Source organism: Hermetia illucens, chromosome 4, assembly GCF_905115235.1.
Source record: "Hermetia illucens chromosome 4, iHerIll2.2.curated.20191125, whole genome shotgun sequence".
In the NCBI taxonomy this organism is placed as follows: Eukaryota; Metazoa; Arthropoda; class Insecta; order Diptera; family Stratiomyidae; genus Hermetia; species Hermetia illucens.
The window spans coordinates 56317553-56389641 of record NC_051852.1 but is presented as its reverse complement, the minus strand read 5'-3'; the positions used below and the strand labels follow the sequence as shown (position 1 = coordinate 56389641).

General features: G+C 44.1%; 1 protein-coding gene across 1 annotated transcript; it reads right to left on the bottom strand.

Moving 5' to 3' along the window:
* Positions 1-50667: 50667 nt before the first annotated feature.
* Positions 50668-51249, bottom strand: LOC119653940. Its single transcript, XM_038059100.1, has one exon. It carries the CDS (start codon positions 51247-51249, stop codon positions 50668-50670), a length of 582 nt encoding a protein of 193 aa, XP_037915028.1.
* Between the last annotated feature and the right edge of the window lie 20840 nt (positions 51250-72089).

Sequence of the window (72089 nt, the reverse complement as noted above, 5' to 3'; positions counted from 1 at the left end):
ACCTTATGAAACTCCTAATTGCTCAGAATGAAGATCTCCATACTCGACTATGGAGAGTCTTCAGATGCAAGGTGGAGGGCAAGGGTTAACTCCTCAAGATCGGGGTAGATAACCGATCCCTGGAGGCAATTAAACGTCGGAGTTGTCATATCAACTACCGATTTGGCAACATACCCGTGCATGTGCACAGGGAAAAGCCGAGGAAAGAGACCTGGAAAACTTACCGAGGTGCCTGAAAAAATCTCGGAAGCCATAGAGGCGGAAAGAACTAAATCAACCAGGACAGCGACTCGCAAGAAAGCGCCATGTCGGAGGAGGAGGGTGACACTCCGACAGTGGAGAAGAGCTCCAAACAATAACGGAGCCAATGGCCAGCACTAAGACAGCCCAGATAAACCTCCATCATACGAAAGCTGCATCTGCAGTGATTGCAAATTCCAAGGAGAACATTGGAGTAGTGCTGGGTCAGGAGCCCTGGGTGTACCGGGGGAATTTGAGACTCCTCTTGTGAAAAAGAGCTTGCATAATTCTCAAACGTAATTTAAAATACTTATGTCTTTCACAGTTTTTAACCGGGGACCTTGTGGCTATCCAAGTCTCATTGGAAGCCCGGAGAAGCACTCGAGAGGCAGTTGCAGCATCGGGATACTTCCCAGGAGACGAGAACCGGGCTCCACCGGAACAAGTCGCAAAGTTGACGAAGTATTGCGAGGAGAGGGCGTTACCACTTCTTCTCGACTGCGATGCCAACGCCCACCACGAAGTCTGGGGAAGCAGCGACACCAACCGTAGAGGTGAGTACCTTCTCGAGTTTATTCTTAGCAATAAGTTAGAAATATACAACGCAGGGAACACTTCAATATTTGTGACCAGCACCAGACAGGAGATACTAGATATAACTCTAGGAAATACCCTAAAGAACGGAATGGTCAGGAATTGGGGGGTGTCGGATGAACTCTCAATGTCTGATCACAGGATAATCAGATTCGATATTGAGGGTAACTCCGAAATAAAGAGAATAATAAAGAATCCCAAGAGAACGGATTGGGAATCCTACACAACGCACTTGAGCAACAACATTGCCCACCTTCAAGGGGGCGGTGACATCAGGGGCGAACTGGAATTAGAAACGGTGGTGGAAAACCTCAACACAATCGTCATTGACGCATATGAGACCAGCTGTCCGACCAAGACAGTCAAGTCATCAAGGGTTGTACCTAGCCAGAATGAGAACAGAGGTACGAAAACTCTTTAACCGGGCAAAACAAACCGGAGACTGGCGGAGGTATAAAAATGCACTGACTGCGTATAGCAACGCGATCAGGGAAGCGAAACGGAACAGCTTTAGGGAATTCTGTGAAGGGATTGAACAGATCATAGAAGCAACCAGGCTGTACAAGGCTGTAGCCAAAGACGGGGGAATATTCTCTGTCTGCTTGGAAAAGGAAGATGGGGCATTTACCGAGAATGAGAAGGACAGGGTACACCTGCTTCTCAGAACTCATTTCAAGGGGTCCTACTCCTCGGCGACAGACGACAGCAATCTGCCTGACACTCCAACAACGAATAAAAGGGGAAGGAAGGTGAGCTGGAAACTAGCAAAAGAGGTATGCTTAGAAGCTAGGCTAAGATGGGCAGTGGGAACTTTTAAACCAATGAAATCTCCCGCAGTAGACGGCATTTTCCCAGCACTTATCCAGAGAGGCCTAGGAATTATCTTAGAGTCTCTTCTGAGGATGGTAAGGGGGAGCATAGCACTGGGTTACATACCAAGGGAATGGAGTGGTCTTTATTTCGAAAGCGGGTAAAAAGGATCCTTTTCACAATAAATCTTTCAGACGAATCTGCCTAACATCGTTCGTACTCAAAACGGTGGAGAAGGTCATAGACAACTATATTAGAATTAACGTTCTAAAGCGTAATCACCTACATCACTGTCAACACGCTTACCGGGCAGGACGGTCAACTGAAACTGCTCTGTATCAGCTGACAGAGGTACTACGGGACGCCATAGAAACAAAAGAAATTTCACTGTGCGCGTCTTTGGATATCGAAGGAGCATTCGACAACACATCGCACACACAGGATGCCCTGAGCCGCAAAGAAGTGGAAAACACCCTGGAACTCTGGATGGGCAAAATGCTAGAAAGCAGACAAATAGAGGTACAAACAGGTACAAATTCTATTATCATGAACACCACTCAAGGCTGTCCACAGGGTGGAGTACTATTGCCGCTGATGTGGAGTGTGGTAGTGGATGAACTCCTGGACGTGTTAACAAATACTGGAATACAAGTCCAGGGCTACGCGGACAACATTGTTCTAATCTGTAGGGGCAAATACGAAGATACCCTATGTGATAGAATCCAAACTGAATTAAGGGTTACTAGCTCCTGGGGCAGGAAGGTGGGACTGCGGATCAACCCAACCAAAACCACCATAGTGCCATTCACTAGGAGGCGTAAGCTGGATCACCTGAGAGGTGAAACGAGAAACAGAGGCCAAATATTTGGGAATTACGCTGGACCAAAAATTACTCTGGAAGACGCATGTCGGAATCACTTGTCGGAAAGCCACGAGAGCTCTGATGACTGGCAGATCCATAGCAGGAAAAAAATGGGGTTGCAGCCCGAAGATACTACTTTGGATATATACTGCAATAGTAAGGCCAATGATTACCTATAGAGCGGTAATCTGGGCAGAAAGAACCCAACTCAGCACACAAGCCAGGGAATTACAGAAGCTCCAAAGGCTGGCTTGCGTGTGTATCAGTAGAGCAATGAGGATATGCCCAACGGCATCCCTGGAGGTCCTTCTGGGATTAACCCCTCTCCATCTGCACATACAGATGCAGGTAAGGAGGTCAATATTCAGGATGGCCGGTAGTATAAGTGGGGCGGGGAGCTGCCTAAATCGAAGGAAGATTGATATCCTTTCTAGGCGGTATCCCGAATTACTGATACCGAGGGACAACATGACAACGAGGTTTCACTTCGATAAGAAGTTTGAAACACGTTGGAGTAACAAGGCAAACTGGGAGAGCGTGGCTGCGACATACGGCTTTAACAGCAACTGATTACTTGGTACACTGACGGATCCCTCACAGCAGAGGGAGCGGGTGCCGGTGTCATTGGTCCAAGGAAAATGTACTTTGAGCCAATGGGCAGGTACACTAGCATATTCCAGGGGGAAATATATGCCATAGATAGATGTGCCTCCTTTGATCTCCAAAGGAACTACAGGAGGCAGAACATAGCTATTCTCACCGATAGCCAAGCCGCGACCAAGGCACTTTGGTCCAACCAGGTGAACTCTAAACTGGTATGGGAATGCCTTGAGAGACTGAATACACTCGGCTCGTCCAACAAGGTCTGGATACTTTGGGTTCCAGGCCATGCTGGGTTGAAAGGCAACGAGGCAGCGGACGAACTAGCCAAGAAGGGAGCAGGGACGCTTTTACATGGGCCAGAACCCTTCTGTGAAATCGGAAATGGTTTCATGGCTATGAATCTAAGAAATGAAGAGAAACGGTTGAGGGAACTATATTGGGCGGGTCTACCAGGGATGGAGCAGTCCAGGGTGCTTATTGGGGGATATGAACCCATGCGCACAAAGGATTGCTTAAGCCTCACCAAAAAGAACCTCCGAATCATAGTGGGAATTCTCACTGGTCATTGTCGGCTGAACTATCACCTAGGGAAGCTAGGGATATCTACGGACACTGCCTGCAGGTTCTGTGAGGAGGAGGACGAAACCTCTATACACGTCCTGGGACAGTGTGCGGCACTTATGCAAAGTAGGTCGAGACATCTGGGAGAACACTTAATACCAGATGCAAAGCTGAAACATCTGGAAGTGGGGAACATACTAAAGTTCCTAACGGTTACAGGCCTGCTTGAGATACTATCATCAATAGGTACACTATAACCAGTAAAAGGGGGGCAATAGTTCTTCAAGGACGCGGTGCGACGTTCCCTTAACAGAATAATAATAATAATAATACATATACTAGCGCAGTAAATGATATTACACGAGCAATTCTCCCTAAAGCGTATCCAGAACAAATCATTCTTCGTGAGTCGTAATAACAACCAGAGAGCTTCAACGTCGAACATGTAGAACTCGAAACTTATGTTCGATGGGATACACTTTGGACCAGGCTTAACAATGGCAAATTGTAGAATGCGTTTTCTTCACGTCCTCCCTGAGACGGTACGATGGTCTGCATTCAGCCCGAAGGGGACTGAACCCTTAACAGCCGCTGCTAACTATATATCCCAGGGCATGGGGCAATTTATTTATCTTAAGCCGCAGATGTAAAGACGAAGAGGCTCCTAAACTTCATTATTGCCAAATAGGGGGTCTATGAATATACACAACCATAGAGAGTGTTTACATGACAGGGTATAGCCGGATAGCTGAGTGGTTTGAGCACAAGGCTATCATACGAAGCTCGCAGTTCAAATCTCACTGCTGGCAGTAGCATTTGTCTCGTGCTTTGACGTCGGATACCAGTCGACTCAGCTGTGAATGAGTGCTTCACTCAAATTAGGGGGGGGGGGGGACGAGCGCTACGCTGACCACATTGCCTCCTAAAGGGTGCTATAATCCTGTATTGAATGAAGAACACATCAAAGCCCTGATCCAATTGGATTGTTGCGCCAATGGTTATTATTAAAGGCGCATATAACGTATTATGGTTTTTTTATAGAATCGAAAATTACTTGAAACGAAATTGCAGTCTGCTTTTTATTAACTCGAAATTATATCGAGAAATAAAAGTTCGATCGACAGTGTACATTCCAAGAGCTTGCGAAAGAGCTGATTTCGGTTTTCAATGGCAAAGTAGTTTGCACAAAAAAACTTAAAACTTGAGATTAACATTTCTGCACCATCTCTACTCGACATACAAACTCCATTCCAAATACGAGATAAATTCAGCTTGAATCAAATTTTGCAGAAAAAGGAGGCAGAACTCACATAACAGATATAATCTGAAAAAGATCTTAACGAAAAACTATTATCTGGCGTCAAAACGTTCCCCGTTGAAACGTGTTCGCATCGAAAAGAGCAGCGTCCAAACGTGTGACGTCGAAACGTTGGTGCCGAAACGAGCGACGTCGAAACGGTATGTATACCCTGGGTTCAAGTATCCAATGAAAAAAATTACTCATTTAACACTTCCAGGAGGACTAGCGAAATTCATCCTGTCGACGCTCCGAGGTCGCGACGAGGAAGACGAGGCAGCAGCCCTGCCGGCCAAGGAGGAACTCCACGTGGTGGCGCTTGCTGGCTTAAGGGGGTCACCTCGTGTGTCGGATCCGCGGAATCGAATTTTTTTTCTGGCATCGATTGTATCCAGATATAGTGTAGAATATATGGGCAAAGTGACTTTTAAAGTTTTGTTTGCAATGCAAAACCTCATTGAAATCGGTTCAATGTCTGTCTGTCTGTCTGTCTATCTTTTTTTTTTTTTGGGGAGGTGGAAATCTTCAAAAGGCACTGATCTGGGCACACCAGCGCGTGGTATTTTTACCCACTAAAACCACCCCCAACTCCCTCCCTGCCCCGCGGAATCACCATAAGGTATTACATCACGGGGCGAAGTCAGCTCACTCTAGTTTAATCCCATTTCTTCTATATGCGGCGTACGTAACCGCGCTTTGCTCCTTTCCTCTGCCTTTCGCAATTTATCTTGAATAGATGCGATCATGGAGTTGACCGCATCCCAATTCTCTTGATGTGCTAGCATTTCCGGCACCAGATTTTCTGGTACCAGCACCTCTCCTAGAGGCTCCTCCAGATTCCTCCTTTCTTCCACAAATCTCGGACAGTGGAAGAATACATGCTCTGGGTCCTCTAAGACTCCATCACAATTTAGACAGTCGGGTGATGTCTCCAATTTAAACCTGTGAAGGTATTGGAGATATCCTCCATGTCCCGTGAGAAACTGGGTGAGATTATAATTAATCTCACCATGTCGTCTCTCCAACCACTCCTTGATGGCAGGAATGAGCCTGTGAGTCCACCGACCCTTTCCCGAGCGTTCCCACCGCTCTTGCCATCTATTTATGGATCTCTCCCTCTCAGCGTTCTTCGTCTGCAATCAGGGAGAGATTGGCTTCGCATGGTATATATTCGTCATTTCATCTGCCAAGATGTCAATCGGCATTTTCCCAGAGATGACGAATGCTGCATCATGTGAGACAGTCCTAAGGGCAGAGCATACCCTCAGAGCTGTCCTCCTGTAGACTACATTCAATTTGCTAGTGTTAACTGACATCCGCAACGCCTCGCTCCAAACTGGGGTCGCATAAAGCATGACTGAGGTCTCCAGTAGCTCGTCTCTGGTGACTGGCGGGATTACCCTTACATTCAGAGGTGGTTGGAATGTGCCGGTGATCTCCTATTGCTGGGGGAATAACCCCTGGATGGTTTGCAGCAAGAGGGTGGGACACGTGATCTGCGGAGATGAACGGCTTCTGAATCGTCCCATCACGATTCCATAAGCTCTCCTCCACGGGTTTATGTCCGCTTCTGAACAGAGCTCCTTAAAGCATTTCCTCTTGCTACGCTGGATGGTGAGCTTGAGGGTTTTGCGGGCTGCCTTATAAGCGCAGCCTTTCTGCCTCTGATCGACTCTACCTACCGCCCTCTGAGTCGCTCTTCTGGCTCGGTGGCAGGCTGATCGAAGACCCCTCAGTTCATCATTCCACCAGTAGTTTGGTCTTCTACTGGGGAATGAGCACCTCCTCGGCATGGACGCGTTATATGCTTTGACGAGGCATTGAACCAAATGGACGGCTCTTTATCAGATTGATCTAACCACACCTCTATGAAGATTTTACAGACCAGCCTGAAATCTTTTTCGGTTTCGGGCGTGAGCTATCAGCCTGAAGCTCGGCACATGTCTCAAAGAAGATTGCCTGGTGATCGCTGTGGGTGTAGCGTTCGCTGACTCACCAGGACATACCACGCACCAGCGAAGGGCTGATAAAGGTCAGGTCTACAACTGAGCCTAACCCCCCTTTCTGGAAGGTGTTTACAGCACCTTCGTTAGCCAAAACTATGTCCATCTGCGCGAAAGCTTCTATTAAACTGCGCCCCCTAGCATTTGATTCTCTGCTACCTTACTCTAGGGCCCAAGCATTGAAATCACCAGCAATCACCTTTGGACTTCTTCCTCTTGCGTCGAGAACAAGATTATCAAGCATTTGCTCGAATTCAGAGAGTGTCAAACTTGGTGGGGCGTAGCAGCTGTATACATATACACCACTTATTTTCGCCCACACGAAGCCACTGGCTGCCTAACTTGCAGTACATTGTATGGCCTGTTGACCGCAAGCCCATATCGCCGCTCCACCAATCGAATCTGTGACCCATATACCACCGTGACGGTTTCTATATGGTTCACTTATGATGGCGTTTTCCATCTCAGATTCGAACGTGGTCTGCTCAAGTAAATCCTGACCGACCCTGCAATGATTCAAATTTATTTGAATAAACCTCATTTTCTCATTGCAGTGAGCGCCTTCCTAAATTCCGCACATTTGGCACTTCCGGCAATGTGCCGGTTATCCTGTCCCTGTTTTACTTCGCACAGCAGGCATTTGGGGTCACAATTGCACTCTCTGGCAATATGGTCTTTCTCCCCACACCTTCTGCATCGATCTGATCGATCAATGCCGCTGGTGCATGCCTTCGCGAAGGGCCCAAACCTGAGGCATTTAAAGCACCTCTTCAGTGAAATTTGTTCTCTTAAACGGCAGAAAACCCATCCAATCCGAACCCTTCCGGCAGCCAACAAGATCTGCGCTGCCTCTGCTGGTAATCGTATTGTGGGCGTTTGAGTACCACCATAGGCTTCTCGTAAGCCCACAAATGACTCCTCTGTAAGTTCTTTCAACTTGAATTGCTCTTCCAGAGCAGTACAAATTTCTCCTTTCGATGTCACTTCATCGAGATCCTTGGGTCGCTTGTGATACTGTTAGCACAGCGGGGTTCGGCATATCCTTATTATTCTTTTCCTCCATCTGTGATCTATTATAGAGGAGGGGAGGAGGGCTATTAGCCTCACCATATTCTTTATGGCTTGGTGCACGTTGTGCTTGTCCTCTGTCTGTCTATCTGTCTGCCCGTCTGTCTGTTTTTTTTTTAAGGAGATGTAAATCTTCAAAAGACTCTGACCTGGGCACGGCAGAGTGTGGGATTTTTACCCACTAAAACCACCCCGACTCCCCCCTACCCCGTAGAACCACCTTTAGGTATTACATCACGAGGCGGAGTTAGCTTACTTTAGCTAGGTCTCCTTCCGTCTTCCCGCGGGGTTCGTAACCGCGCTTTGCTCATTTCTTCTGCTTTTCGCAGTTTCCCCTGGATTACTGCGAACATGGAATTGATCGCATGAGAGTCTTTCTGGCGAGCCACCATTCTCCGGACAAAATTTTCCGGTGATAGCACTTTACCTAGCGTTTCCTTTAGGTTCCTTCTTTCTTCCACGAACCTAGGACATTGAAAGAATACGTGCGCTGGGTCCTCTGGGACCCCGTCGCAGTTTGGACAATTAGGTGATGTGTCCAATTTAAACCTGTACATGTACTGTCGGTATCCTCCATGGACGGTGAGAAACTGGGCGAGATTATAATTGATCTCCCATGCTTTCTCTCGCGCCACTCCCTGATGGAAAGGATCGACATGTAAGTCCAACGACCCTTTTCAGACTGGTCCCATCGCTGTTGACATCTGCTTATGGATATTTCCCTTTCGACTTTTTTCACCTGCGATAAGGGAGAGATGGACTTGGTGTTATAAATATTCATCATTTCGGTCGCCAGGATGTCAATCGGCATCATTCCCGAGATGACGAACGCTGCATCGTCTTAGACGGCCCTGAAGGCAGAACACACCCGTAAAGCTGTTCTTCTGTAAACCGTACTCAGTTTATATGCATTGACAAAACTTGCAGCGCGTTTCCCCAAACTGTGACTGCATACAGCATGATAGAACTCACCACCCTGGCTATGAGCAGCCTGCAAGTATGCCGCGGTCTTCCTAGGTTCGGCATCATCCTTGCGAGAGCCATACTCATAGTGGATGCTTTTTTGCAAGTATGCTCTATATGCTGCTTAAAATTAAATTTTCCGTCGGGGAGTGGGAGGGGTGTAAAGTGATGATTTCTTTAACGGACTCATTCTCAGAAACTACCCAACCGAAAAATCTAAAAAAAATAATGAAGTTACCTCTATATGGTGCCCAGGCCTCAAAATACTCTCTATAACGAAATCCTTTCAAATTAAGTTAATAATAGTATATTACCATATTTTTGGGGGAAATTGAGTAAAACCCCGCTTAAGTGTATCCCAGTGTTATAAAGGTTGGTAGTTGTATAATATATAATATGAAGCATATTATCCCCAAGTAACAAAATTACAGTAGCTCAAAGTTGACTTTACCGTGTAAATTTACTGCAACTGAATGCATATACATAACAAGCTACGTACAAATGGGATAGTTCTACACTTAAATATACTAACAGAAGAAGCAAACAAAACCTTTCACACCTGAAGCGCCCAGATTCCGGTTTCCCGACTTGTTTGATATTCGGAGCCGTTCGAAAATTATAGTGTTAAACACGTGTCACATGCCAAATTTATGTCGATCGTCGTAATAAAGCTCGTATTTATCGGTCCGATTGACGTTCGAATGACTTCGCTAAAAGGACAAGAATTAAAGCCAAGGCTGTACGTATATTTCTTCAAGAAACTTAAAGTTTATCGTCTAGGTATAGCAGGTTAATGCTCAGTTAAGGTTTTATAGCTAAAAATCCCATTCTACTTTTTAAATGCATTTTTCTCGAAACTTCATATTGAAAATCGGCTGCCACCATAGCGCAAAATCTATCCAACGAAATTCTTTTAAATTTTCACAACTTATTCAGAACATATTTCTACGGTCCGCAAACTAGGATAATTGCGATTCATTTAGCAGTTTTTTTTTATTCATTGAAGAAGCCATTTACTTTTTTCTTTAAGATGATCGCAGCGTCCTCTAGCGTGGCAAAAGGAAAACACCTTTTTTGAAGATGGGTTTATAAATTGCTCTGCATTTCAATAACAAACTATGCGGTCGGGCTGGAAAAATGCTATTCGTATTTGTATCTTCATCCAGTTCTTCACAAAAAAATTCTAAAAAAAGCCAAAAAAAAACGGCCTTCACACGGGATGACCCCCTTAATGCTAATCCTCTGAGGTGGCATCGGTCACGAAACCTTAGCAGCGGTACACTGGTACCATGGTAACCGGGAGGATTCCCGGTTCATGTACTTTCAGTTCGGTTGTAGCGTTTGACCCCTTACCGAGGCTTCATGGCTGTTTTGGTTACTTCCAAGTGAAAAAAAGAACCTTCAGGTCTCAAACGTGGGGTTGCGTTTCAACTCGAGTGCGAAACCCCGTAGTTGGGTAGAGACTGGGTGTTGTATCCACCACCATACACTCAGTATAGACTGGTACCGTTGCTATTTGTCATATCGGGGCTCTGATTGTGGTCACAAAATGAATCCTCGTCTTGAGAAGACCGTGGGGTAAAGTCTGCGCAACAGATAATCCACGTAAAATGACCAAGGACGTAACTATCAGCGAAACGAATAAAGCAGTGCAAAGGAACAGGATTCGGCGATATTGTAGCTGAGCAATGGAAAACCCAACAATTCATATTGTTATTATTCATATTCCAAGCCGGGTTCGATAATAATTACGAAACACTGTGCGTTGTATATCAAAACAGCTGCCTGTCTCTGTGATTTTCATTCAAAAAAGTACCTTCTTTTAGTCGCGAATACCGTCATGCACTCCAGCATCCAATGATCTCTGCCTATAACGATCTTAATGGTGTCTCACAACAAAGCTGATTTCAGGCAACTTGTTCAAAAGCGAAATTATCGTTCCAGTTCCTAGTGAATTTTTGTGTTGTTAATGTGCCATAGCACTGTCATAAGCTCAACACATACACAACATTAAGTTTAATGGTAATGAAATTGAAGTTCGGTGTCGTTGGAAAACCAAAATAGACACAAATAAAAATATGAAAGGGAGGCTCTGGATACCAACAATTGATCGATACGCTAGATGGTAATTTCAGAGCCTTGCGACTATATTCAGATCAAGCATTTGATCGAGTCAATCCGCTTATTGATGAGACAAAGGCAAAAAATGAATGAAAAAACTGTGGATTTTGAGTTCACGGAGCAGGAGTCGACACACTCTCGACAAATGATAGATTTTACTTAAGACTAGCACAAACTGCCAAGCAGTTAGGCTTCTGAGCCTAACTGCTGTCTGATCCTGCCTACATAAAAGATATAGACAAACCTCGACGGTGGCGGTAGATGGTATAATAATAATCGTTGGCGCAACAATCCATATTGGATCGAGGCCTGAAGTGTGTTAGAGCACTTTATTCAACACCGTAACGGTACACTACATGATTACAGTACCCTGTAGGAGGCAATGTGGTCAGCATAGCGCTCGCCCGAGATTATTACCCTGATTTGATTCAGGTACTCATTCACAGCTGAGTCGACTGGTATCCGACATCCAGCAGTAAAATTTGAACTTCAACCTTCTACCACTCGGGCCATCTGGACACTGGTAGATGGCATCCTCCTAGGAAAATACGTCAAGGACCTCACGCAGCATCGAACAGATGGGGTACGTTTACAAGGTTTCAACCAGATTTTGCGAGAATCCCAGAACATCCTGGGAAGCCGGGAAGGATATAGGTATAATATCAGTAACTGAGAATATTATGGAAACAGCAACCATCCTATCGCGACGCCAAATTCCCCGAGCCAATAACTCATCGTTTTTCTTCTTCTCCACGTATTTTCGCTCGACATTGTTACTATAGGAAGGTTAGATCATTCTCTATTGCAACATTAATAATGTGCACGTAGCGATTCGTCTTGTTAACTTGTAAGTTACATCAGGTTTTTGAGCGGAATACAGGAATCAGTTAAAACTTGCCCATCTCGATACATACCGCAAGCAGTCTGCGACTCATATCGGTAAAGGAGACATAATTTCGTAATCATTCCATACTTGTATGCTACGTTCTGATGAATCACCTTACATGCAGTATTATGCCTGTTCGTATATTGCACTTGCATTATCATAGTGCAACGAGATATAAGGTGATATAAAGTTTCTAACTAACAACTATATATTCTGCACATATCTTTCGTCACCCGTTCTTTCATTATTAGCTATCTATAGGCGAGGATGGTCACTATCTATTCAACAAATTAAGACTAACGACCGCTATAGATAATTTACATTTTTGCTGTGCGATGCCTTCTGCTTCTATTCCTCGATCTGCCCCTGGCCTGATTTCACCCCACTCTAGGGATTCTTTCAATTTATGTGGAATCAGCTCCCAATCTGCCCTACAAATAACCACATGTAAAAAACTTGCCTGCACCTTGGTGTGAAAATAAGAGTACAGGGAGTAGACTATCTGCGATACTGTGCCACGAGAATGGTTCACCGCAAAATTTAAGTGATGCATTCGGAATTTGGACATTTTCCAGACCCGAATTCCACCCCGTTATCACAGCAGAAAACATCAACTATTCGCAACAGACTTCTAAGATGGTGATCACTTTTTGAGTGACCTTCCCCATATCGTCACAACTGCTTGAATGTGTTCACACTTATAACTACGGATGTTTCCGTACTTTGCACTTTGTTTTGACTCTGTCTGCTGGCGTTGCTCGTATTGATTTAAATAGATGTAGTCTTGTCCGCACTAATGTTCTGAACGAACATTTTATGGAGGATCTCATCGGTCACTCAACCCAATAACGCCTGGAACCACAATACAGCGCCATCGCCTTTTCCCAATCAACTCTTGGTCACCAGGTTGCATGGAACACGCTTCCTGATGGTGATGGTGGTAATAAAGCAGTAGTGATCTGAAACCTTCACAGTCACGTATTGCGGGAAACGCTCGAGAAGACTGTACTGTAACAAGGACGGTATGCTATTGTGCCGGCCCCCAACTACTGCACATTTGTAATAGGAAGGGCTCAGTTTACGAACAGCTACTGAAATGGCTGCCATTGTATGTGCTGAAACAGCTGTGGTAGGCGCACCCATGCTCCAGATTATAGAAGCACCTAGAAAATTAGCGATCTCGATCCCATTTTATGTATTATCATAGCCCAACCCCCTTAGCAAATCGGAGTCTAAATTCTTCCTTAATCTGACTGTTTTACATTTCATCCCTACTTGCCAGGTGATCGCTTTCTTAATACGTTAATTTGCAGACCACAAAGTTTATGCTCTTTTTTTACCTCCTCGCTGAGACGGTGCAATAGACTGCATTCAACCCGAAGCTATCTTTCCTTCCTCCTTCCACAATCGCATGAAGGCATTGCGGCAACATCGAGAAGAATAGTTTCCTGTTGCCTTCTACGTACTACGGGAATACATATTCAGCAATAAAAAATAGAAGCACACCAAACATTTTTGTTACTTGCAACATGTCGAGTTATGTTGTGTAATGCGACTCAAACCGAAAAATATTTTGTTTTCTATTCACTCTACCAGGTGGACTGAAAAGTTCGTAGGCTAACATAGAAAACATGGTATCTCCCTACTATTGTGTAAACACAAAATCTTATTAAAATCGGTTTACTGTCTGTCTGTCTTTCTTTTTTTTTGCCGATGGAAGGTGAAATACTTCAAAAGCTACCGCAAGCTCCTGCCACACGGTTATGTGGGACTCTTAAGCACTAAAACCATCTCCTTCCCCTTCCACTCTCTCCGCGGGACTCCCATTTGGTATTACGTCGCGGGGCTGGATCAGAATTTATTTTGATCGCTTTCATTCTTTCGGGTGACTTCTTCTTGCCTAAGCTCCTTTCCGATAGCTTCAATCACATTTTCGACTTCGGTCCATATCCCCTTTGCCTTCAGCATAAGTTCCATTATATTTACGGGTGTAAAGTGCTCCCGGGTTGTAGATTCTAATGTAGCCCTTTGGGTTTCGAATCTGGGGCAATGAAAAACGACGTGTTCTGCGTCCTCTGCAATATTTAGACACTTTGGTCAATATGGCGAATCATCACGCCCAAATCGATACAGATATGCTCGATAGCCCCCGTGTCCGCTCAAGAATTGAGTTAGGTCAAAACCTTTCTCGCCGTGGGGCCGCTCGATTCATTTCCGGATATCCCATATGATTTTGTGAGTCCAGCGGCCTTTTTCTGACTCATTTCACTTCTCTTCTCATTCCGCGACAGTTTCAGTTCGTGCGAACTGTCGCCGATGGGCAAGGGATTCTCCGGTGAGGTACGTTCGATCGTAAACTCGTTGTAATTCTTTCACTAGGATTTCAACCGGACCCATTCCTGCTACCACGCAAGCTACTTCATTATTCTGTAAGCCCAATATATTCGGAGTACAGGTTTGCGATACACAGCTCCAATCTTTCTCTTGTTTGCTATATTTTTCAGTGCATCTACCCATACATTCTCGTAACCAGCGCTTCGATGTTATATGGCTTGGTTTCTCCATCTTCCACATGCAATCTGAAGTTTAACCTCTGGTCAATCATTACGCCTAAAAACTTAAGCGCAGGCTTGGAATGAATTGTTTGCGTTCCGGCTTTGATCTTCATGGAAGTGCATTTTCTCCGCTTAGTAATAAGTACTACTTCCGTCTTATTCTCTGCGAGCTGTAGATCAGCATTCTCTAACCAGGATTTAATCTCCTGGACTGCTTCATTTGCATAAAGCTCGACTTCTTCGAGAAGGCGTGTGATGTTACCAGCCCAATGATAGTTCCCAAGGGTCGTATTTGTGCCACCTCCGATCCTAGCTTCTTTATCTTGCCTTCTCACGTCCTGTTCAGCTTTGATAATTCTGACGAACTATATGTTTCTCAATTCATGTTTCCTAATTTATACAAAATTTACATATGCTTAGTAGGCCTGTTCTTTTAGATACATATGAATGTACAGTATACGGGAGAAAATATTACGTAGTAAACAATGATAATGTGGGTAAGTTTTACAGTATTTTACACGTGCAACAACCGTCACACCAATATCGTCCGCGAAACCAATGGAGGCCACACCAGTAGACGTCAATACTCCGTCACACATAATAATCCACAAGAGTGACCCTAGGACAGACTCTTGTGGAACTCCGCATGTCGTTTGGTATAATTTCATTCCTTCATCTGATTCGCAGCACAGAATCCTATCGATTATTAAGTCGGAAATGATACGCAAGTAACGTACAATTCCAACGAGCCCGATACTCACCTACATCGACCAATCAACAATATTGCTGAGCAGGTAAATATACCGGATATACCAGGTAAAAGTCAACAAATTCCGATGACCCCAATAACTGCAAATAATACGAAATCAACAGTTTTCGCTAACCTAGCAGAAATAGCAAATAAATATATGATAGTATGTAATGACATGTAAGCGTTCTGTTCTGTACAAAATATTCAATAAATTGCGACGTTTAGAAAATTAACCGACACCGTGTTCTTTTCTTTTTAATTTCGTATGTTAAATACATTATTCGCACGAGTTACTTCGCCACGCCTAAATTGATTAGGCACTCACGAATCTTGCTCCATCTAGCGGAATTGAAGATGTTCTTCACATCAAGTGTAATCACTGCACAACATTTGTCCTCGTCCAGTGCAGTCTTAGCTGTGTTAGCTACTAAGACAACTGCATCCGTTGTAGAACTCCACTTTCGAAAATCGAACTGATTTTCGGAGAGACCGCCATCCTTTTCGGCAATTGGAAGTAATCTGTTATAGGTTACTCGTTCGAATAGTTTGCCAGTATTATTTAGAAGGCATATCGGCCTGTAGGACAAAGCTTCCCCAAAGGTTTGTTTGTCTTGGAGACTAGTATTAATTTCTGCTTCTTCGATTGTGTAGGAAATGCTCCTTCTTTAAGGCATGTGATGAATGCCTCAGCAAACATATTTGGAGCTATTTCAACTGCTGTCTTGCGAGCTTTATTGGGGATGCTCCGCAGCTTCAAGGACTTCCTTTTCACTTGCCATGGGAACATAGGCTGTGTCTATCTCGACAGTGGGAAGACTAGTGGTACTAACATTCTATGGGGAAAAATCCGTTACTATTTCATTAAACAGAATAGGGCAAGAAATCGGTGGGGAGCGTTTCCCTTTGACTTTCCATATTACTGTTTTATAGGCGCCACCCGTGGGATTCGTGTCAGCTTCCTTACACAGTCGCTGCCTTTTTTTCATGGATGTCTTAGAAAGACACTGCCGCGCCAGATTACAGCAGCGTGTGGGATTCTCACCCACTAAAACCACCCCCAATTTCTCCTTCTTTCTTCCCCGCGGGACCGCCGCAAAGCATTACATCGCGGGGTGGACTACGCTTTTATCGACCAAGCCTTCCGTTCTTCGCGCCATCCTTACGCGCTCCGCTCTTCCAAGTTCCTCCTGTATTCTTTTGATTGCGGAGTTCACCAGCTTCCCTCCGACTTCAACATTTCCCCGACGATGTTCTGCGGGCTCAGGTTGGTTTTCAGGGAGTCTTCCAGACTCCTCCTTTCTGAGCAAAATCGTGGACAGTGGAACATAACATGCTCCGGGTCCCCAGGTGTCCAACCACATTCAAGACAAAAGGGAGAATCATCCTAGCTGAATTGATGCAGGTACTTCCTGTAACCACCATGTCCTGACAGGAATTGCGTCAGATGGTAGTTAATCTCGCGGTGTCGTCGCTGGATTCACTCCTCAATACGGGGAATCAAAGTGTGGGTCCACCGACCCCTCTGCGAGTCATCCCACCGTTTCTGCCACTTCTCCAGCGACTCTCACCTTGCCGTCTTTCGATATTCTGCATCCTTTTCAGAAGAATTCATTTTTCTTTTCTCGTACAGGCAGCGTGTCTCACTTACCAGAATGTTTATCGAGATCATTCCAGCAATAACACACGCTGCTTAGCCTGATATTGTTCTGAAGGCACTGCACAGCCTTAGCGCTACTAAGCGGTAAGTCATATTTACTCTCACACGCTAGTGCTTCCTCCTAAACTGGTGCCGTCTATAATTGTGTGGAGCGAACCACTCCGGCCACAAGTAATCTGCGACTGTATCTTGGACCTCCAATGTTGGGCATCATTCGCGATAATGATACGCTGGTATTTGCCGCTTTCTCACAGGCATAGTCCAGATGTCTCTTGAAATTGATTTTAGCGTCAATCATCACCCCTAGGTATTTGATAACCGGTTTCGAAGTGATGACGTGACCACCAACACGAATATTAACCGCATTCCTCTTCCTACGATTAGTAATCAAGACCGCCTCCGTCTTTTGTTCCGCAAGATCAAGCTAAACCATCTCCAGCCACGCTTCTATGGCGCTAATGGTTTCGTTAGCGTGCATCTCAATGTCTTCAGGTTGTTTCACGACGACAACCACAGCTAGATCATCTGCGAAACCAATGATCGTGGCCTCCTTTGAGAACAAGGACCTCGTTGTACATGACGTTCCACAGGAGAGGACCTAACACTGAGCCCTGTGATACTCCTGCAGTGACGGTATACTGCTTGGATCCCTCATCCATGTCGTACCAAAGTGTCCTCCCCGGAAGGTAACTGTCGAAGAATTTAGTCAAATAACTAGGGACACCCGTTTTAGCCAGTGAGCCTTTTATCCACTACCTACTTGCGGAATTGAACGCATTTTGTCCAACGTCACCACGGCACAGTATTTTTTCGACGACATTGTGTTTCGAGCCAACTTCAAAACAACATCTACGACGTCGAAATCCACATTGTCGTATAGCCTGCTTAAGCCTACCTCGACGGTTCACATAAGCTTGCCAATTCTCGTCGAAGTCCAGCCTTCCTGTACATCGTTGGCAGATCCTTCAAGCTGGAAAACATGCATCTCATAACACCGCGATCTCTTCATTCCACCGACAGTTTGAGAGCCTTTTTGCGAGAACTCGTCGCCTCGGAATAGTAACGTCGCATGCTCTCGTTATGCGTCCCATCATTTGCTTTACCTTTTCTGTAGCCGCACCACCGGGTTTTTGGCCTCCCAATATCATCTCTATGAATGCATCCTCTTTAAACTTTTTCACAGACCAGTCCTGGTTTCCACCTTCACGGGAATGTACACCGACGCATGGCCCATATTTGATCTGGAGAAAAATCGCCTGGTGGTATAATGCTCACTGACAAACCATGTCATACTCCTCACCAATGTGGTACTCAAATATGTCAGATCAACGATTGAGCCCGACCCTATCCCACGAAAAGTGGAAACATTTCCCGTATTAGCAAACACCAAGTCTAGCTCCGCGAAAGCCTCGAGCAGGAAACGGCCCCTGGTGTTCGTAGTGCGGCTGCCCCAATCCACGGCCCACGCGTTGAAATCACCCGTTATGATATTGGGTTTTCGACTTCTTGTATCCGAGACTAGCATGCCTAGCATTCCTTCGAATTCTGCTATCGTCGCGCTTGGTGGAGCATAGCAACTATATATAGATACCAGTAATTTTTGCCCTGACGAATCCAACTTGTGGACTCCATCACTTCTTGAATGGCTTGATGTCCACAAGCCCCCCCAGCTTCGATTCCCTTCTCATAGATGGTCTGCGAGAGAAGGTCTTGCGCTGCCTCACAATGGTTGATTTGATTTGTATCAACCTCATTTCTTTACCGCATTCAAGGCTCTCCTAAACACTGGGCAACAGTGCTGCTGTGCTGCTGCCTGCAACGTGACGCCCTTTTTCTCCTTGCAAAGCCTACATTCAGGCTCAGCCTTGCACTCCCTGAACATATGACCTTCTCCCCCACATTTCTTTCGGCTTTTTGACCTGTCACGGTTACCGGTGCATTTCGCCGCTATGTGGCCAAATTCCAAGCATCTAAAGCAGCGCTTGAGGGACACCTGCTCCCTGAGTCGGCAAACGACCCAATCTATTTTTACTTTACCAGCCGCCAGCAGCTTCAACGCTGCTTCAGCTGGTATGCTTATGATTGCCGTTTGCGTATGCCTTCCTCAATCCCCTGATTGCGGAATCTTGCAAGCCAAGTGGTCCGAACTGCTTTTCTAAGGCGTCGCGGATATCCTCCTTGGTCGTGATTTCATCAATGTCCTTGCATTTTATAACAATCTCCTACTTTCTGGCCCGTACTTGTACTTCTTCTCCTAAGAACTTCTCCACAATGCCGAGAAAATTTTCTTCAGCTCCAGCATCAAATCTCCTTTTTGAGAGGGTCTGATTCGGCTGACGTTTTCTCCAAGGTCCATCAGCTCAGGATCCGATTTGACCTTCCTGGAGATATCGGCGTAAGTCATATCACCTTTTTTGGAGATGATAATTAATTCGGGGCGTAATCTTTTTTTCTGTACCACATTTTTCTTTCTGCCAACCTTGGTCCATACTTCCTTGGTTCCTTTTTGGGGCTTTACTCCTTTGGGTCGATTGGAGCCGGCGCCGCATCGTGGAGATTTTAGTAACTTTGTTTGCCTTCCCTTTTGCCGGTGAGAGGCCTTTTTGCCTTTTCGCGTCCTGTGAAGATCCGAAAGAATCGCTCGTGCCCTCTCTACTCCTCTTTTCAAACTTATCGCCCTTTGGATTTTGACGGGGTGTCACTTGTGTTGCCTGGATGACGTTTGATTTCTTCGAGGCATTTTTTTCGTCATTGGCACCATTGTATAGTACACGAATGGTACGGACCATGTTTTTGATGGCCTGGTGCACATTCTGTTTGTGCTTTATAAGTTCAGACAACTCTACTATTTTACCTCCAAGTAGGGCAAACGATAATGCGCCTGGATTCTCACGGCGCTTACGTATTTATTAGCCTTCCGGGAGCTACCCTGATTTCCTTCCTTCTTCAACGTTGATTTCGGAGTAGATGGCAGGATCGTCGAGCTTCTCCTAAATGGATCAAACACTAAGTCCTGCGGCATGTTCCAACCAGGTGTAATCACCCCACTATGGGCTAATGAATGACCAGTTTGTGGGGCATCTTTTCGTGTATTTTGAATAAGCGTTCTGGGGAGTGCTCTTTTAAATGCCTCTTTCTCCTTGCAGTATTCGATGCAACGGTGGCCAAGTAATCCACCACCGAGGCACTGCAGTCGAGGGATATCGAAGGCCGGGAGCCTGCTTGCCCACTCCCAAAAGCCGCCGGTACTGGATTTCGGAAGCTTTGCGCCGTAACTTTATTCTCCTTCTGTTCCTCCATGTTTGTTTTCATTTCTGGGTATCCTTCCCATAGCCAATTTTTGTCCACGGCGTTTACTTCCCACCTACCCGGCTTGCGCATAAGTATGCCCATACACGCACACCTCCAAATGAGTACATGTGCATATTCCTACGCATCTGCCGAGTATTCCCTTATCCGCACCAAGGGACGCGCCTGATGGGAGATCTGGCAACTCCGCACAGGACACAGTCGCTGACAGTCTGTCTGTCTGTCTGTCCACCACACGCATTTTTCTCGGAGATGGCTAGCGATTAACACCAAATTTGGTGCAAAGATGGAAACTGTGAACGCGCAGTAAGTTACATCCTTCTAGGCCGAAATTAAGGGAGGATCCCCATACATGCAAAAGGGGGGTGTACATTTTTTTTCACCAAATATAGTAATGCGAAGCTGATCTTAGTTTTGACATTTGTTGTAAAAGTGGGGAATGCGGGGGGTTGAAAGTGATAATTTCTTTAACGAGCCCATTCTCAGAGACTGCGCAACCGAAAAATCTACAAAAAATCAGAAGGCTGCATCTATATGGTGCCTTGGGCCCGAAATACCTTCCATACCGATACCTGTTCTACTAAAGTCAATAATAGTATATTATCATATTTTAGTAATTGGCCGCGAAACCCGTCTTAAGCTCATCCTAAAATCACGAAATTATGCCAAGTTTGATAGAAATCGCATTATTCCTAACAAAGTTATAACAGGTCAAAATTGCCGTTTCGGTGCAAATTTAAGACTTTCAATGTATATATCACGCGAAAGGGGATATTCTCAGATAATGTATGCATATATTACGTGCCAGGTTCTAATGCTACAAACACACACTTAAATTTCTTTATAAAAGAAATACACAAAACCTTTCATACCTGAAGCCTTCAACTTAAAGTTTCCTGACTTCCCGGTTCCCATCTTGATTTGAGTCCTGATTTATTTGTTATGAATTACCGCACATTTTCTATAGAGTTATGTTATGCATTACCATTTTGGCCAAGACTTTAGGTTCTTTTTTGTTTTGCACCGTTTAGGCTTTTCTGGAAAGTATCCCCGTCTAAGATTATTATGATCCTTTGTATCATAGCAAAGGATAATACCTCGCAAGACTATAAAATCGAGTTAACCATCTGCACAACTATCTCTGAAATATTAATTTACACACGAAACAAAAGAAATTGTTTATAAGTTAACTCAAGACGAAACTTTCCCCTACTCGAAAGCATCTTATTTTCAAAAGTAGCTTAACACAAGAATTTAAAGTATTAATTAAACTTTACGAATCTTTACAAGTTTTAATCCGCCGAGATAATTGCTAGCAAAACATACACAGGCATACGAGTATATGCCTTGAATATCTTCCAACAAGTTTCACTAACTTCAGCAAAGTTCCCGCAGTTCGTATGCAGACATCATCTTTGCATTAGTAGTGCCTTCACGTACTACGGCGTATACCAGGAAGACTGAGCCCACAGGTCCTATATACATAATTTCACTTGAAATCAACAAACTTTAGGCAGTTATCAATTCCCCCCAGGCCGATTTATAGTATTTAAAATTGCACTCCAGCATCGCTTGAATCGCAGCAGGATGCACTAGGTCTCCTCCTAAATAATACTATAATTCTACTAGTTGTATCTACACAAACATGCATACATTGAATCTATTGGAAATTTAGATTGTTGATGTGAATGTCAAACATTTGTAAATTTACATTTAGATCCCATCATGCATCATTTGGGATCATACAATCATTTGATGGTAATGTATTTATTGTTAACAGGATTCTGTGTGTAATGAAATATCGAAAATTCTACATAGAAAGCTAGCATCCCTCACCCTCATCCACTACCTAAGAAACCTATTCACTACTTTGTCTTCGGAGCGATCCCAACCCATCTAGCCCACTAATTGCATTGCCTGAATCCTTGCAATAACATCTCAATGTCCCGTATTCGTACGATCTAGCAATGGAGATTGATAGCACCAGAACCAGATATATTCAGAACTTAGACATTAGAGGTGGTTACAGCATGTACTCGCATTTGAGTCCTTTACAAGTGGACACATGTAAATCTATTGAAGCTCATTTATTTCTGGTAGTTAATGCTGGTCTACTCGGAGCGTAATACTGTTGAAAGGGAATTCATATTTGTCTTCATAGATGTACATGTAATCCTTGGTAGTTGGTAGCAAAAGGTAGAATATGAAACAAATCTAATTGTGGCTAGCATCATTGGGGGGAATGGATGATGTACATACGAATCAATCTTCAACTAATCAATTCTTCCTTCTCAATTTATATGGCAAGGAGGGAAGAGTTTGTGGTAATCTTGTAACTTCGTTAGACATAGACTTAGTCACTTAGTATCGAATCAAACTAGACATTAAAGTTTTATTGTTTCTGATTTTCAAAAGTGATTTTCAAAAGGGACTCACATTCACGGCAAGCGATGGAAAAACTGTTGGAATATGGACATCAGTTGCACCTTCTTTTTATCGTCGTTAAAGTCGCTTGTGATAGCATAGCCAGGATAAAACTGTACACAGCCATGAGAGAATTAGGTATTCCGACGAAATTTATAAAACTGACTAGGCTGACCCTGACCAATGTGCGAGACCAGACACGCCTAAGACAAGGTGATGCCATATCATCCGTTCTCTTTAAACTGTGTGTGAAGTGATCCATGATGCTGAAATAAATTCGAGGGATACGATTCCTCTTTAAGTCCACCCAACTACTGGCCTTCGCTACATTATGGGAAGAACAACCCGAGATGTACAAACTGCCTTCATCCAGATCGAGCAGGCGACAGTTGGCGCGAGACTTTGGGCTGCACATCAATGCAGGCAACGTCAGCACCGAAAACCAACCAACCAATAACATCAAACCGAACTGGTCAAATGGGAGGAATAAAGATAGAAGAATACAACTTTGAGATCGTTGATAATTTTTCCTATCTAGGGTCAAAAATTACAACCGATAACAGCTACGATGATGAAATCCGCGCGGTTGTTGGCAACCAAGAGAACCTATTTCAGCTTACAAAACCTGTTCCGCTCGAAACGTCTCACCATAGGGTCAAAGCTCTTACTGTACAGGACTATGATCTTGCCACTCCTCATGTATTCCTCGGAAACTTGGGTTCTTAGCAAGAAAAATTGCGAACTCTTGGCCGCGTTCGAGAGAAGAACCCTTCGAAGAATTTTTGGCCCCCTACATGAGAATGGACGATTCCGTAGCCTACATAACGATGAAATCTACGAGCGATACCATGACCGTCCGGTTGTGGATAAAATCCGGCTCAATTGGTTACGGTAGGCAGGTAATTTAATCCATATGGATGAAGATAATCCCTCCCCGAAAAGTCTATAAGGACAATATCTATGATAGAATAAAAAGACGAGGCAGACCCTACATGAGATGAAGCGATGGCGTAGATCAGGACGTCAGACAGCTTTTAGGGATATCGAATTGGTGGACCTCGGCGACCCGGATGTCTAGAATTCTTTATTAAGGCAGGCCTAGACTGAATACCGGTTGTTGCACCGTTGATGATGATGACGATTTTTCTCCCTTCTAACTCAAATATAGCGTATCTAACCTAACTGTATAACAACACGTGGTGATTACAAATAGTCTAACCTGTCCGGCTTTCTCTACCTCTACTTTATTGAATGTATGTCCTTGCTAAGCCAGGAGGATTAAAGTGGGAAAGGATAGCAGGTTTAAATCCCGTTCTTATCATTTGGCAAGGTCTTAAGAATGTTGCAAATGGGATACTAGGACAATTAGCTTGTAGGGGGTTTTGGGGAGATTCTTCTTCTTTCTTTTTATCAGATTCAGAGCGAACTCTTGAAGAGGTTTTCTACTTGCTCGCTAGTTCACTTCGACGTTGAGACTTGTCTTGGTTTCTACTTATAAGACAAGCCAGTGCAGCAAGTGATCCATGTAGGAGGTCCGCAACATAGAACGGGTCTCATAAGTTTTTTAAACAGAGTTAGCCTAGTTTTGCTGTTTAGTCATGCTTTTTTACGAAGAATATAGTAGATATGGCTTACTGAACTGCGGGTCTTACTAAGAGCGAGCTCAGTTGGATACCCAATCCCAATAATCGTTCACTAACTACTCTTTACTATGTTCCCAATGTGAAGATTCAACTTTTTGTTTTTATAAGAATATATCTAGATCCCGTCCGGATAGCTCAGTGGTTAGAGCACTAGGCTGTCATGCGGAAGGTCGCGGTTCAAATCTCACTGGTGGCAGTGGAATTTGCATCGTGATTTGACGTCGGATGCCAGTCGACTCAGCTGTGAATGAGTACCTAAGTCAAATCAGGGTAATAATCTCGGGCGAGCGCAGTGCTGACCACATTGCCTCCTAGTGTACCGTTACGGTCTTGAATGAAGTGCTCTAACACACTTCAAGGCCCTGATCCAATATGGATTGTTGCGCCAACGATTATTATTATTATTATATATCTAGATCCCAAGTACCTGGACTTTCTCCGAAGGGTGAATGGTCGCTAGCCATCGGCCTTCTCGTTAATCATTACAAAAGCTTGCCTAAGTTTGACAGGGGAGAGACTGCCCTGAAATTTTGTGCCTCATGTGGGTTAGCTTCTGCCTTTATGACAACTATTGTGATTGTTGGATTCTGGGTGGAAGTGAGTTCAGTTGGACTTGGTCTAGACTACGCAAGTAAATGCACTTGGCTAGCGTCACTGCAGATGATCTCATTGTTCTTAGTGAGAACGAAGTTTTTAAGTTTTTCTTCCCGACAACCTATTTATATGCTCAAGCATATTTGATTTGACTGTATCGAGCTTTGTGTTTCTGGTTGTAGCAGTTGGCACTGGGAGCCAATCCGTAATCAGGCGGCCGTGGTGTCGCCCACCAATTTTGTCGATATATAAGTTACGTAATCATCCATCCTCCTGTATGAAAACAAAATTCTTCAGAGCGTTATTCCCTCGAACACGACCAAGAGTTCGCAATTTGCACCCCTAAGAAGCACGATCTCCAAGGAATACATGAAAGCTAACAAGATCATTGTCTTGTACAATAAGAGTTTTGACCCTATGGTGAAACATTTCGAACGGAACAGTTTTTTTAGCTGAAATAGGTTCTATTATCTCCCAATAACCGTCTTATTTCGTCGTCTGTTACGATTTTCGACCCTTCTTCTTCGATGGTGCTACCGCCAAATCAAGCTTTGACCTCCCGGATGCATCACCTCCAATCCTCTCGATCCAAACACCGCGTGCTCCTGCTGCAATCTGCGCCCACTGCGTACACGTTTCTATGGCTTTCCTTTTAGTCGGCTACCACCGGCTTTGTTTATCAGCATTCGTTTTGGATATCTGCTCTAGGGGATTTGTTCGATTTGGATAGCCCATTGCGATTTCCGGATTTTGACTAGTATCGATGCCTGTGGGTCGCCAAACAATTCATACAATTCATGATTGTATTTGATTCATCAGGTATCTCCTTCCTTCTTTCCAAGATATCGATCTGCTTTTCCGATATTTGCTTCAAGGTCCACTTCTCAAATTTATACAGTCGCACGGAACGAATAACATGTAGATGCGTGCTTTATTGCCTCTGTATGCTTTTCTCATTCTCATTATGAGGAGGACCGGGTAAAATAATAATAATAATGAATGAATGAATAATAGTAATCTACCTTTGGATTTTGTGTTTTTCGTTTTGATAGCAGGGTTCCTAAGTAAACGAATTGGTCCACCTGTTCTTCATACTGGCCTTTCTAGTTTGTGTGCGTTCGGGCGGGCGAAGGGGGGTTGGGGGACGACAACCGCACAGTCCAACACCGAAAAGAATAGTCCATTTACCGAAGTCGTTGCCATTTGACCTGTTCAATCCGAGAGTCTATCCTGGGTTCTTGGAAACGTTGATATTTTCCAAGAAGGCGTTGTCATGTCTTCGCTCAACCCCCTATCGTTCCATTTTAGGGCACGGAAAGCGCGCTCTCACCCTACTCCTTCTGCTGTTTTGATGGTAGAACACCCAGTGGTCGCCGTGGAGGTCGAAGTAGGATTCGATAGGAGAGCTGCCAATGTTAAAATACAGGAGACATTTCACAGGATTTGTACTAGCCGTGTACTAGATCACAGTGTCGCCTTTCTATCATTTGAGGCCGAGCGGTTTCAACGTTATAATCTTCTATCTTGATTGTTTTCAGTTGACCAGTATGATTCGATGCTGATATCGCCACCATATATTTCATCCTGTCTTCGTTAATGTTCAGCTCAAGATATGGCGCCAGTTAATTTCGCTTATAGAGGATAGTACCACTTGCGTTGACATCAGCATCACGGATCACTTTTTTTGTAAAAGTAAATGTCGCCAGTCGTCATACATTTACTCATTGGCTTAGGTCTTGAGCTTAAATCAAGATCTTGCCAATACCATGATGAGCATCGAGATATATATGGCTTCATCCTGCTGACTCTTTAGTAAAACTTTCGCAACTGGTGTATACTTCTCGAATTCACAGACTTTGCTGGCAATTGAGGAGGAGAAATTGGACAACCTAGACCCGGATCCAGGGTTCAAGGTGGTTAGTTTTTTTTGGGGTAGGGTAGGTAAACGCATTTACGCACACAGTGTTGGACTCCCGGTTCGGTACGTCGTCGGACTACCAACTGAACACCTCCGCATCGTCAGCTAGCCTAGAATCGTTTGTCACATCACTTCGGGCTAGTCCCCGAACTCTCCCACCTTGCGGAGCCTTCAAATCAGAGAATTCCTTTTACCAATGAGAGGAGGAAGGGAACTGTCAGTTCAAGGAACCCCCGCCATTCGGCTCCTCCACCGGTCGAGCTCTATCTTCTTAGCAACAAGAAGCACCGGAACGTAATGGGCAACACGGTTCCACCTGTCATCTCTTCGACAATGTTGTCTGGATAGAGATCCCCTGTGTTTAAATAAAGCTACTGACGAACCCCCTCCCATCTTCCACAAGAAAGAAAAGTGTGGTGGGCGTCGTCCACAACTCCATTGCAACACACACATTCCGGAGAACGCGCCTTTTCAATCTTGTGCAGGTAAGACTGAAAACTTCCATACCCACTTAAAAATTTGGTAAGAAAATAGTCATTCTCACCATGCTTCCGATAACGACGCACCTAAGTTGCCGAGGAGCCGCACAGTCCATCTGCCTCTAGTTTTATTTTGCCAAAAGAACTGCCACTCGTCTAGAGTGCGTTGCCGTTGTTCACGAGCAACAACCTCCCTTGGCTCATCTACCTTGCGCTTCTATATGGCTTGACGCTGCTTAGCAAGAAGGCTAACGGTGATCACTCCCGGGATCACCATCACGGCTGGTTCAGAGACAGTGCGGTACGCAGACACCACCCCCAAAGCTCCCCGTCTCTGTACTTGCGCAAGACATTTACGATAAGTTAGTAAGACACAAGAAAGTGTCATGGCGGAGGGGGAAAATATTCCGACAAGAAGAGCTTCAAACTTTAATGTGGCCAATGGCCAGCAATCATATAGTACTGTTACTGCTATTGCAGGGGCAATTTCCAAGAATAATATCGGAATAATGCTTGCATTAGGGTGGCTGCTAATAATTCGCCGTCAGGAAAGCCCCATAGAGCAGTTTTCTAAATTTTAATTTTCCAATCAATCAGCGCTGACAAATTGAATTTCTTTTTAATAATTTCTCAACCACACGTACTGAAATAGGTTTATCGAATATTCCTCGTGCAAAAGTAGATTCCCGCACAAATTTAATACTGATATCTGCTTAAAGTTCTTAAACTCATAAAAGAATAAATATGCCTTAAAAAAAAAGGTAACTTGAGATTCCTCCTGCGGGAAACCAAGAGTTTGCATATTTCTTAAACAAAATTTAAAATATGTATGTCTTCCAGAGTTTTTGACTGGTGACTTCGTGATTGTCCAAGTTTCATCGGAAGTGGAAGGGTTAACTTGAGAGGCTGTTATGGCGAATCCAGATCGCAGCAAATAAGGCGTTATATTGTTGAAGTTCTCCTCGACTGCGATGCCATCACCAGATCTGAGGAAGCAGCGGCAACAATCCAAGAAGAAGAAGTAAAAACAATTTGCTAGAAATACATAATGCAGCGAACAGGCCAACATTCGTGAATAACACCAGGCAAAAGGTACTAGACATAACTCTGGGGAATACTGATCAACGTACTGGTCAAGAATTGAAGGGTGTGGAATGAGCTGTATATGTAAATAAATAAATAAACAGGTTGAGCACAGCACAGGTGTGTGGGAATTCAGGAGTGCACTAAAACTGAAAACAACTCATTTCCCGGCTGAAGACAACAGTAATCTGCCTAACACACCAACAGCAGAGAGAATGGGAAAAAAGGAAAGTTGGAAACTGGCAGAGCTCAGAAGCTAGAGTAAGTTGGATAACGAGAACGCTTGAACAATTAAAATCAACTAGAGGAGCTGGCATCTACCCAACACTACTTCAAAGGGGCCTAGAAATCATCATAGGACCTCTTTTAAGGATGGTAAACAGTGTCATCGGAAGCAAAAAAATTATGGGATCAAAAAATGTGACAATAAGGATACAAAATAGCACTTTTAAATGAGCGTACTTAGGTTCAAGCAAAAATTAAAGATTTTCATATCTAAACACGTAGAGACGATACAATGAAGAGACCAAAAGGTTTGTCCCACTTAATCCAGATAAGTCTAGGAAGGGAAAGAAAATGAACATAACCGAGTGCAACCAAAATATTGGTACAGGAAGAAAAATTAACGGATTCTATTTGTAAACCCACCGAATTAGACCTTCAATTTCATGTTACATACGCAATTGCAACAGTAAAAGAATAATGCGTCGAATTAGAAAGGCTAATCGGTAGAAATTTTCTACTTATTCTAGCCTACAATGCCTCCCAGAAATCATTTTTTTTGAGGAGATGCGCCGTATATAGTTCATGGAAATTCTACAGATATACAACTGCAATAGGATTTACCAATTGGGGAGACATATAGAATCCGCATTATACAATAACCATGTTCATGTCGAAGTGCAAATATACTGGGGGTTGTTATCCTTCTCGCAGACAAAAGGTGTGCAATGCTAAAGTGGCTTTTGGTAACAAATTGGAATACAATACATTAGAGTATACTTCTTTTTCTTTTTCTAGTCAATAAATACTAATATATTCGCTCTGGTCGCCTTATGCTTACCAGTTACGTGTATACCGCGAGTTTTAAGCTCCGTGTTGCCTTACCTACAAAACCCAAACAGATTGTAATCACCACGATTTCCATAGCGAGCTCTTCCACAAAGGCAGACTGTTTTGTGGATAATTTTCGGAGATGAACGGTTTTCTTCTACCCAGCCGACTGTCACACTTCGTTACTCACAAAATTTTGAGTATATTCTAAAAGTGAACCCGTCTCTCCGTGCATGTCGCGACATCTTCCTCTAATTTCGTAACGCTTTTGGGGGCAACTTTCTGTGATTTGCGAAACGGGTTGTTTTACTTTATGTCCAACTTAGTGGCTAATTACTTTTTATGGTGTAGTGGAGCAGTCAAAAATACCCCGACTTTCTGGATTTTTAGAATGTTAGAGAATAGGCAAGTAAAAGTACACATGTACAACCTACATTGCAATGCACACTACTCAAGGTTATCCACTGGGTAGGGTACTACTATTGGTATTAGGTTGTTGCATATGAAATGGCCGTTTTGGCAATCAAGTGAAGTTAGTTGCGATTTTGGTGTATCAAACCAGTTGGCGCTGTTGGTGTTGAATATTGAAGTGGAAATACATCTACATTTAATCAAGGAGTGATTTCATTTTTGGCCATCGTTGGGATAACAGGGAATAGAAAGGAAAAAAAGGATGAAAAAGAGCCAAGAACGTATACTTTTTCTGTATGAGTTCAAACTCGGCCTCTCAATCTGTGTTGAATTCGCCTGCAATGCCTACCTACATCAGGGCTCTACACCCCTGATCCAGCGGCCCCCATGCGACGAGTTACGGACAATATCCGCAGCCACCTCAGCAAGTCTCGAATCGGAACACAGCACTTTTTGACATCGTTCCTGTCGCCAACGAAGCTCCGCTTCCCGCTACTGCCATATATCCTGGCACTTCATCCATCCATACCAGTGGCCCCACCTAAACAGCCCTTCATCTCCAGGCTAGCGTTCACAACTTCTACGGACGATGTTCTAGAGTATATAAGGAGCAAAGTTGGTTTACTTTCTCCTCTGTCCTGCATTAAACTCACAAAAGCCAACAACACCGACCGGGTGATTGCATTTTTCAAAGTTATTTATCCACACGAAGTTGACAGCGGGTAAATTTCAGGGCAACCCGCCTGCCCCGCCGAGCTATATAACTGAATCCATGTTCACTGTCCGTCTGTTTTATCAGAACGTTAGGAGTTTAAGAACCAAGTTGGGGGCCTCCAATTTATCCGCGCTGGCTCAGCAACACCGTGCCATCTGTATCTCCGAAACCTGGCTGGACGATGCCATATTAAACTCCGAGCTCCCCGAAAGGTACTCCACTTCCGCTGTGACAGGGACCGGGATGCTTCTCGTAAGTCCTCCGGCGGTGGGGTCCTAATTGCTATAAAAGATACACTCCACGCCGAACTCGTCTTCTTCTCCCCTGGCTTTCCTTTTGATTATGTTGCTCTTCGTGTCTCCCCGCTCAACTTCCTCCCGTTCATTGTTTCTTGTGTATATGTCCCTTGTGCTAGCCCTTCTCACCTGCATGAAGAATTGTTTGACAGTTTGTCTGAACTCCTTACCGTCAGATTCCCTTCCCTCCCTTTCTTCCTTTGTGGAGATTTCAACCTCCCCATGCTCAACTGGCCTAATCATCATAGCCTTCCAATTCCTTCCAAAAACCTTTCCCATTCTTCCCTCCCAATTTCTCCCTTTAGGTACACTTGCTCTGCCCTGAATTTCAATACCACCAAACACTCCTTGGGGCCGCACCCTCGATCTCTTCCTTTCCAATCTCCCCGAGTGCTACCTCTCTTTACTTCCTTGCACATCCCCGTATGTCAAAATCGATGCCCATCACCCCGCGGTTGAATTTGAAGCGGAGCTCCTTCGTTCAAAACCCAAAACCAAGCGTAAATCCACTACGTTCAACTTCCGTAAAGCCAATTTTGACGGTCTGAACTCAGCTTTAGCGTCTCTCAACTGGGTACATATATTAAGCAATTCATCCTGTGATCAAGCTCTTAACACCTCCTACAATATCCTCCCTGATCTCCTCTCCTGTTATGTCCCTTCTTCCCCTCCCTGCCTACGTTCGTACCCAACTTGGTTCACAACGGAACTTCATATTAACATTCGCTTGGAACATACACTGCGGAACAAGTTTCGGGCTTCTAAGAATGACGCCGACCTTGCTCACTTTAAAACTATACGCTCTACTGTGAAGTCAATGGTCAGAAAAGAGCGTTAAAGGTACCTATTGGGTGTCGAAGCCACCCTTGCCCACGATAACTTAAAACCCTTTTGGTGGCACGCTCGCAATTCTTGTAATCCAATTCAATCTCTCCCTTCTTCTATCAGCTTCGCAGACTCCACTGCCAACTCCCCACAACAATCCTGCGACCTTCTCTGCACCTACTTCTCTTCAGTGTTTTCTCCCTCGAGCCCTCCACCCTCTACACCTTTCATGACCACAGACTTCTCCGAATCTCTAGCCATTCCTCCCCTTACGCCTTCCTTGGTTGAGTTCCTCATTGGTAACCTTGACCCCAATGTCGGACCTGGCCCCGATGGGCTTCCTAATCTCTTCCTCCTTAACTGTAGAAAACAGATTTCCCTCCCCCTGTGTATAATCTACAACAAAAGTCTAGATGAATGCTACTTTCCCCGTCTCTGGAAAGAAGCCCTTATTATTCCTATCCTCAAGAGCGGAGACCCTTCCCTTGCTGTGAACTACCGCCCCATTTCTCTTCTCTCCTCTTGCTCCAAAATCCTGGAAAGGTATGTCAACGACTGATTGACTGCGCAGTTCGGTTACCTCATTGTCAAAGAGCAGCACGGTTTCGTGAAACATACCAACTTTGTTGCTAAATGCTTGAATTCACGACAGGAGGTACATGCTATTTATACCGATTTCTCCAAAGCCTTTGACACCGTTAACCATCACATTCTCCTCTCTTAACTTTCATTGTAAGACTTCCCTCCCTCAGTCCTGGCTTTCCTCCTATCTCTCATACCGTTCCTTCAAAGTTTCTTTTCATGGTCACTCATCTGGTTCCTTCTCTCCTTCCTCTGGTGTTCCCCAAGGCTCTACACTTGGCCCCCTACTCTTCCTGTTTTTTGTTAATGACCTCGCCTCCATCCTCACCTGTCGTTATTTGCTTTACGCGGACGACCTTAAATTGTTTGCCTCTGTTTCGTTTCCGTCGGACTGTGCTCTCTTACAGTCCAACCTTGATAATTTAGCCCGCTGGTGTTCGGTCAACAAGCTAATACTGAATGTAAACAAGTGCCAGTAGATGCGCTATTTCCTTAAACCCCTCCCCAACATCCTTTTCCTATTCTGTCAGTGGACCACGCCTTTCACTATTGACCTCCTTCAAACACCTGGGTGTAATATTCGACGATAAACTTCGTTTCAATTCTCACTTCGTTGACATCATCAATAGAGCTTCCAAAATGTCTGGTTTTATCCTACGTTCCTCCTCCGATTTTACCTCAATCCATCCCTCCTTAACGCTCTTCAATTCCCTTGTCAGAAACATCCTTGACTATTGCTGTGTAGTCTGGTCCCCCTACCGCATCCGTGACTGCCGCGCTCTTGAAGCTGTACAACGCAAATTCACCCAGACCCTCTTTTACAGAAAGAACCTTCCACGGGCTGATTATCCGTCATGACTCCGCACCCTCAATCTCCTATCCCTACAGCAACGCCGTATCTTCCTTGATATGTGTACTCTTTTCAAACTCTGCAATGGACTGATGAACTGCTCCGCCAACTCGGATATTACTTCCCGTATCGCCTCGTCTTATAACACACGTAGTGCGGACATTTTTGATGTACCCTTCGCGGAGCTCGAGATTTACTTTCACTCTCCGATCCCGAGGTTTTGCCGGTCCAACAATGCCCTACAGCTTGGGACCTTTGCCTCTACGTCCCTCTCTAGCTTTAAGCGTAAAATATGCCATTTACTTGCTCATCCCTCTGAGGACAATATGTAATAAGAAATTTGCTTTCTGTGTATTGTCCTCATTAAATAAATAAATAAATAAATAAAGCGGCGGAGGCGACCAAGAACATTAACAGCGCATTTGGAGCTGATACGGTAACCGAACGAACCGCACGGCGGTGGTTCGAAAAATTCCGGTTAGGCGACGTAAACCCTCAAAGTGAACCACGTGGATATCCAGGACCATCGATTGACAATGATGAGCTGCGTTTGCTAGTCGAATCCGATACACGTCAGTCTGGGAGAGACAGAAACTGGGCGTACACTATTCGACAGTTTCCCGGCACTTGCAACAACTTAGAAAGGGGAAACAATAGACAAATGGGTTCCGCATGCCCTTACGGAGCAAAACATGGTGCTTCGAATGGAAATTTGCTGTTCATTACTCTCCCGCAACAGATGCGATCCTTTTTTGCACAGAATAGTGACATGTAACGAAAAGTGAATATTATACGGCAATTGTCGCCGATTAGCATGGCGAAACCGAGCCTCCATCCGAAGAAGGTAATGGTGACTGTTTGGTGGTATGCAGCTAGAGTTGTCCACTATTCTTTTTTGGCACCTGAAGAAACGATAAATGCACAGAAATACTGTGCCCAACTCAATGAAATTGAGTATTCAACAGCCGAGATTGGTCAACAGAGGTGGTGTGATACTCCTCCATGACAATGCACGACCTCATGTTTCCAGAACAACGGTTCAAAAGTTGAACGAATTGCAGTATGAGACTCTGCCTCATCCACCATATTTACCGGGCTTTTCGCCAACCGACTACCACTTTTTTAAGCATTTGGATCATTTTTTGGCGGAAAAACAATTTAGGAAGGAAGAGGCTGTCAAAATTGCCTTCGACGAATTCATCAAGACCCGTCAGATGGACTTCTACCAAACTGGCATACATGCTCTTGAATCTCGCTGGAAGAAGTGTTTTGAATCGACTGGCACCTATTTTGATTGAATAAATAAATTTTTGCAAGCTTTACAGTCGTTTCAAATTTTAGTACAAAAACGGCCATTTCATTTGCAACAACCTAATAGTGTGAAGTAAACCCTTAAGAGAGCTAACAAATACTTAAATACAGGTCCACGATTGACGACATCGTACTAATCTATACGGACAAATATGAGGGCCCCGTAGTCCAAACATGGTACGCAAGTTAAATAAGAAACAGAGCCACTAGACTGGAAGATGCATGTCGGGAACATATGTAGGAAAACTACAAGAGTTTTGATAACTTGTAAGTCCATTGAAGAAAAGAAATGGTACTACGTTGAATATACACTGGAGTATTAAAGTCAATGATTAGTTATGCGAAGTAATCTGGGCAGATAGAATTGAACTCAGCACAGCAGCCAGATAGCTGTACCTCCTTCAGCTTCCAAAGGAACTCTATTGGACACAACATACCTAGGGCAACCAAATGAACTTTAAACTAATATGGGAATAGGTCAATAAGGTTGATACCTTCGGTCCACTCAGTAATGTCACGATACTCTCTCTCTCTCTCCGAGTGCTCGTAGGTTTTTTTTGGAAATACCCACTAGTCATTGCAAACTTAATTGTTATCTGGAGATATCTACGGCCACGGTCTACATATTTTATGAGGAAGTAATCAATTCTCCACCCATGTTCTGGAACAGTGTCCGGCACTTGTGCAAAGTAGCCTAAGGCCCCTGGGAGAATCCTTAATACCAAATGCCAGGCTGAACCACCTTGGAGTAGGAAACATCTTAAAATTGCTTGGTGTTGTTTATAGGCTTGATGAACATACTGTAGCTAATAGACGTACTATAACAACAAAGAGGCACAATAGTTCATCTAGGACTTATTGCAACTTCCCTTGATGTCATTATTGTTATTGATATCATACCCATGGTCAGGTTTTGAAGGTTCATTCCCCTGATCATCCTTTTTTCCTTGTTGGATCTGTCATTGTGTAGTCAATATATTTCGAGGCTCATCTCGTAGATACGTAATAGGTAGCGTTTCCCAGTAAGGATCTCAATCGTACATGAACGCCCAACATAGAGCACTAGTTGACACAGTTTCCCGATTTTAAGTCGCAGAAAACTTTCCTCCATTCTACTCCATCTGCAGTTTTCGTTAAGAAAGAACTTCCCGCGATTACCACGTGGAGGTGGAGACAAGACTTGCTAGCAGCATTTTTGGTGTTGGTTCAACAGAGGTTTCTAGACTTTGTGCTTCAACGTGGCTACAAAATCGCACTTTCGCGTTAGGATTCCTTTCGGCTAGCACCTAGTAAATTCACAGAAAATTGACACTATTGAATTACAATTTTGTTCATGATAGTTGAACCTTTATAAAACTTTCCAGCATTATGCGCCATGCTGCTGCATGGCACTCACCGGGTAAATTTAAAAAGGATTAAAGAATATACGCTTATTTGAGTTTGATTATTATCGAGAACGACTGTAACCAAGCCAAACAAAGGTAAAGAAAAATTGCACAATTTAAAAACAAGACAAAAATGTAGCCTTATTTCACCTAACTCAATTCATGTTATCACCTAGACGTGATTTTATACTCCAAATTTAAAATTAAGGGTGTTATCCTGAATATCTTATATTAGTAAACGAGCATTAGAGAAAAGTTGTCATAGATCACTGAGTGTTGCATTTGCGCCCAAAAATGTATTTAAAGATATTATTGAGGTTACTTTCCGAATATTTCGTACGCTTCCCATAGCGTAATTGAGACACTTCATATAATATTCCATGTATGTTAACTATAGAACATCGTGCACCTACAGGTAATATCTGCGTGTGCAGATAAACTTGAGCTCCTTTAGAATCTCCAAAAAACTGGTGATACTATCTTGTCGTAGCATTCCATACCACATGTTTTCCTTTAAGAAGTATGAATAAAATCAACCCTTTACCAAGCCATCCCCTTGAAATTTTCTTTGCATATTATACTCCTAGAGCAGGAAAATATCGCGTCAGCCAAAACCCCTTCAGTAATTTTCACGGAAAAAAGGGACAATTACCCCCTTTCATGAAGAACCACGAAACAAGTAAATATGAACTGACATTTTGCCGTCTGGGGCGTCGGGTGTAATGTAAAAAGGTGAAAACAGCCGTAAACTCTGTGGCGGTGAAAGTAGATAACTCCTTTATTTTTAATTAAATCACCTTTTATTTTTAGTAAGGACTTGATGCCGTGAAAAGTTTGCAACTTCCAAATAAATTTGGAGATGAAATTGGCTTCGTTTCCAACTTTTTGTTAATAAAATATTCAAAGTCGCTGAAATGAAGTCCTCCAGCTAACGAAATCCTTGAAAGTATTTTATAAGGAAGAAAAGAGAGTGAACTGTATTAGATTGAAGAGATGTGGTGGATATAATAAGAAGATGTTGAAATTGGGAATTCGAAAAATTGCTATCAAGGCAGATTTTCAATATTTTCCATATTAAATGTTACCATTTACTTGTTAATGATAGTAAAAATGTTCATCCTTCAATTAATCATTGTAATATCCACTGTTTCTTAGTACTATAATAGTCCGGCCCCCGTTCGAGGATTCTCTGCCGGCCTATCCTTGCATTACCACTGCTTAGAATTCAGGCGAGAGTACCTAGTCGGCAAACATCGTTGAAGGTTGTTCTGATATTTATTATATAAGATTGGGGAGATGCATTTATTCAGTTGGATCACCTCCGTCAGCAACAAACTTAGTTTTACATGGAATCCCGTAGAAATAACCCTAGCAGCTTGCACATATTTTGGGATTTTAATAGTAGTGTTTAAGGGATCGTCTGTTTTGTAGTTTCAAAAACTCGAATTCTTTTTGTTTTGCGATGCGAAATTCCGATGTTATCAGAAATAAACCATGTAAAGTATCTTTCTACAATAAAGTTTCCTTGGTAGATATAAGGAACCTGAAATATAGCCACCTCTCGTCTTTTCGACCGCCTTAGTTATCCATGGATATTTCATCCCTTTTCATGCATTAATCCTTCCCCAGAAGGATCTAACTTTAGATTGTTGACCAAAAAAATCCACAAATGGCTTGCGAATAATCCCAAACTCTTAAAGAGCATTCACTTGGACATGCGAGCGGCAACCTAAGTAGCTCAATAGAATGTATTATCAAGAAAGCTCTAGAGCAACTGATATTCGAACAACATTTTAGTAACAGTAAAAAGTGGAGCAGCTTACATCCTGGCATTTTGTGGCCGGCATTAAACTCTAAGCTTTATTTATAACCTTTGTGCAATTAGTTACCTACGTTGATTTTAAATGACCAGCACAATATCATTGTTCCTGCCAGAACTCAGCCGTTATTAACGACAGCAAAGCAAAGACTTTGGCCTATCAGGGACAAGGTTGCCATTAGATCAATCATCCAAACCTACGAAAGATGCACTAGGGATATGTGTCTATTTGAGGTGGGGGAGAGGCAAAGCTTCTGAGCACTCAGACCTTCGTAGTCCATTGTGCTCGATTCCCCCGTCTAACGGAATATCCCGGATTCGTTTATGTTTCGTCGGATTTCCATGGGTGGATATGATGCTATCCGCTGCAGTTGTAGCACATCAGCACTAGAAATCTGATATCTGAAGCATCCAAAGGGGGCACTTACATAGAAAATTCCGCTTTCCTTTCTGAACACATATCATCTTGCAGAATACCTATTCTGAACATACGACCAGCTTGTGAATTATGATCTGTCAGAATACCCACAACAATTCTACAAGTCTTCCTGCTTTTCGACAGGATTAATTTTGTAGAATATTTGCTTGGTTCTGATAAGAAAAGTTTAGTGTATTTAGCAGTATTCAGGCTCAGCCACCTGTCATTATGCGAAGCTTGTTTCTAGTTTTTGATAGTAGCATTAGCCAATGCAACTTGACAATCGCTACAGATTGTGATGCGCCTGTCCTTCAACCGCTCGCCAATCATCCAGGTTGCCGCCCTTAGGATCGTATACACTACAGCCTGAATGACTGTTGTAAATTGGCCCAAGGGAAAGTCCACTTCCAGTTTTTATTCGAGAGGTAGGCATGTTATCCAAAATCCTGTTCTGTTTTTAAGCCATTCGTCGTTCTAGTTCGTCGCAGTTTTTTTAAGGTTTTATGTAAAATAAAACCTTATTAAAATCGGTTTACTGTCTGTCTGTCTGTCTATCTGTTTGTCTGTCCCTCACATACATTTTTTTCCGAGGCGGTCATAGCGATTGACACCAAATTTGGTAGAAAGGTGGGAACTGTGAACGCTCACGCATACATAATTTTATGTCGAATTTAAAGAGGGGTCCCCATATATGCAAAAGGGGGGGTGTGCATTTTTTTTTCATCAAATATAGTCATGTGGTGTATCAAATGAAAGGTCTCGGTTAGTACTTTTCGAAGCCGGTCTTAGCTTTGGCATTTGTTAGAGAGGTGGGGATTGGGGGCGTTGAAAGCTATCATTTCTTTAAGGGGTCCATTTTCAGAAACTACCCAACCGAAAAATCTGAAAAAAAACAGGAGGCTGCCACTATATGGTGCCTGGGCTCCGAAATACCTTCCATGCCGATATCTGCTTAAATAAAGTTAATAATAGTATATTGCTCTAACTTTTAGCAATTGGCTGCAAAACCCCCTTAAGTTCATTCTGGCACCACCAAATTTTGCAGCGATGTAGGCTACACAAAATCTTTCCTACCTGAAGCGTATAGTTTCCGGTTTTCCGACTTGTTTTCGTTTCAAGATAACATCATATCTTCTAGCAAACAGATGTGTGGGGATCCAAGAATCAGAAGGCATTGCGAAAACTGGATTCAGTTCTCCCAATATCTCTTCCAATGTTCTGTGCCCCATCTGTGCCATCTTTATCTCTAAAGGTTCTTTAAAAAGAAGCTTCTTATCTGAAATAACTCCCAGATTTTTCACTTTTTCGGAGGTTGTACGCATCATCTTTGGAAGGCAAAGACCATTTACTTTCCTCCTTTTTGAAAATAATACCATTGTGACATAAATAATATCATTGTGTGCGCACAAACAAATGACCCTGCAGTGTCCACAACTTTCAGAATTGCATCCTCGATCTTTGAAACCAAAGAATGAAGAGCAGACTCACAGGACTTCCCACGTTGGTAAGGATGTTGTTTTTCATTTAATGTATGCGACAGTAGCACCTTCCCGCGAATGCCTCCTTTAACTTCGCTGGGTAGAGGCCAATCATACCAGGCGCTTTGAAGTATTGAAATGATAATATAGCAGTTTTCAAATTTTCATTGATAACAACCGCTCTCCCAGAATGCCAATTTCCCTTGCAACACATTCGTGTTGAAAACTTTGCAGAAACTGTCAATTCTCTTCTTCCCACTTCTGACACTTTTTCCTCCAGGCGGTGTACTTCCAAGAGAGTGTGTATAGACTCATCTCTGGAGTTCATGAAAGTACCATCCGGTTTTCTAAGAGAGTTCAACTTAGCCGACTCATTCTTACGAAGTCACGTCACAGCCTATTAGAAATCTACCCAGTCACCGAGTGCGCCCAGCCAGATGATTCACCATAGTGATATCAACTTTGCCGGTACTACAGAGGCCCATTTTAAATGGAGTAGCAGCCGCCGTTCTTTGTTGAATCCCAAGATGTTCACCTGAAGCTGAACTTCACGACAGAAATTTACATCGATCTGTTGAAATGCTTTATCGGACGGAGTTAATATTGCCTTAATTTGTAGTGAAACGTCAGCTAGTAGGATTAAGTAAAATCATGTACGAGGTACGATCTCAAGAACCACTGATCAACTTCTATGTATCCAATGGTGGTTATTTCCATTTCGTACCGTCAAAATATCCACACTTCTACGGTTTGTGTAGGGTGAAGGTAATATCCATCAAAATCTTCTGAATCAGAAATGTTTTCCCAGCAAGGCTCACACATGGAAAAATGGCAGCTTTACCAATCGAATTTGCGAATATTTTGTACTCAATCCCACTGACAACTTTGTTAGCCGATGCTGAGGATCTTTACAACTTTCACCTCAGCGCATTTTTTAGTTGGAAAGCCACTAACAAACTCATGGTTCTCGTCTAAACAACCCTTTACTGATCACACTTTTCCAACCAAGTGTCCGTTTCAAAAGTTTAGGAGCAGCCCACTTATTCTTAAATAATTCAAGTTTGATAGTATACCGCAACCTTAAACTATGCTGAACGGACCTAGGCAAGTTACAAATAGGAATTAAAAACTTCGTAGTACAAATCTACGTAAACCTTCTTATCCTCTTATCTGATTTCTAGTTTAAATCGAGACTCAATATCAGATAAGATCAAGCATGAATACACGTATAATGGGCTTTATTAGTCACATTCCTAACCTCACCATGATAGGTCTAGCTACTAAGCGCCAATCGTTGGGTTCTTTTTCGAAGACAAAGAGATAAATGTAGGTCGCAGCATCACACTTACTCAGGTGATCTTAGCGGCAAGTAGTACAACTCAACCCCATGAATATTACGCTATAACTAGCCAGGTGGATATCCCGCGCAATATTTTACATAACATCAAATTTAGTCAAAATAAAAGCAAATGAAAAACACTTTTCCAGAAAGTTGGCAAGGCTGAAAGTGGGCCCACGTAACCTACACCAATGAGAAAATCTGGAGCACAGCCGTAATACCAAAGGAAGTCCACCACAGTCATCTATATAGGGCTCTGCGCTCCTATGGCTCTACTAATTTATCTTTACTGAAAACACAGACCAAATACCTTCAATGATGCTACTACCATAAAGCCGGTAACTCTACCTCGGACTACTTCAGAATCAGCCTTCATGATTGCCATCGATTAAGAATAGCGGTTGAATTGACGCTCAAGGGATGGGAGGATATTGTTACAACTTCCAAGGGCGAAGATTATTTGCATGGGCACCCATTTGTAGCATGTAAACGATTTTGTTAGCGTTTAAGACTTTTCGGTTAATAAAGTCCTTTAGTCTCCTCTCGGACACCACGGATTTTAAGTTGAGGCCGAAACACGAATTTGGAAGCCTCATCAGATCCATTTTCCTCCTCTGTGGATGACATGCTCTTCTCTTCAGTGCAAAGCCCGCGCTCATCTAAATCGGGCGACCTACTCGAATTGTATAACATCATGACTATTTAAGAATTCATCATAGCAAAGCACATTTTTTTTCCGAATGAAACTTCCATTAATATCAGTCGAAAAGTTTGAGCTATTCCATACTTTCCCAGTGCAATCCCTACCAATGGAATGGTCACTATAATTCCAACAACGCTACGTTACCTGTTCACTTGGGATCGCAAACAATTCTATCCAATGTCTAAAAAGGAGGTGGAGCATTACCATCGGACGTGGAAGTTAAACTATTTTTGCAAACGACGGTACTCCCTACATCGAAAAGGATCAAACATAACTGGATGTGAAATGAACTTAATCAGTCACACTCCCTCCAAAGAACAGTGCAAAAAGTTGAAATTAGTTGGCCCACCAGGTAGGATCCAGTTGCTAATCGCAAATCGTGGAATCAGTTTAATAGAAGACAACTTTCTTCTTCTTGTTTTTCTTCAGCCTTTGTCCCGTTCACAAGCGGGTTTGACTCGTCGTGGTCGGTTTCGCCATTTGGGTCTATCAAATGCCTGATCTGGATGCAATCTCGAGACTTTTAAATCCCCATTCAGCGTATCAAGCCACCATTGTTTCGGCCTGCTTTTTGGTCGTTTACCATCAACTTCGATGTTCAGAACAACCTTTGCAAGTGAATTCTCTTTATTACGAATTACGTGATCATACCATCGAAGACGCCTCTTTCGCAATTTTCTCACGATTGGTACAACCCCATAACGATCGCGGATATTCTCATTTCGGATGTAATCAAAACATGTCACGCCACTAATCCAACGTAACATCTTCATCTCCATTACCGCAAGACGCCGTTCATTGTCTTTTATAGTCGGCCAGCACTAAGAACTATGGAAAGCGATAGGACGAATGACATTGTGGTAAATTTTTGATTTGAGACGTTCGTTGATACGTGGATCATAAAGAACACCAGTTGTGGAACGCCACTTCATCCAGATTGCATTAATTCGTGTAGCAATTTCATAACGCAATTCTCCATTGGCCGATAGCGTTGACCCGAGGTATTTAAATCGCTCAGTTCTAGGCAAATCACTGCCGCTGACAGTTAATTGTGCCCGTTTCATGGGGATCGGTAGTCAAAAATTCAGTTTTGTTTAAATTCAATCTGACCAACCGTGTTGCATGAGGTAATCATCCCATTTTTGGACAAGTTGGTCGATCTCATTTTGGTTAATAGATGCTAGGAAAATATCATCTGCATAAAGCAATGTATAGGGGGCCAGATATCCCGTGTGACGGTGTCCATAACAAGAACAAAGAGGAGTGGTGAAAGAGGGCTTCCTGGATAAACACGAACAGAAACAGGAAGCGGATTTAATACACCCGCCATACTTCGAACTTTACTTTTCGGATCGTGATAGAACAACTGAACCCAACGCACGAGTTCTTCTGGCAATAAGTGTTGCCATAAAGCATGCGAGATGAGTTCGTGTGGCACACGGTCAAACGCATTCTCTAGATCCAGAAATGCAATGTAAAGAGGGGCGATGCTTCTCACGGTTTTTCTCCATGAGTAACCGTGCAGCGTATATTGCGTTAGTAGTTCCGCAGTTTTTAACAAATCTGGCTTTATTCACAGTTATTTCAACGATTCCGTGATGGTGTTCTACCTTCCTGAATAATCCGAATAAAGAATTAACTGAGCCACAGTGTTGAGTCCCAGCTCTTCGCTTTCCAGAGCTCAGATGCGATGTCGTCAGGTCCTGTTGCTTTCCCCGATTTCATTCGTTTTATTGCTTCCTCGACTTCAGTTGCGCTGACAGGTGGAGCTGCTGCAAATGTCGGCAATGATTGTGGAAGTGGAGGATAAGCAAATTCTTCAGTTGAGATCAGCTCGAAGTGTTCCCACCATCTATCCGTTGCGGCTCGACAGTTGGTAATCAAAGCACCGTTCTTGTCATTAACGCAACAGAAGTGTTCGATATTCTGTGTGCTTTCGTTTCGGGTTTTGGCAAGTCAAAACAGACTTCTCTCGCCGTCCCGAGTGACCAGTTTACCGTACAGATTTTTGTAATGGGCCGCTCGGGTGACAGCGATCGCTTTTTTTGCTTTCCGGTTTGCATTCTTATAAATTTGCCAATTAGCAAGCGTTTTATCGTCGAACAATTTGTGGTAGAGGCGTTTCTTTGCTTGCGTGAGTGAGATGATTTCTTCTTCCTACTCACGACATCGCGACCGTTTAATGAGCGGCAGGCAAGTGCGTTCCCCACGCTGTTTTATCGGTGGCTTAAATCAACGGCCGATGTTGAGGTGCGATTGTCTCATAGGGAACGGCTTTGCAATCAGTGACAGTGGGAAAATATTTATGGTAGAAAAAGAAGACAAGCCAGACCCTGCCTGAGATAGAGCGATGGCGTAAGTCAGGACGCTAGACAGCTTTTAGGAATATCGAATTGGTAGACCTCGGCGCAAAACCGGGGTGTCTGGAGTTTCTTATTAAGGCAGGCCTAGACCGGATACCGGTTGTTGCTTCGTTGATGATGATGATGACAGTGATAAAATGTTGGCTTCTTATGAGACTATAGTCGATTTGCGTTTTACTGTTCCCACTATAAAATGTAAGAAAATGAGATAATCAATGTATTCATAACTGGGCATCCACAAAATCGATTATACGCCCGCCACCCTCATTGCGCGCTCTGAACCGCTTTCCCCCATGGCATCTGTTACCGTCAACCTTTTCACCCGCATGACGTGACAAATGTTTTCATCGAGAAGTTGTCAGAAGGCATCTCTCTTGGCTTCAGGTGCGTACGCGATGAAGAAGTGAATAGTGCGATCAGCTGATATAATGGTAATCTTCGTCAGCCAATCATCAAATCGTGCGACTTCTTTAATGGCTTCACGAAATGCTCTGAGATGACAATGCCAACACCGTATTGAGTGTGTGGGTTACCAAAATACAGAAGTTTACATCCATTTTTACCGCCTTCGCGTTCAATGTCACAACTTTTGGCACCAAACCATCGGATTTATCGCATAGCGCAGTACCAACGCTCTTTTCCGGAAAGCTTTTGCGAGTTGCTCGGTCTTTCCAGTAAGGGTGCCAACATTTGCCGTGCAGATACGTATTTGCTTTGTTCGGACTAACTTGCTTACGTCCTGACGTCGTCCATGGGTCAATAACTCTTGCCCATTTCGCCACAGGACCGGGCTCCGTCCTGCCGCGTTGACTGAAGTGGGCGCCCTAGATCAGATTCCGAGGCTTGTGACTTAATGCGATCATCATGTTTCTATCGACATTGTATGCACCTTCTTGCTCGGCCTGTCGCGGTACCTGTCACCAAGAGAGATCAGGTCATGTTTAGCATAGTGGAATAACCCCAATTATACTCTATTTATCTCTTTCCCTAATCACAGCATTTTATTTTTGTTTTGCTGAGGATAGTACAGAATACGTTGCCTCAAACCCTCCTCCTTTACTTGGGCTGGGGACTAGCACACCCAGCAGGAATGTCTAAAGGGAACAATACTACCGAAAGACGTTCACCACATTACTGTCACCTACATAGGGCTCTGCAATATCCTGGCCCTTGTTATTTATCTTTTATCTGGAGACACAAACGAAGAACACCCAATCCAGTCACCGCCGTGATTTTTCAACGTGCTTTGAGAGAGAGGACCTCTCAGGTCTCCGGTCATACTCTCCCTTTACTCCTGCAAGATTGGAGTTCAAAATTAAACCCTACCATTTTGACATCAAAATAGTCCTACTTCGAGGGGGTCGTAACTTACCGCCTGAATTTTCATCGGCTTTGAAAAGAAAGCTCCTACCCTTGTCCCTCCAGGGGATGGAGTTGAAAATTCAACTTTTCCCAAAGAATGAATGAAAATATCCGGGATACGATTTATGTCCCATATAATACAACAAAATTGCTTCTCATGTGACACAAGAAGCTACCATACTACATAGACTATTCACATTCAAAATTCTTATGATACTCTGAGCCAGCAACTGCTTCTCGCGACAAGCATTAGAATATTCTCATAGCGACGCATCGACATACATTGCCATATGCTTACTTACATTCTTTAACAGAAAATATGAAGACTGACGTCCGGAAAGCTGGTGGAAACCACTTATTAGCTCAATGATATGGCAAAAATCATAATATCAAGCCCTCTCTGCTTATCGATTCCAATAACAACTGCCAAAGAAAAGTTTGGAAGCCAATTCACCCCGACGTGCCCATATGTACATTGCATTCTTATTTTGATAGGAAAATATACCAAATCATCTCCTGTCAACTTTTACTTAACGACACGTGTTTAAGTCATTAATAATATCAAAGACGACTTCCAAGACGGAACGCTAATATTGGATTTCCGCTTCCCGTCCTAAGAAATTAATCACTTGCCAGGTTTTCTGAAAGGCAACATTACAGAATGTCAAGAAGATGAAGTGGAATCGTTGCTGCTATAAATTATTAATTTTTCTTTCTTATCCCGAATGGAATATTAATCAAGGCGGCAGAATGAGGGTTTCTTTTTAATTGGACAATCATCATAATTTCTGATGGTTCTTGTCGGTGGAGCCAATCTTCCTCTATGTAAGGGAGTTACATTGTCACACGCCTACAAGCTGAAACCTTCTATTATACATACACCTTGCGTGCTTATTCCAAGAAACGAGATTTGAGACAATCATTCATCATTTCTAAGGAGAACCTCTTTATATCCAATCAAAAACTTTGCAAGAGTTCCTCTCAGAGCAGTTTATTTACAACAATCTTTCCGAATAAATTTGTGAAATTCACACTAAATATCACAAAGAACATCCCTCCCTGCTTCAAACAATGCAAGTTACTTAATTTGATGGCAAACATTTTAACAAAGTTTCTGCAGTTTTCTTAGCCTGAAAGGGAACTTGTTCAAAACTTGTAAACATAAGAGATCCCAGACGCTGCACAACAAGAGAGACTCCTCCTTATTACCTGAACATTTTTATGCAAAGCTACGTCGAACTTGTTTTGAACTTTTGTTATTTCCAGTGAAAATCATTTGCATGTCAATTTACGTAACTTCCATTTAAATGAGTGGCAGAGAACTGAGTAGTGATAATGATGCCAAAGATATGACATCCCAGCAGGAGAAATACCTTCCGCTTTGATCATATTCCTGACTGAATGTTCTGCAAAATGTAACAAGAATTATTCACCAAGTTGAGTAGTTCCTGGTACCTCTTGTATCAACCAGACCGAGCGTACAGACTTCCGGTAAAGCACGAAACGAATATACGTGTGGTTACGAGGAAGGAAATGCACTAACAATATTCGTCGCATGTCGCCTGAAATTTTATTGACCCGTGAATAATTTTGCTGATGTTCTATCATAATATGCTCCCTGGGGCATAAGTCAAGTACTATATTTGATCTACCTTCGGTGGCATCCAAGCAAATTGGTGACAACAGAATCTAGGGTAAAGGTTCACATGCACTTACGATAAACTGCTCCTTTTTTTGAAGACTAAGCAAGGACTATATGCAAACCACATGTTTATGTTTGGTAGAATGCTGTGACTGTAGTATCCGTGGCATCTCGGCATCCGCATCCTTTAATAATAATAATCGTTGGCGCAACAATCCATATTGGATCAGGGCCTTGACGTGTATTAAAGCCCTTCATTCAAGACCGTAACGGTACACTACAGTATTACAGTATCCTATACGAGGCAATGTGGTCAGCATTGCGCTCGCCCGAGATTATTACCCGGATTTGACTCAGGTACTCATTCACAACTGAGTCGACTTGTATCCGACGTCAAATCACAATACAAATCTCACTGCCACCAGCGAGATTTAAACCGCGACCTTCCGTACGACAGCCTTGTGCCCTTGTAGCTATTGGGTGTAAACGTTTGTAGATTAAACGCGATTTGTAGCTAACAATTAAACTTTTTATTTAACTCAAATTACAAACACGCGGAATTGAAATTATGACTGTAGATTGACAGCCAGGATCTGACAGTTGACGGATATGTGTATGACAACTTATGACAGCATTGTCACACCCCTACATCACTCTCCCCCGAGTGACATTGCCGTCACGATGACTTTTCGCTGGAGGATAAGTGTGTTTCGGTGGCGCTCTGGAATACAAATATGTTCGTTTAAGATCCTGGTGAGTTTTATTTTCGTCATTCAGGAAGAAGGCTGGCTTTAGTCGTTCTGTTGAGACGTTGAAGTTCTTTCCATTAACTTCAATTCGAAATAGACGATTGGTGATTCGTTCGATAACAGGATGCGGACCTGAGTAAGGTGGCGATAATGATGTACGAACTCGATCATCTCGTAGAAATACGTGTGTGGCAGAATTTAAGTTTCGGTGTACGAATTCGACAGGTTTCTTGTGATGTGCTGATTGTGTTGGACGAATATTACGCATTTGTTCTCGTAGTTGATTCACGAATTGAGCTGGATTATCGTCAACAGTTTGATCATCGAAAAATTCACCTGGCAGTCGTACAGTGGATCCATACATGAGCTCGGCACATGATGCGTTTAAATCATCCTTGTAACACGATCGTAGTCCAAGTAGAATGGTTGGTAAAGAATCGACCCAGTTTTTGTCAAACAATATTTGAAACCTTTCGAGAGTGGGAACGGGCCAACTATGTCGATGTGTACCTGATCGAATCGACCATCGGGAATGGTGATATGCTGAGGAACGTTCTTCGTGTGTCTGCTTACCTTCGAACGTTGACACGGTATGCATGTTCGGCACCATAACAGGATGTCTTTACGCATATTCGGCCAGACGAATTTGTTGCAAATGTGTCGCGATGTGGAACGTCCGCTTGGATGAGCGAGCTGGCGAATAGTGTCGAATACTTTTCGTCGAAGTTGAGTAGGGATGTATGGTCGGACTTTACTGTCGGTTACATCACAATAAACTGGAAGTTGTCCTGCAGTCTGTATTGCTTGTAGTTTTAATGATGTTGTGTTGCTATTTAGTAAGGCTTGAAGTTCTTGATCTTGTTGCTGTTCATGCGATAGTTTGTCTGCGGTGAACGAAGATGGCATGGAAATGGCGTCAACTCGTGATAGTAAGTCGGCGACTACGTTGCTCTTTCCTGGTACGTGGCTGATATGCGTTGAAAATTGCGATATGTAATTTAGCTGGCGTACTTGCGAGGCGAAGCATGATTCGGTTTTTGAGAAAAAGCATAAACGAGAGGCTTGTGATCGGTTTTTATGCAAAAATTTGATCCTTCCAGTATATATTGGAAGTGTTTGATAGTGGCGAAGATAGCTAGCAGCTCTCGATCGTAGGTGCTATATTTCTTTTCTGCTGGGCTGAGTTTTCGTTTGAAAAAGCCAATGGTTTCCACTCTCCGTCTTGATACTGCTCTAAAGACGCGCCGATGGCTACATCAGAGGCATCAGTGGTAATTGAAAGCGGGGCGTTTGGTTTAAAATGCACTAAAAGAGTGGCGTTCGCGAGGTCAGTTTTGCATGATTCCCACTCGTTGATGGTTTCCGTTATCCAGTCAATTGTTCGTGTGTCGTTCTTCTTGCTGCCCTTCAAAAATTCGTTGAGTGGTGCTTGCGTAGTTGCGGAATTTTTCAAAAAACGTCTATAGAAATTGAAAATTCCGAGTGCTTGTCGTAACTCCTTGACTGTTGTTGGTCGTTTTAGGTTACAGATGGCTTCAACACGTGACGGTATTGGGCGAATTCCGTTTGCGTCGATCAAGTGACCGAGAAATTCGATTTGTTGGGCTCCAAAGACGCATTTCGAAAGATTGATGACAATGCCAAATTTTTCCAAACGCTCAAAAACTAATCGCAAGTGTTCGAGATGTTGTTCAAAGTTGTCGGACGCAATTAAAATGTCATCTATGTAGCTGACTGCAAAGTCTAGGCCTCCAAGAGCTTCGTCCATTAGTCTTTGGAAAGTCTGGCCTGCATTCCTCAGACCGAACGTCATGACCAGAAATTCAAAGAGGCCGAAAGGGGTAATGACGGCAGTCTTCTCGATATCTTCTTCAGCCATTAATATTTGATAGAACGCACGTATGAGGTCGATTTTTGAGAAAACTTTCTTACCTGCCAAACCAGCAGTTGCGTCGTGAATGTGACGGATCGGATATCTGTCTGGAACTGTGACAGCGTTTAGCCCGCGGTAGTCCCCGCAGGGTCGCCAGGATCCGTCTTTCTTGGGGGCCAAATGTAACGGGCTAGCCCAAGGACTCGAAGATGGGCGGCAAATGCCCTGCTCCAACATATATTCGAATTCTTTCCGAGCTATTTCCAACTTATCTGGTGTAAGACGCCTAGCACGAGCTGCTACGGGAGGGCCGGTGGTTTTTATAAAGTGTCGAACGTTACTTGCAGGCTTTTTGTTAATTGAGCTCGGGTTCGTTATACTAGGAAATTGTTTCAGTAGTTCGTGATACGGGGAGTCGTTGTGAACGGTGAAAATTCCACTGTGGGTCGTTCTTTTGACAACACAAGACGTTCCGAGTTTTGTCGTGGTGTCAATGAGACGTTTGTTTAATACATCGACTAACAGTCCATGTTGTTTTAAAAAATCGGCTCCCAGTATCGGACGGGCGACATCAGCAAATCCATTTGTATGGCCGACGGAGGCCGAGATTTAAACATATCAGTTTTTCTCCGAAAGTCGAAATGGTGGAACCGTTGGCAGCGAAGAGACGTAGGCTTTTCGGTTTTAAAGTTTCGCGAATCAGCCTTCGGGGAAAAACAGAAATTTCGGCACCTGAATCTATGAGATAGCGTATGTTGGTTGTTTTATCGGCAATAAATAGGCGATTTTCTAGGCAGTCGTTGCTGGTCGCCTCATTCAACAACGACTTTGCTAGTTTTCCGGGTTTGTATATGTGCATGGCTTGATGCACTTTATCGCTGCTGCGCCGAACTTTCGATGATAGCGACATATTTGTGGAAAATTGCGTGTTGCTGACCTCGATTTTTGTCTGCTTTGCGACGAACTGCGATTACGATTTCGAGATTCGTGAAATTGAGAGCTTCGATCACGTTTGAGGTTTTGTATTTCTGCACGCAGCGATCGGATTTCCTCTTTCAATGAGTTTAGACCATTAAAAGTATTCGTGGAAAGCTGCTGAACGGATTCGATTTTCACGAGCATCTAAAATCTTGTTAGCGATCTCAGCGAGTTTGTCGTTATCGGTGCTGTCCATCGAGGCAAGAATAGCGCGGATATTTTCGGGAAGCCGTTGCATCCATATCGATTGTAACAGTTCGGATCCAACGTTATCTCCTGCGAGCAGTTTCATTTTGCGCAGCAAATCGGATGGTCTTTGATCACCCAGTTCGACATCATTTAGCAATTTTCGGAGTCGTTTGCCTTCGGATTCAGTAAATTGTTTGATGAGACGTGTTTTAATTTTGTTGTAGCGATCTTTTTCGGGTGGGGACTCGATGATATCGGCGACTTGTTCGAGAATGGAATAGTCTAGTTCACAAACGAGTTTATTGAATTTGGTCTGATCGGATCGAATGTTGTGAACGAGGAATTGGGCCTCGATTTGGGCGAACCAGAGCGCCGGTCGAGATTTCCAAAATTCGAGAAATTTGACTTTACGAATTTCGGCGATTTCCTCGTTGATTTGCAACGCATCCGAAGCATCGCTGAATTTGTCGGCATCCGACTCAGGCATAGCGATTTTGGGAAAAATTTTTGAGAAAATAGTTTCCGGGGTCACCACTGTAGCTATTGGGTGTAAACGTTTGTAGATTAAACGCGATTTGTAGCTAACAATTAAACTTTTTATTTAACTCAAATTACAAACACGCGGAATTGAAATTATGACTGTAGATTGACAGCCAGGATCTGACAGTTGACGGATATGTGTATGACAACTTATGACAGCATTGTCACACCCCTACACCCTAACCACCCAGCCATCCAGACATCCGGCATCCATTAGCTCTCTCTATTTAGTGTCTGGCGATGAAAGATTCATTTCCTTGAATGAAGCCCATTACTTTTTCTGGTGGTCAAAGAGTAGTGTAGGTCCCAGGGCGAAACGTGGATTGATACCCACGATGGAGCATAAAACCTGGGAAATGCCTGCTGAACCAACACCAACTGCTCTACTACCAAACCCTATCTCCACCTCCACGTGGTGACCGCTGGGTGCTCTTTCTTAATGAAAAGCTGCAGACGGAGAAGGATGAAGGCGAGTCTCTGGCGCCTAAAAACGGGACAAATTGTACCAACTGGTCCTCCAGGTTGGGGGTTGGGTAGAGCTGACAACCCTTCACGGAAAACAGCTTGTTACGAAGCTACAATAGGAGCCTCGGACTGGACAGATTATACAGCGACGATCCCGGCAACGACAACGAAATAATGATTTGCGCATTTTCTCAAGGAACGTGCGCTCCATGTACAGAGATAAAGCTGATAAGCAGCTAGCTGATACCCTGTCCCAATATAGGCCTGATGTACCAGCATTACAGGAGGTGTGTTGGACAGGGACCGGTTTCCTGGAGAAGAGCCCCTACACCATATATTATAGTGACCATCCAGTAAACCATGTGCTCGGAGGAGATTTCTTATTCAGCCAAAAAATGAAACCTGTTACCGGCTTTGAAAATATAAGCGAAAGGCTATGCACTCTGCGCTTCCGAGACAAGTGTATAAATATCAGCCTCATAAACGTTCACGCCCCTACAGAGGAGACTGCAGAGGCGGAGAAGGATACCTTCTACGAAGCAAAAGAATGAACCCTCGAAGCCTGTCCCAGATATAACATCCAAATCATACTTGGGGATTTTAACAGCCAAGTAGGGATGGAGCCCATATTCAGGCGACACGTTGGCTTCCATAGCTTACACGAAAATACAAATGATAATGCGAATGCGAATTATTCAATTAGCAGGGTCACACGAAACGGTTGTTGGAAGTACACGGTTTGCGCGCAAAGCAGTCCACAAACATACGTGGGCCTCTCCAGACGGAACCACTTTCAACCAAATTGACCACGTGTTGATCGAACGCCGCCACTTCTCAGCCTTGATGAATGTCAGAACATATAGGGGGGCCAATATAGACTCGGATCACTATCTCGTTGGCATGGTGCTCCGAGCTCGAATAACAATACCACCTAGAATCCCCTCTGACAATCAGGTAAGAGTGAACACTGAAGCCATCCACAACACAGCCCTCCGCGACACCTATAAGAGGGAAATGGATGCCGCAATAACTGCAGTCAACAGAGGACCTGGAGATGAAGCATCAACAAATGATCTTCACAACCCCCTGAAGAACGTGGATACGATCAGAAACGTACTTGGCCCCAGCCGCACAACGAGTCGGAACGGCTGGTTTGACGATGAATGTAAGCTAGCAACGGAACGGAAGAATGCCGTATACCGAGTAATGCTGCATTCTCAAAGAACGCGGGCACGCGCAGAGATTTATGACGAATTCCGTCGAGCGGAGAAGCGACTTCACAGACGGGAGAAGGAAGTCTGGAAGAACCAACAAGTCTGTAAACTAGAAAAGTAAAGGGGGCAACCCCACCAGGCGCGCAACCAATAAGTCAGCAGGCAGGCCTTATACAACTCGATGCTCATCCTGCCGAGACAAAGAGGGAAATCTGATTTCCGACAGAATGGGCAAATTAGAGCGATGGGTCGAGTACTTTGATGAGCTACTGAACAACCAGAACATCGGCGAGTTGGAGGTCCCGCCAACTGAAAACGACGGACAAATACTGCCACCACAAAGTTTAGGAGAAACAGTCCGTCAAAATCATAAGTCGCCAGGAGCCGATGGAAATACAGCCACATTAGTTAAATATGGAGGCGACCAGTTACACCAAGTGGTTCATCAACTTGTTCTCAAGGTATGGGACAGCGAATCAATGCCTGACGACTGGCAACGAGGCATTATCTGTCTCATATATAAAAAGGGGGACTTCACACAGTGCAGCAATTATAGAGGTATCACGTTGCTGAGTACCATCTATGAGATCTTGCTAGGCCGGATAGCCCCATACGCCCAGAACATCATTGGCACATACCAAAGAGGCTTCACTCCAGGCAAATCAGCAACAGATCAGATTTTGTCTCTGCGGCAAGCGATGGAAAAACTGTTGGAATATGGAACAGTTCCACCATCTATTCATCGACTAGGCGGCTTTAAGCCTATGATAGCATAACCAGGGTAAAACTGTACACAGCCATGAAAGAATTCGGTATCCCGACGAAATTAATAAGACTGACTAGGCTGACCCTGACCAATGTGCGAGGCCAGATGAAAGCAGCAGGATCACTGTCAAGACCATTCAACATCAACAACGGTCTATGACAAGGGGATGCCCTATCATGCGTCCTCTTTAACCTAGCCCTCGAGAAAGTGATCCATGATGCTGATGTAAATGCAAGAGGTACGATACTCTTTAAGTCCACCCAACTACTGGCCTATGCTGACGATATCGACATCATGGGAAGAACCACCCGAGACGTACAAACTGCCTTCATCCAGATCGAGCAGGCGGCTATTGGGGCGAGATCTTGGGCTGCACATCAATGAAGGCAAGACAAAGTATATGGTGGCAACGTCAGCACCGAAGACGAACCAACCAGCAACATCAAACCGCACTGGTCAGGAAGAATAAGGTTAGGAGAATACAACTTTGAGACCGTTGACAATTTCTCCTATCTAGGATCGAAAATCACAACGGATAACAGCTACAATGATGAAATCCGCGCACGGTTGTTGTTAAGTGGTGAAATCGAAATGTGTAAAAAACTAAAACTGTGACCAAATATGAGCTCTATATCTCTCACTTATTTTGTATTCGGAATGTGCAATGAGAGTTAAGGTGTCTCCGACTCATTGATTATCAATGCGCAATCGGATGAAAACTATGTAATTACATAATTGTCGTGGAAGAGGTTTAGTTGAACGTGTAGGGCGAGCATGGTAACACGCAATTAGTAGACGTACTAACTTGTCGCCATAGCTTGCAATCCTACACAAATGAGAAAATCGGGAATAGATCTTGAAGGAGATCTTCCAATAATACATGTGTGTGGTGAATATGTGTGTGTGAAAACAGGTTTAGCTAGAAACCCTTCCACTTGTCCAGTTTTACGCTTTAAAATAAGAAAGGATCTCAATCGAAGATACGCGGTGAGACGGTAACATAGAAGATTATAGAAGAGAAAAGATCTCGGTCGAATATCGAGCACGAAACATTGAATAAAAGAAAAATTGACGGACTAATTTTTTATATTTGTGCGTTCAAATACTTTACAGTTGTTGTCAGCCAACAGAGCCTATTTCAGCTTACAAAAACTGTTCCGCGTCTCAACATAGTGTCAAAGCTCTTACTGTACAAGACTATGATCTTGCCAGTCCTCATGTATTCCTCGGAAACTTGGGTTCCTAGCAAGAAAAATTGCGAACTCTTGGCCGCGTTCGAGAGAAGAATCCTCCGAAGAATTTTTGGCCCCCTACATGAGGACGGATGATTCTGTAGCCTACACAAGGACGAAATCTATGAGCGATATCATGACCGTCCGGTTGTGGATAAAATCCGGCTCAATAGGTTACGGTGGGCGGGTCACTCAATCCGTATGGATGAGGATGATCCCACCCGGAAAGTCTATAAGAGCAATATCTACGGTAGAAAAAGAAGACAAGGCAGACCCTGCCTAAAATAAAGCGATGGCGTAGGCCAGGACGCCAAACAGCTTTTAGGGATATCGAATTGGTGGACCTCGGCGCAAAACCGGGATGTCTGGGGTTCGTTATTAAGGCAGGCCTAGACCGGATACCGGTTGTTTCGCCGTTGATGATGATGATGGCTTTTTTCCCCTACTTAACTTTCTTCAACGCCTCCATTATTCTGCTTTTAATTCCCAAATTCCCATTCCGATATTTATTTGCTTAAAAAACAGTAATTCAAAAATGAACATTTTCATACCACAATTTTACTTACTTTTAACTTCTACAAAACTCTCTCGACGATTACCTACCTTGACGTGGTGAGGGAGCTCAGTAAGAAAGATCCTCCAGGAAACGGGGGGTGACACCTGAAGCCAAGCGGTAATCAAAACCCCAAGCCAAGGTGTGACTACCGTGCCGAGGGCTGAATGGTCACAGGGGTTAAGATGTGGCCGTAAACGGTGAACTCTGGGTACCAGGCGACCCCCAGTTTCAACTAGCCTTGTCTCGGCAAAAAGGGGCTCTGCCGAGATCGACTTACTTTCCCCCGAAAAATTGAGGCCATGGCAGCCAACTATGAAAAAACAAAAAAAACGAAAACACAAACCTACTAAGCAAACACAATTAAACTTCGATCGTGACGATCCAACCCCGAGTGAAGGGGCAACCCTGAGCTCATCGATGGAGAACCTGAGTCTAGACTCAGATTCCCCACTTATTCAAGTGGGAACCAATTCAATTGGGACCCAGTCCTTAACGGATGAGCCGAAGCAGGCCCCTTCTGTCAGTACTCCTGACCCCAGGCTCCAATCGGCGCCACCTGCTGAGGCTAAAGTCTTGCCCATGGGTAAGCACCTGTCCACGGACAGCAAACTGCCTTCGGGCAAACCGCCTTCGGGCAAACAGCCTCCGGGCAAACCGCCTTCGGGCAAACCGCTTTCGGGCAAACCGCCTCCGGGCAACGCACAACCAAAGAGCTCTGCCAAGATTGAGGGGAAAGGAGCGTTCGGGGCACCTGCGGCTAAGGGGAAACCGAAGCGGCAGCGGTCCTCGGACGATCCTAACTCTTCGACACAAAAGGCGGCAAAGAGGGCTCGGCCGGCAACGGCTAGGCCTTCATTTGCAGTCAAGGCTATCGAAGCCGATGGATGGGTCCTGTATGACGACTCTAATCCATCCGGCTACGATACTGAGCAGTGCGAACAGCTTAGGAGGAAACTCCTCCTAGCTGTAAGGACTGCGTCCGCGCAAGGCATTAAGCTTTGCTTTGAGTCGGTAGGTGTATACCGTAAAATGTTACGGCTGAACTTTGCCGACGAAGACACGAACGAGTGGCTCAGGCAGTACTGCTCCTCCCTTAACGATGTGTGGGAGGGTGCGCGACTAACCTTGAAAAGGGTCTCTGAGCTGCCATCGATCAAAAAGTGCTTTCTCTGGCTTCCAGAAGAAGAGCGAAATGGTGTCGGGGTTCTGGAACAACTTGGTGTTTTTAGTTTAGTTTAGTTAAATGGGGGGAGCCGCAGCTCCGAGCACTCAGGCCATTATTAGGCCCATTGTACTATCCCTGTAAGTTGCCTATTCAATGGCTTCCCGCCTACGGTGTTCGCAGGCTTTAGCGAATCTGAGAACATTCTCAAGAGGCAGAGAGTGTGCAGATTCTTCATTGAAGAAAACCTTGCCAAGGTGTCTTCGTCTGAGATCTGAGGATGCCGGGCAGCTGCATAATAAGTGCAGGGCAGTTTCCTCCTCCTCCTCACATTGGCTGCACACAGCCGAAACCACTACCCCAATCTTTTCCATATGGTAGTTTAAGGGGCAGTGTCCCGTCAAAAGCCCTACTAGGGTTTTCATGTCCCACTTCTTAAGGGACAACAAAAATGCCGCTCTAGTGGCCCTAGGCTCCTTCACAAGGATTTTCGCTTGCCGGCAAGAGTCCAAATTTCTCCACTCGGTTGCGTGAATCCTTGCAATTTCACCTTTCAGAGTAGACTTGACAGTAGATGGTCGGATTCCAAGAGCTGGTTCTGGGCCCACCGTTGTGGATCCAGACCCTCGGCGAGTCAGTCTATCAGCCCCCTCATTACCGGCGATGTTAGAGTGCCCCGGCACCCACATCAGGAATGTTTCGTTCAGTCGGCCAAGTTTCAGCAGCACCTGATGACAACTCCACACCAACTGGCTTGATATGTTGTTGCCATCCAGTGCCGATAATGCCGCCCGACAACTTGGTGTACAGAACAATCTTAACACTTCCACCTGGTTGCTGCTAGGCAGCAAAACAGGAGAGAGAACCGATAGGCCGGGAACTTTTCTCACTATCGGCGTTCCCGAACCTGATGTTAAGAAAGTTCGGGAAAAATCGGGTTGCCGGCTTTACTATGGGCTGGGGACCGTCACGTTACAAGTGTCGGCTCCTAAAACCATTGAAGGGGACATGCAGCCCCCGGCATCTACATCTGAAACATAAATGAGGTGCCACATTTCCCAAGTAAATTTGCAGCATTGTAAAGCGGCGACTGCGCTTATCAGTCGTCGGATCAATAGCTGCAAGACATTTATATACCTCAAACAAGAACCGTGGGTTGTTGGTGGGGCAGTCAGGGACCTAAACTTCCAACATGCTGACCTATTGTATGCCAATGGAAGCGATCGACCCCGCACCTGCATGGTAGTCTCCAAAGTCTTCCAGGCTAACCTGGTTAACGATCTATGTGATGGCGACACCACATCGGCTAAGCTAACCATAAAAAGTCAACAGGGAGATAAAGAGATTCTATGGTGCTCTGCATACTTCCCCTACGACGCAGAAGACGTTCCCAGTGGAACATCCATCAGAGCTATCCAATATGCCAAAAGTAGAGGCACGGGGGTAATAGCAGGATGTGATGTCAACGCTCACCACATATGCTGGGGAAGTTCGAACATCAATGCAAGAGGATCGAGACTACTGGAGTATCTAGTAGGAACCGATTTGCAGATCCTAAATGTGGGTAATGAACCCACTTTCTTCAACGTGGTCAGGCGAGACGTCATCGACATCACGGTGGCATCTCCTAACATCGCGGCTCTGATCGGAGAGTGGAGAGTATCAAACGATATCACACTCTCGGATCACAGACGCATTGATTTCGTTATGGGCATAGATCTACCTCCACCCACTCCATTTCGGAATCCGAGGAAGACAGATTGGGTAATGAATCAAACAGAATTGAACGCCCGAGTCACGATCCCTGGGAGGCGCATCAAATCCATTGCTGGAATTGAGAAGATAACCCAGATGATCACAACTAGCATGAGAGAAGCTTTCGAAGAAAGCTGTCCACTCAAGATGCCAAAGAAAGGTAAAACACCATGGTGGAACTCGGATTTGGCAAAACAGAGGAGAACGACAAGGATGCTCCTTAATCGTGCTCTGAAGGGCGAATCAAGCACTAGCTGGAATCGCTTTAAAGAGGCACAGAAGGCTCTAAAGAAGAGCATAAGATCGGCTAAACGATCATCTTGGAGACGCTTTTGCGAAGAGACTAACTCTCTTGAGGCAACCTCAAAGCTGAAGCGGATTCTGGTCAAAGAACGTAGCCAGAAACTGAGTTACTTACGTTTACAGAATGGGAAGTACACAGAAAGCGATGAAGAAACGGCAAATCATTTGCTTGAAGTACACTTCCCAGGCAGCATCCAAAATCTAATCTCGGGGCCAACAGGTGCATACAGCCCTCAACCGAGAGATTGGAATCCGGCATGCAAAGTAGTATCACTGGAGCGAGTGAAATGGGCATTTAACTCGTTCCACAGATATAAGTCTGCAGGTCCGGATGGCATCATTCCTGCGCTAGTAATAGAAGGAATGGATGCCCTGGGTCGACACATTCGGAATATATATCGGGCATGCCTTGCACACGCTTATTTTCCAATTATATGGCAGGATGTGAAGGTGTTGTTCATTCCCAAACCAGGAAAACCCACCTACACAGACGCAGTCCTTTCTGCTAAAAGGACTAGAAAGATTAGTAGATCGGTTCATAAGGGATACACACATTCCTAAATGGCCACTTCACCATAGGCAACACGCCTACCAGAAAGGCAAATCCACGGAGACAGCACTCCATGAACTTACGGCAAAAATTGAAAAGGCAATGTCCGATAAAGAATACGCTTTAGGCGCATTCATGGACATCGAAGGTGCCTTCAATTATGCCTCATTTGCGGCAATTTGTGACGCGGCAAGACAGCATGGAATCGAACCGCTGCTAATCAGTTGGATCCTTCACATGCTAGAGTGGAGAAAAATCCACATATCGGTCGGCCAGAAGTCTATTGAAGCAGGATGTCTCAGGGGCTGCCCACAGGGAGGGGTTCTCTCTCCACTGTTATGGCTCTTAGTGATGCATACCCTGCTGTGGCTCCTGGAGGACAAAAAAGTCTTCGCGCAAGCATTTGCGGACGACCTAGCCGTAATAATTACCGGCAAGTTTGCGGACACAGTATGTGACCGCTTGAATGCAACTCTGCATGTAATCCACAGCTGGTGCCTCCGCAATGGACTCGCGGTGAACGCTAGAGAGACTGGACTAGTTATGTTCACTAGGAACGTCAGGTGGGGCAGCTATACGCTACCCACCTTAGCAGGGGCGGAAATCCAGCTGGCACAAACAGTCAAGTACTTAGGAGTATATTTCGACTCCAAGTTAACGTGGAAGCATCATATCCAGGAACAATACCAGAAATCCTGCAGATTGCTCTGGTGCTGTAGGAATGCGATAGGTAAGACCTGGGGACTTTCACCTAAACGGATATATTGGATGTATACATCCATAATAAAACCCATTTTGATGTATGCATGCATCGTCTGGTGGCCAAGACTGAACTTTGCTAACAGCAGGAAGCTGCTAACGCAGATTCAGAGACTTGGTTGCCTAAGTATTACTGGAGCAATGAGTACTACGCCGACTGCGGCACTTGAAGCCATCCTAAATTTACCCCCCATCCACTTGGAGGTGAAACGGAAAGCAGCCAACGACGCATACAGGCTCGATACCATTGGGGCGTGGAAAGGCGGCCAATCCAACGGGCATGCGTCTATATGGAAATTCCTTGAGAAACATCCGGTAGCCCTGATGCCGACCGATCATATGGTTTCCAGAATCGTCTTTGAAAAGACATACACTGTCGTAATCACCGAAAGAGAAGAATGGTCGACAAGTGGCCATGTGTCTTTTCAGATTACAGACCTAATAATCTTCACCGACGGGTCAGTCATGGAGGATGGATCGGGTGCAGGCGTGTTCTCGGAGAACTGGCCCGACCCCTCGGAAAAATGACGACCATATTCCAGGCGGAGATATATGCCATTTCATTGGCAGCAGAAGAATGTCTGCGACAAAAATGGAGGGGTCGCACCATTCGAATCTGTTCCGACAGTCGGGCGGCATTATCAGCACTAGATGGCAACAACATATCAAGCCAGTTGGTGTGGAGTTGTCATCAGGTGCTGCTGAAACTTGGCCGACTGAACGAAACATTCCTGATGTGGGTGCCGGGGCACTCTAATATCGCCGGTAATGAGGGGGCTGATAGACTGGCTCGCCGAGGGTCTGGATCCACAATGGTGGGCCCAGAACCAGCTCTTGGAATCCGACCATCTACTGTCAAGTCTACTCTGAAAGGTGAAATTGCAAGGATTCACGCAACCGAGTGGAGAAATTCGGACTCTTGCCGGCAAGCGAAAATCCTTGTGAAGGAGCCTAGGGCCACTAGAGCGGCATTTTTGTTGTCCCTTAAGAAGTGGGACATGAAAACCCTAGTAGGGCTTTTGACGGGACACTGCCCCTTCAACTACCATATGGAAAAGATTGGGGTAGTGGTTTCGGCTGTGTGCAGCCAATGTGAGGAGGAGGAGGAAACTGCCCTACACTTTTTATGCAGCTGCCCGGCATCCTCAGATCTCAGACGAAGACACCTTGGCAAGGTTTTCTTCAATAAAGAATCTGCACACTCTCTGCCTCTTGAGAATGTTCTCAGATTCGCTAAAGCCTGCGAACACCGTAGGCGGGAAGCCATTGAATAGGCAACTTACGGGGATAGTACAATGGGCCTAATAATGGCCTGAGTGCTCGGAGCTGCGGCTCCCCCCATTTAACTAAAAAAAACTCGAAAATCCATAATATTTTCGAGGTTAACATCGAGATCATTAACCTTCTTTTATTTTATTGTTGTTTTCACAATGCAATAATATGCAACATTATTATGAAATGAATTTCTAACGTTTGTTTCTGGCCAAGGGGGGATTGCTACGGGCTCGCTAAAGGACGACCGGGCCGGTGCTGGTCAATTATGTTTGAAGTGGCGAGAAGTGCAATTAACATATAAAATGTTCGTGATAGTGTGATTTAAAAAAATCTACAAGAATCTTCCTAGTTTGGACGTGAAATTTAGGCACGCAGCACCTGTGTGGACAACCGTAGTAAGTAATATCAACAATTCAAGAGAGATAATAACGGGTTATCGACTTAGTGCCTTCCGAACATGCTGCAAACGACATCTGTATATCATGTATAATATATGGGATAATGCCTACCGATATCTTGGCGACTGAAACCCGACCGATTCACGAAACGGGTGAACCTAACACTGCGCGACGACAATCGGCAAAGGATCCATCACTAGTAGAATGGCAGAAACGATAGGATAAGAGCAAGAAAGGACTAATGGGCTGATACCGAATGTCGAAAGCTGGATTAAAGGAAGACATGGTAACGTGGGCTGTGACTTGCCTCTCTGAATTGCCCGATTTGCGAGTACTTAACAGAGGATGCGGAGCGTGTACTTTTCCACTCGCCAGGGTTCATTTATATAGAACGAAATGGAAGCGGTAGTCCATATCCACTTATCAGCGGATAACATCGTGGAGAAGATGTTGAGCTCTATAGAAGTATGGAAAACGGTAGGACAGTCAATAAAGAATATCCACGGAATATTACGCCAGGAGGAGTTTAGAACGAAGAAAGAGGGAGAGGGGATCACCATCACGAATAACTGTTAAATACTGATCCAGCTCCGCGACGTTATAACATATGGTAGCCCCATGGCAAGAGTGGAGAAGAAGGTAGTTTTAGTGGGTAAAAGTCCAATATAACCGTATGACAGAAGTCAGCAGTAGCTTTCGAAAATTTTCATCTACCATAAAAAAGGTAGACAGACGGACAGACAAACTGTAAACCGAATTTAGTGAGGTTTTGCTTTACACAAAATTTTAAAAATCACCTCAGGCGCTCCAATATAAGAATTGCTGCTCCAGGAAATGATGCTGTATCTTACATAGTAAGCGAACAGATCTCTTCTTTGATATTCTGTATGTAATACGTACATAGATATATATGGGCGCAGTGGAATTGTAATTACATTATATTTATGTACAATCTTAAGATATATTGGCATCGCACAAGAATCCTTTCTAAAAATTTCTATTCATCACACTCACACTTGACGTTCATTACACCCGATGAAAGAACCGAATCCTCCAATGGGACTGCCCCCCTTGTCTTTCGATATATCTCCGAAACAAAGATTGGGACCTAACGCGACGGCATTTAGTTGGCATGCAAGCAACGAATCCGTTTCTCTGGCCTTCATCCCTATTTAGCTTTGTAATACATTTTGATTGCAGCCCTAGATGTTTGCTGGACTGTTCCTAAACCCTTGGGTTTAGATGATCTATGTAACACTCAGACCCATTAGAATTCACTTGCATGCAATTCATCAACGTCTCGTACAGGCGACGAAAAATCCTCATCCTCATGAAAATAAATTGAATTTCCCAAATGAATTCATTGTGAGGAAAGTACGTTATGAATTTGAATTCGGATTTTTCCCCTTTGTATAGAAGTGAGATTGCATTCGGCATTTTTTTTCTGGTCACGCCTTTACATTGTCTCCTGTTTGCAATTGAACTCATGGTTTGAATTTCTTGGTCGCAATACGAGATACGAAATGTTTCGAATAAGTTGTTAATTATATGTTAATTAGGAACACACAGCGTCTTAGAGATAAAATACGGGATCGGGGCGCCTCCAGAAAACTCCGGGCATGAGAGGAATCATCCTCTAAACTAGTCTGGGAGCACAATCCGAGTGATATGAATACTAAATAATCTAGTAATTCAAGATTGATTTTGTTCTTTTTTATTTGTACCATACTAAAGCCATCCGTTCAAATGTGCTCTAAAGGATAAACGAGATGAATATATAACCATGCAGTCCTATCATTAGTATGTAAATATGTGTGGAAGTTATATTGCAAGAGTCTCGATGACATATTAAAGCCTAATAATCGACGAAAACGGACATTGTCATCAGGACTAGCAACCTTCACCGCCATCACAAAAAAACCCCGGGGCTAGTTGATCTTAAATTCAATGAACCGATTATCTGTTCCACGACTAAAATAGAAAAGAATCCTTTACATCTCAGAACAGAACGTTATTTAACTAGTGCTCTAACTTGAATGAATTGTGAATGAGCGGAAATGGTTTTCGCTCCCAAGACAGATATAAAAGTTTAGAATGAATTTGATATAAAGAGACATCCATCCGAACGTAAAATGGATTATTTTTTACTCAGTATTTCCAGACTTGCAGCATAGAACAGACCGGGACGTTTTAAAAAGGTCTTTTGAAACAGAGTACGAAGCAAATTTATATACTGTGGAAAGCAGAATATGGCATTTGACTAAGATTCCTAAATGATCTCTAGTCTGGTCAGAGAAACCATCAGAAAGGCCATAATTTCTTTGTCGAAGGCATAAAAACGGCAAATAGCTTCTAACATCCAACCCTAATCAAAGGATGAAAAGCCTCCTAGTCTTTACCCCATTAAGTAGTCAGTGAGGATGAAGCATCTGCGTCACATAAAGAAAGCGAATAGATTTGCGGAACGGCCTCTCAACTGCAAATACTCATAATTGCAGATGTGGTGCCGGTATAAGATGACTCAGTAATAGATGAAATAAAAATTATAGCAGAAGAGTTCCAAGCGATATATGGTGACTAACTTTAACTCGAATGTAAAGAAGTCGAGATTGAGGGTTTCGAATATTAAATAATGCAATGGAAACTTCATTTTAAATTAATACTGATATTGTGGGAATTGCATAAATTCGTTGCCATAAGACACTATGAAAATATGCAGTTAAACTGTCGAAACATTTAACTAAACGTCCCCGATCTCGCCCGGCCCAAGTACAGATCCACACGTTTGCCAAAACTCAACAAGCCGCCGCAAATTCGAACGTGTGGACAGAGTGTTTGAATTGTGTAGGTGCCGCCTTTTTGGGGCGAATCAAAGGGAATTTGTCGCAAGCGCTTGCGATGTATCCACACGCTTGCCGAAGTAGGCTAACGCTTTAACAAAGCGCGTTCATCAAGCTTTTCTGTTCAGAATACAGTAAGCACTTGCAAACGTGTAGATCATCATCATCAACGACGCAACAACCAGTATCCGGTCTAGGCCTGCCTTAATAAGGAACTCCAGGCATCCCGGTTTTGCGCCGAGGTCCACCAATTCGATATCCCTAAAAGCTGTCTGCCTTCCTGACCTACCCCGTCGCTCCATCTCAGGCAGGGTCTGACTCGTCTTCCTTTTCTACCACAGATGATGCCCTTATAAACTTTGCGGGCTGGATCATCCTCATCCATACGCCCAACGTATCCTATTGAGCCTGATTTTACCCACAACAGATTTCGTCGTTATGTAGGCTACGGAAACGTCCCTCCTCATATACGGGGCCGCAATTTTTCCATGCTAAGAACCCACCCCATGTAGATATCGTCAGCATAGGCCAGTAGTTGGGTGAACTTAAAGAGGATCGTACCTCTCGCATTTACCTCAGCATCATGGATCACTCTCTCGAGAGCCAGGTTAAAGAGGACGCATGATAGGGCATCCCCTTGCCATAGACCGTTGTTGATGTTGAATGAGAGAGTGATCCTGCTGCTTTTATCTGGCCTCGCACATTGGTCAGGGTCAGCCTAGTGAGTCTTATCAATTTCGACGCGATACCGAATTATCTCATGGCCGTGTACAGTTTTACCGTGGCTATGCTATCATAGGTGGCTTTGAATTCGATAAAGAGATGGTGCAACTAATGGCTATATTCCAACAGTTTTTCAATCGCTTGCGGCAGAGAGAAAATCTGATCTGTTGCTGATTTCCTGAAGTGAAGCCTCTTTGGTATGGACCAATGATGTTCTGGGCGTATGGAGCTCTCCGGCCTAGCAAGATAGAGATGAATATCTTATAGATAATACTCAGCAACGTGATACCTCTATAATTGCTGCACTGTGTGATATCTCCCTTTTTATGTATGAGACAGATAATGCCTCGTTGCCAGTCGTCAGGCGTTGATTTGCTGTCCCACACCTTGAGTACAAGTTGATGAACCACTTGGTGTAATTGGTCGCCTCCATATTGAAACAATTCAGCTGTAATTCCATCGGCTCCTGGCGACTTATGATTTTGACGGACTGTTTCTCCTAAACTTGGTGGTGGCAGTATTTGTCCGCCGTCTTCAGTTGGCGGGACTTCCAACTCGCCGATGTTCTGGTTGTTCAGTAGCTCATCAAAGTACTCAACCCATCACTCTAATTTGCCCATTCTGTCGGAAATCAGATTTCCCTCTTTGTCTCGGCAGGATGAACATCGAGGTGTGTAAGGCTTCATCCTGCTGACTTGTTGGTAAAACTTCCGCGCCTGGTGCGGTTGTTCCCTATACTTTTCGAGTTCACAGACTTGTTGGTTCTCCCAGACTTTCTTTTTCCGTCTGTGAAGTCGCTTCTCCGCTCGACGGAGTTCGTGATAAGTCTCTGCGCGTGCCCGCGTTCTTTGAGAATGCAACATTACTCAGTATGCGGCATTCTTCCGTTCCGTTGCTAGCTTACATTCATCGTCAAACCAGCCGTTCCGACTCTTTTTGTGGCTGGGACTAAATATGTTTGTGGTCGTATTTATGATAACATTCTTCAGTTGATTGTGAAGGTCATTTGTTGATGCTTGATCTCCAGGATCTCTGTTGACTGCGGTTATTGCGACATCCATATCCCTCTTATAGGTGTTGCGGAGGGCTGTGTTGTGGATGACTTCAGTGTTAGCACTCACCTGATTGTCAGAGGGGATTCTGGGTGGTGTTATTATTGAAGCTCAGAGCACCGAGTGATCCGAGTTTATATTGGCCCCCATATATGTTCTAACATTCATCAAGGCTGAGAGGTGGCGGCGTTCGATCAACACGTGGCCAAATTAGTTGAAAGTTGTTCCATCTGGAGGATATAATAATACCCAGTCCGTTTTCATTTGTATTTTGAGATCAGCTTTGGGAGCCAACGTATCGCCTGAATACAAGCTCCGTCCCTATTTGGCTGTTAAAATCCCCAAGTATGATTTTGATGTCATATCTGGGGCAGGCTTCGAGGGTTCGTTTACTGCCTCATAGAAGGTATCCTTCTCCGACTCTGCAGTCTCCTCTGTAGAGGTGTGAACTTTAATTAGGTTTATATTTCTAAATTTGCGTCGCAAGCGCAGAGCGTTTCGCTTATGTTTAAAAATCCGATAATAGCAGGTTTTATTCCCTAAAATCAAACCAAACATTTATAGAGGTTTAGAGTTTGTGGCAAGTCCCATGCGATATTAAAAGCGGCATAAAATCCATTTCACAGTTTATAACATTATCTGGCCTAAAAACAGCACAAGTGTCTGCTTTTAGTCATTGAAGACTGACTTTTGCCTGCTTCACTATGGTAGCAACAGGGAAATCCATGTATAGTAAGAAGATGTTGTTAGTTTCTGTGTACATAAAATGCAAAAATTGATAGACCACTAGCTTACTCCGAACTACAATTTTATTTTATTATGTATATATATATTTCGGGAGCAACTTACTCCCTTCATCAGTACAAAGCTACTAGTAGCTACTGGTCTATCAACTTTAGACTTAACTACAAATAGAAAACAACATCCAACCTCTCACATAAAATGCAATTATCCAAATAAAAAACTGGGTTAAGACCTAAAAGTCTTGGGAAATTTGCAATCACAGAGCTTTCTCAGATTTGCGAAAGATGCATAGAATCTCGAAATACCTGATCTCTGCAAAAGATCTATTATAGAAGCACTTCTTCCTAACCTTCAACGGAAACTTCAGCCGGACGATAAAGAAGATTATTTCGGCGAGTACTGACTCTGTTGCCCACAGTGCGGCCAGTAGTCGTCGCCCCCATAAACTCTCTCGTCAATAGCTTCCGTGATGATATCAAGTTGAATATTCTCCCTAATGACGGACGAAGTTGTATCACCGCGAGTAATAAATCGGTACTAGTCTGCAGCAATCCGATGCACAGTTCAAAGCACAGTTAGATACTAGACAGCTACCACACTCCCCCTTGCCCCTCAAGGGGGGAAATCAGTGCGAGTACACACCACTTCAAATTGTTTTGCCCTTGAGCATGAGCGAGATGTAACGAAAATCCGATCAGCTGTGTTTGACATACCGCTCGGACTTGCCAATGTATTGGTGAGATTGGCAAGTTTTTGCTTATGCATAAGTGAATACGTGAAACGACTTTTTGCTAAATGGGTGAGCACGCCGTAGTACCAGAATACCAAAAGCTCACCGATCTCTCTCTTCCCAACACGATTTGACGAATATTATGCCTTTTCCTTGTTTAGCGTCTCTGATGTGTACAGATAAGCTTCTGCCTTTTAGTAAGGGTACTGCCTATAGTAGATCTACTGTGGTTCAAAGTATTAGTAAGAGCGGATAATAAAGAGATTTATTTCCTCACTTTATCTCCTGCTTCACCACAAATTCTGGTGAAACAGCTGCCACACACTACTTGTCAAGCTGCTGCCTAAATGTCGAACCTGGCTTCGATTAGAAGTCTCCACGCCCGCCTCAGACGATTACCAACGATTATTCGTATCGAACATTCAATTTCCCCATCTTTGGTAGTGGATACCTAACTGCCACGTACGGTGATAGCATTCTCAATGAAATATTTGCGAAAACCCCAAAGATATTGCACTTTGCTCACCTACCACTGAGACTACGAAGCTATCTATATGTCTTCCTTTTAAAATCGAGCCAGCAGTCAGAATGAAAGATATAAATTCCACACACTGCAATGTAGGGTGGGCGAAAACCCATCTGCTGTATATGGATTTCAAACTGTTCTTGATGGGTTCCAGGGTTATTTTAGCTATTCTTTTTGCGACGCGAAGGAGCAATCCAAGCGTCACGCCCAAAACGAATCTTAACTACCACCCTTTTATTCCACTCTCAGGAAAAGCTGCGGATTCCCAAGATATCCGTACGAGTGGCAATAGCAGATCTGCAGGTGCGCGATGAATACATTGAAAGGTATAGTCTTCAACCCCTTCCGCTCGTCCATCCGTTTCCACCATTCCACAATCCTACAACTGATATAACGTCCCATTGGGACGTGGCGTGACTAAAAAAGAAAATTCTTGATGGCCGCCCTATGGATATCGATATTTTCAATGTAGACACCGTCCGACCAGTATCATACAAGCGATGAACCCTTTCGAGGACTTCTCTTGTGACGAACATACAAAAGGGAACTCCTAAATCCACTGCTGATCGTGAAGTGGTCAATCTGATTATTCCCTTATTGCAAGTTCTGTGCTCGAACAATGTGTCACCAATAACTAGACGGTGGAAATTTCAAAAATCCACAAACCTCCTACAATTATCGTTACGATTGAAAAGATCGTGGTTCCTCATTACATGTGCGGGCAACGTATTGTCAGAGCCGACCGTGGAATTTAGATCACCCGTTTCCACCATAATGTTACCTTTAGGAAACCTTCCCTAAACTGCGTATCATTATAATAATAATAATAATCGTTGACGCAACAATTCATATTGGATCAGGGCCTTGAAGTGTGGTAGAGTACTTCATTCAAGACCGTAACGGTACACTACAGGATTACACTACCCTGTAGGAGGCAATGTGAGCCCTTCGGAAAAGGCGCATTGATATCTGCGCTCTGCAAGAAACCCGATAGTCTGGTGCCAAAAGCTGCAACATTGAACGCAAACGCGGTAAAAATGGCTATAGACTTCTCTATTTTGGTAGCCCATACACTCAATATGGTGTTGGCATTACCATTCCCGAGGATTTTCGTGATGCCAATAAAGAAGTCGAACGATTTGATGATCGGCTGATAAAGCTCACCATTATGTCAGCTGATCGCACTATTCACTTCTCCACCGTGTACGCACCACAGACAGGTCGACCTGATGTCGAGAAAGATGCCTTCTGTCAATTTCCCGATGAAAAGACTGTTCACGTGCCTGCTGACGACTATATCATCATTGCCGGCGACCTTAATGGTCATGTGGATGAAAAGGCAAACGGTAACAGGTGCCATGGGGAAAAGGGGTTCGGAGCGCACAATGCGGGTGGCGAACTTATAATCGATTTTGCGGACACCCATGACTTTGTACTTATGAATACATGGTTCATCAAACGATTGTCTCATCTTCCTACATTTTATAGTGGAAACAGTAAAACGCAAATCGACTATATTCTCATAAGATGCCAACATCACTTTGCAATCAGTGACATCACTGTCCCTATGAGACCATCGCACCTCAACATCGGCCGTTGATTGCCGTCCTACGAATTAAGCCACCGATAAACAACCTGAGGAACGCACTGGTCCGCCGCGCATTAAATGGTGGCAATTTCATGAGAAGAAAGAAGAAATGATCTCACTCACACGATTACCGGCCATTACGGACGTGGAAGAATCGTGGAACGTGAAAGACACGATCCACTAAACGGCGTCTGCAAACCTTGGGGTCACCAAGCCGAGTAAGCGGTACACCAACCGAGATATTTGGCTTTGAAATGATGATGTTCAAATGCAGGGCCGTGAAAACAAACGCCTCCACCACAAATTTATCGACGATAAAGCGCTTGCTAATTGGCAAATTTATAAGAATGCCAACCGGGAAGCAAAGAAAGCAGTTGCTGTGACCCGAGCGGACATTACAAAAATCTTTACTATAAACTGGACACTTGGGATGACGAGAGAGCTGTATCGACTTCCTGAAAGCCGTAACAGACGTACACAGGATATTGAACACTTCTGTTGCGTTAATGACAAGAACAGGGCTTTGCTTACCAACCGTCGAACCGCAACGGATAGATGGCAAGAATACTTCAAGCAAATCTCAACTGAAGAATTTGCTCATCCTCCACTTCCACAATCATTGCCGACATTTGGAGCAGTTCCACCTGTCAGCGCAACTGGTGCGCAGAGGTGGCGGTGAGGAAGACGGGGCGGCAACCTTGTCGGCCAAACTAAAACCAAGTGGCCCAGGAGAACCTCCATAGTAGTGGCACCGGGAGACGCTTTACTCACTTTGGTTTGCCGGTCGTGATGCAGTAGGCGAATGCTTCAAAGGCCTAATTAGGGCGATCAGACCAGAGTCTGCACGGGGAATCATCTGAAGTGGCAAATTGGTCACGAAACCTTACCAGGAGTATGCTGGTACCATGGGAATCGGGATAGCCCCTGGGCTCTCATACTTCGGGTGAATTCCCGTTGTATGTGAGTACAGCTCGGTTATTTGCGATAGGCCCCCTAGTGGGAGTCTCATGGGGGTTGTGGTGACGCTTAAGCGAGAAGAGACCTTCGGCCCTGAGCGTGCCGTTGCGTTTCAACATGGGTGCTGTACTCCTTAGTTCGGTAGAGATTGAGGTATGTCTTGCATCCACCAGTATAAATGCTAAGCCAAGCACTTGGTATAGACTGGTACCGTTGTTGCTTGTCTCAGCGGGGCTCTGATTGTGGTCACAAAATCAATCCGTGTCTTAAGAAGACCGTAAGATTAAGTCTCCACGACAGGTACATACGTTAAACACTCAAGGGCTTAACTGTCAGCGCAACTGAAGTCGTGGAGGCAATAAAACGAATCGGGGCAAGCAACAGAACCTCACGACCTCTGGAAAGCGAAGAGCTGGGACCCAACAACGTGACTCAGTGAATTCCTTATTCAGGTTATTCAAGAAGGAAGAACACCATATGACTGACAAGAAAGTACCACTGTTCCAATATGGAAAAAGAAAGGTAGTCCAGCTGAATGTTCAAATTACAGCCCGATCCGGTTATTTTCCCATACTATGAAGATTTTTGAACGCATTCTTGACAACCGTATTCGCGAAACCGTTGAAATAATCGTAAATGAAGCTAGATTTGTCAAAAACTGCGGAACTACTGACGCAATACACGCTGCGCGGTTACCCATGGAAAACACCTCTTTACATTGCATTTCTGGATCTAGAAAAAGCGTTTGACCGTGTGCCACACGAACTCATCTGGTATGCTTTACAGCAACACTTAGTACCAGAAGAACTCGTGCGTTGGGTTCAATTGCTCTACCATGATCCGAAAAGTAAAGTTGGAACTATGGCGGGTGTACCAAAACCGCTTCGTGTCTCTATTGGTGTTCACCAAGGAAGCGCCCTTCCACCATTCCTCTTTGCTCTTCTTATGGACATCGTCACATGGGATATCCAACGTGATCTGCCCAGAACTGAGCGATTTAAATACCTCGGGTCAACGCTATCAGCCATTGAAGAACTGCGTTATGAAATTGCTTCACACTTTAACGCAACCTAGATGAAGTGGCGTTCCACAACTGGTGTTCTTTGTAATCGACGTATCAATGAACGTGTCAAATCGAAAATTTACCGCAATGTTGTCCGTCCTGTCGCTCTCTATGGTTCTGAGGGTTGGC

What these genes read in the sequence shown, in the direction of transcription:
- LOC119653940 (XM_038059100.1), bottom strand. Translation starts at nt 51,249, where the DNA reads ATGCCTGAGTCGGATGCCGACAAATTCAGCGATGCTTCGGATGCGTTG.